The sequence below is a fragment of the Hyaena hyaena genome, unplaced genomic scaffold, assembly GCF_003009895.1.
Source record: "Hyaena hyaena isolate Hyena2069 unplaced genomic scaffold, ASM300989v1 scaffold_521, whole genome shotgun sequence".
Taxonomy (NCBI): Eukaryota; Metazoa; Chordata; class Mammalia; order Carnivora; family Hyaenidae; genus Hyaena; species Hyaena hyaena.
In genome coordinates this window covers 599,979-659,620 of record NW_024081153.1, presented here as the reverse complement: position 1 = coordinate 659,620, position 59,642 = coordinate 599,979, and the positions used below count along the sequence as shown (strand labels likewise).

At 43.1% G+C, this 59,642-nt stretch overlaps 1 protein-coding gene and 2 pseudogenes across 1 annotated transcript; all 3 read right to left on the bottom strand.

Moving 5' to 3' along the window:
• Positions 1-6,483: 6,483 nt before the first annotated feature.
• On the bottom strand, positions 6,484-20,978 carry LOC120247417 (annotated as a pseudogene).
• Positions 20,979-31,638: 10,660 nt separating this feature from the next.
• Positions 31,639-38,183, bottom strand: L1TD1 (LINE1 type transposase domain containing 1; the record flags this gene model as incomplete). Its single annotated transcript, XM_039255284.1, has 2 exons — positions 31,639-33,720; positions 37,137-38,183. Coding segments are annotated over 2 exons (2,772 nt in total), but the record flags the coding sequence as incomplete, so codon positions are not given.
• A 14,258-nt stretch (positions 38,184-52,441) lies between these two features.
• Positions 52,442-53,074, bottom strand: LOC120247413 (annotated as a pseudogene).
• Positions 53,075-59,642: the final 6,568 nt, after the last annotated feature.

Genomic DNA, 59,642 nt, shown 5'->3' with positions numbered 1-59,642 from the left:
AGAAAAACAAACTGGTAAGAAGGAAGAAAGCCCAGAATGCTACAAGTCTTAGGCCCTAGTCTTAGGAATTCAAGGAAGGCTTCCTGAAGGAAGCGGTATCTGAACTGAAAAGATTAAATGGATTCAATTTTAATGGGGGATCATCTGGGTGGCTCAGTTGGTTAAGTATCCGACTTCGGCTCAGGTCATGATCTTGTGGTTTGTGAGTCCGAGCCCCGCGTTGGGCTCTGTGCTGACAGCTCAGAGCCTGGAGCCTACTTTGGATTCAGCGTCTCCCTCTCTCTCTGTCCCTCCCTCACTCACACTCTGTCTCTCTCTCCCTAAAAAATAAACATTTAAAAAAATTTTAGAAAAAGATTAGTGGAGGTTCGCCAAAAAAGGAAGAGAAGTGAGAAGAGCCCAGGGTGCAGCAGGCACAGACCCGTATTGCCAAGGCTGAAACATGGGACAGTAGGCATGTGGGCACCTTCACTCATTTCAACAGGACTTATGTAGAGCTTGAGTGAGATGCTCAGATCAAAGGGTGGATTCAGAAGAGAAGAGACTGACAGTACATGAGGACAGATGATAAAGAGCCTAAAGGGGCTTTGTTCCAAAGGCAATGGGGAGCTACTGAAAAACAGATTGATAACTAAGAAATTTATTTTCTAACCCTCCTTTAACACAAATCTATCAGGTACCTCCCCTCAGCCAAGTGCCGTGTTTGGGGCTGGGGACATACTGGGCAAGTTAGATACAGAATTTAGTTTCACAGGAAAGAAAGACAAACCAGTCATTCTGGCACAGCATGATGCATGCTGCAACTGGGAAAGTACCAGGTGCTATGGGGACACATAGGTGGGATCCTCAGCCTCATCTGAGGGTGGGGAGGGGGGCCAAAAAAGGCTTCCTGGAGTATTTAAGTTATCTGAAGGATGGGGAGGTATAACCATGCAAAGAGGAGCAGAGGAAGAAGCATGCATAAAACCTCAAGGCAAGAAAGAACCCTGATTTGGAGCATTGCAAGAACTTCAGGGTTCATGGAATAGAAAAAAGAAAGAATTGCAAGATGAGGCCAGAGAAAAGGCCACTGTAGCAAGTTTGAACTTGGAGGAACTAGGAATGCAGGAAATGACCCTCAGATTTACATTTTAGAAAAGCACTTCCGTTTTTGGGCATGAGTGACAATTATTCAATGAACATTTGCGGTCTGCCTACTCTAGGTCCTAGGCTCCAGAGCTAATGGTTTGGTGGAAGAAACAGACACAGGTTGATGACTGTGCAGAAGGATGCAATAATGTATGTCGGAACAGTGCTCTGGAGACGGGCTCTGCCGGAGGGAGTTGAGGACCCCTCATGGAGGAGGGGGCTTCTGCTAAGCTATAAGGATGTACAGGTGCTCATCTGGGCATTTTATTTGATTTTTTTTAATACTTTAAAAAATTTTATAGTTTTTTTTTTTTTTTTTTTTTTTTTGAGACAGAGACAGACAGACCCTTAGCAGGGAAAGGGCAGAGAGAAAGAGGGAGACACAGAATCCAAAGCAGGCACCAGCTCTGAGCTGTCAGCACAGAACCCGACGCGAGGCTCCAACCCACAAACCATGAGATTGTGACCTGAACTGAAGTCGGACGCTTAACCAACTGAGCCAACCAGGCGCCCCTGTCTGGGCATTTTAGATAGAACAGCAGCCATAAAGACATGGCATATGAAAGAGCATGGTTTGTCTAGGCGATGGAAAGAATTCCAGAATGACTTCAGTTTGGGCTACACTGTGGAAGTGCCCAGAGAGGAAATTTAAGAAGGTCTGTTGACACATCCCACTTGTCTGTTTGAGACTAGGAATTTAATTTCAACTTGAGCCTGCAGCTTAAGAGGGAATCACAAACTCCGATGAGAATCTGAAGCTCTCTTCAGAAAAATGCACATGTGTGCAAAATTTACATGTAACTTCCAGGATTCAGAAATCAGCAGTTAAAATCTCACTGTTATAAGCAGTGGGGAGCCAGGTATCATTTGCACCTGAGAATGATCATGGGGGCGGGGGTGGGGGGTTGTGCTGGAGACAGACTAGAGGCAAAATTAGTTAGAAGGTTCTCAGGAGATGCTGGGTACAAAGCTGTAAAAGCCCGGCCTGTGATGACATCAGTGGGAATAAAGAATAGGGCCTATGGGGAAGGCATCAGGAGCAGGGATGTGTCAGGATGTTCTCACAAACTGAACAGTGGAGAGGGGTCAAAAATGAGTGACAGGAAAATGGCGGTTTCATTTCCCCAGGATCCACTCTTTCCCTCCTCCTTAGTAATAGAATCCTCAACTTTTTTTTTTTTTTATGTGTGTGTTTTTGAGAGAGGGACAGAGTGTGAGTGGGGAAGGGGCCGAGAGAGAGAGGGAGACACAGAATCCAAAGCAGGTTCCAGGCTCCAAGTTGTCAGCACTGACACAGGGCTTGAACTCATGAACCATGAGATCATAACCTGAGCGGAAGTCGAACACTTAACTAACTGAGCCATCCAGGTGCTCCTAGAATCCTCAACTTTCACCTGGACACATCATCACTCAGAATATTCCATCTCCCAGCCTCCCTTACAGCTTGATGTGGTCATGTAACTAAATTCTGGCTAACGAGATATAAGTAAAGTAATGTGTGCCCACTCTGGTTCCTGCATTTAAAGGGAAGGGAAGTACATTTCCCCCTTTCCACTGGCAGGAGTGTGCTGACAATTCATCTTGATCCTTAAGGATGAGGCCAATACCCTAAGGTTCATAGGATGGCAAGTGAGAAAATGCTTAGACCCTCCAACACTGCAAAGCCATCAGATCTGCTGTGGATTATTTATTCCTCATTTATATGTGAGCACGAAATAATCTTGTTACTTACTGAAGCCATTGTACGTTTGGATCTCTGTTGAAGTAGGAATTAGACAAATGCAATCAGCATCCCATGACAGGCTCAAGGGTCTAATGCCGTGGGTAGTGGATTTCAGGAGGGAAAAGCTTGGGAAAGCTCTTGGAAGGAGCATCCTTTCAGGGGCTAGATACAATGGATACGTCTTCACAGTACAGGTCCCTTCTCCATGTCCACAGTGATATCACCTAGCCCACACAGCCTCGCAGAAGGTCTGGCATAGACATATGGGCAGGACTGGTGAAAGTTCTAATTTGAATTAGAAGAAATTTGAATAAAGAAACATGTAGAGTTTCATGCAACAGCAGTGGGTTATGGCTGGGGAGTAAAAAGAGAGGCCATGAAACGGAATGAGGCATAAAGAGAGAGAATCCACATGCACAGAGCTCAAGATACTCTAAAAGCATGAGATACTGGGGTGCCTGGGTGGCTCAGTCAGTTAAGTGTCAGACTTCATCTGAGGTCATGATCTCACAGTCCGTGAGTTCGAGCCCCATGTCTGAGAATCTGGAGCCTGCTTCAAATTCTGTGTCTCCCTCTCTCTCTGCTCCTTCCTGGCTTGCACTCTGTCCCTCTCTCTCTCTTTTAAAAATAAATAAAAATAAATTTAAAAATAACTAACTAAATAAATAAAAGTATGAGAAACCATATGGGCTGACAAAAGAAGAACAAAGAGAAGGGTAAGACTACTGAGTACACACCTACGGCCTATCAGGTGTCCCTTCCCATCCAGCAGCCACGGGACTATGGCGGGAGCTGCCAAGTTCCTACAAGAAGACCTGGCCTCTTGGCCACTGAAGGATGGACACTGGACACTATGTGGACCAATGAGGCCCCCTCCCAGGAATCTGGGGCTGGGATTTAGGAGATACAGTTTCCTGGGTGTCTCGGTTAATGCCTGCGGATCTAAGAAGCTACTCATGGCCAGGTGAGCCGCTGTGGATTGAGAAGCAAAAGTGACTGACTCTTCAGGTAGAAAGACTGAAGTAAACAGACTTCTGGGCTTCACCAGAGCAACCCCTGCTCCTTCCTGAAGACCCCAACAGATAGCCACACCTCAATGCCATAACTACCCTACTCATTTTCTATGCCCAGTCTCCTCTCTGACCTCTGCAGCGTGGTGTCTGGAATCAGCTATCACAGGTATTGAATTCCAGCTAGACTACTTGGCCACTCAGGCTTTATTCTGTAAACTGGGGATAAGAGAGCCCCCTCTGTTCTTCTAAGTGGTTAATTAAAATAACGTATCCACATACTGCTTGGCCCCTGTGGCAGAACTCAATACACGGTAGAGCACTTCGCCTTTCCCCTGGCCACTTGATCCTCTTCCCCTAGACCTGGCCTCATAAAAATGGCGGCTTGCCTTCACTAATTACTTAGAACTCCCCAGGCATCAGTCTTAAGGGGGCTATATGAAATCATTTATTCTTCACAACAATCCTATGTAGGTATTGATATTACCCCTATTGTACATATGAAGAAACTGAAGCACAGAGACATTAAATAACTCTTCCAAGACCACAGAGCTAATAAATAGAAGATCTGGGATTTCAAGCCAAGGAGTTCTGGTTCTGTGATTACGAACTATTGCCTGCCATATACCTGGAGCTCTTTTTGCTTCCTTGCCAGTGACCCAGGCTGGGGAGGGGTGCCCAGCAGCAGGGGGTGACACGGCTGAGGAAAAAAAAAGCTGCTTCAGGGAGCTGGCATTTAGTCAGTGGCTTACCATTCTAAATCCATTCCTTTACCCTCATCTCCATCCTGGAGAGAGATGGGTCTGGACCAGCAGGAGCCCTGCCAGTGTCGAAGGTGAGGTTGTGCCTGCCTTCCTCTCTGCCTCACTTCTACCTCTGATACCCCACCCTGTTCCCATGCTCCGTGAAGACCAGGTAATAGCTCTGAGGCCTTTGCTCTGAAGCAAACACAACCGTCCCATTGTTCAGTGGGAGGTAAGGGAGACATTCTTTATTCCTCTGTTGCCTTAGAAGTAAAGAAGTTTCCATTCTTCTCCAGAAGGGAAAACTACTGGAAGAAACTAGATGCCCTCCTCCACTATCCCAGCAGATCTAGACCAGGACTGGGGCAAAGCTCAGACTCTTGTCTCCATTCTGCCTGTCTACAGAGCAGGATCATGCTGATCTGTCTTCTACCCTTTACTGGCTCAGAAGGACAGGTCTGGGGGCACCTGGGTGGCTTAGTCGGTTAAGCGTCCAACTTCGACTCAGGTCATGATCTCACGGTTCGTGGGTTCGAGCCCAGCATCAGGCTCTGTGCTGACAGCTAGCTCAGAGCCTGGGGCCTGTTTTGGATTCTGTGTCTCCCTCCCTCTCTGACCCTCCCCTGTTCATGCTATCTCTCTCTCTCTCAGAAAGAAATAAAAAAATAAGTTAAAAAAAAAAAAAAAAAGGGCAGGCCTGGCCTGGAGGGGGAGGGGGTAGGGGGGTGGGGGTAGGAGGGGAAGGAAGGGATTGAGGTTCTGAACACCAATTCTCATGTGTGTAGGGGGGTGGTTTCCCCATATCCAGGCAATTCTTGGGCACCAGCTAGGTTTCCTACCATTCAGCTCAACTCTGACACTATGTCCCCAGAAGCACCATCAGATTCCATAGGTTAAAGGCTCCATCCTCCAAGGCTGCCCCTACACACTTCACACGCCAGCCACAAACCCTGGTTGTCGCTTCCTACACACTGGCTATAGATTAGAGGTTCCAATGACCTCCTCCTTGGTCTCAATTACTTTGCTAGAGGGGCTCACAGAACTCAGAGAAACATTTAACTTATTACATTGTTACTAGCGACAAGGCATGAGAGCCTGCTGGCTCTGGAGGCCCCAAAGGTTTGGCTACTCTCAGCTGACAAAATCCTAAGGCAGACAGGCAAGCGCTGGTTAAACAAGAATGTGTAAGGGGCGCCTGGGTGGCTTAGTCGGTTAAGCGTCCAACTTTCGCTTAGGTCATGATCTCGCGGTTCGTGGGTTTGAGCCCCGCGTCGGGCTCTGTGCCGACTGCCAGCTCAGAGCCTGGAGCCTGTTTCAGAGTCTGTGACTCCCTCTCTCTCTGACCCTCCCCTGCTCACGCTGTCTCTCTCTCTCTCTGTCCTAGAAATAAATAAAACATTAAAAAAAAATTAAAAAAAAAAAAAAATAAACCAAGAATGTGTATTCCAGTAACACCAACACCGGGAAGACAAGGGACTAACATCCCAAGAACTATTTTCAAGATGCTGAGAATACTTCTAGGTTTATTTAGGGAATATGTGGAACAAAGATTGGTGGGTACATGCAGCTAAACAGCAAATGTCAGGTTGATCACTGTCATGGGGTCAATTATGCGGGGTGGGGGGGTACAGTGGCATCAGAGCAGTCGTCATTGTTTGAGGGGTTAGTTCTGGTGCCCATTACAGGATGTTTTGCCTGGTGGGTCCCTTGCTGGAGTTAACAGATAAGCAAAATGGAAAAACCATGCGATTAAGAGGAACAGGTTAAAGGCAAATGGAGTCAGTCAGGGTAATGACTGGGTCCTCCTTCGAATTCCCATGTCAAGCCACCACTCCATTTCAACAGAAGGAGGAGGAACAATGGTCATGTCTTCTGCAAACTACTTCCTGCTGACCGGGGATGATGTTGGGATGATGGGATGATGGGATGTTGGGATGGGAGACTTTGATAGGATGGGAGATCTTTGTTTCCGGAGTTCCTTCTGAGATGGACAGCAGTCCTCTGGGAGTTGTCCTCCATTATACAGTTGTGAGTCCGGAAAAGAGTCATTGTCTGGAGGTGCCTTCCTAATGCAGGTGTGATGAATCCATGGCTTGACACCTGCAAGTTTTGAAATAGGACTAGTTAGAAGCATATTGTGAGGACCTGTCCATTTTTCATTAACTCATCTTCTGGTCCTTGGTTCTTGCAAGTCTTTAGTAGGACCCAGTCTACTGGCTGAAAAGGGTACAGTGGCTCTTCAGGAAATGATTTGATCTTAGAAAAGAGGAACTCATGTTCAGATGTCAAAATTTGATTCAGCTGCTGCACATATTATTTAACTCTATTTTCACGTTCTAGATAGGGGAAAACACTCCCTTTACCCAAGTCGAAAGGGCTTTCCATATAAAGTTTCATAAAGGCTCAATGGAAGCCCTGCTTCCAGGGATTGCCCTTATACAGAGGACGGCAACAAGAAGTGGCTTTTCCCAAGTCATGCCAGTCTCTTGGCACATTTTAGCAAAGGCTTTCTTTAAAGTATGATTCATTTTTTTTCTGTTATACCTGTTGGTGAGGTTGGGGGGGGGTGATTTCCAACCACAAATTATTTAGGAAGTACTATTCTACATAATGTCATTGCACATACCACATGGCATGGCATTTTATCTGTTTAAATCTCTCTTCCCTACTAAGCTGTAGATTGAGGGCAAGTAGGGAGACTTCATATTTCTTCAGCTTTTAATTCCCATTGTATAACTCCTAACCTGACAGAGTAGACGATAATAAATTGAATTAATACGTAGGCCCAGGTTGGATCACCTAGGACCAGAAACCCTCTAACCCAAATCTCCTTTGTCCAAAGTCAGAATGAGTTCCAGAACCTGGGGAGAGGCTGGGATAACAGATGAGATTGTTACATGCTGCCTTCTTCAAAGGACCACCAGAGCTACATGTTGATAAGAAAGGCCAAATTCCTTTTCTCAGTAAGTCTTCATCTTAGTAGCATCCTAGAGAGGGGAGAGCAAAGTGGGAGGTCTGTGACATTTTGGAGTCTGGGTTAAGGCAATTCACCAGTTTTTTTTTTTTTTTTTTTTATTTCTTTATTTTGAGAGAGCACACATGTGAGTGGGGGAGGAACAGAGAAAAAGAATCCCAAGCAGTCTCCTCGAGGTCACCAAACTGTGTGATCATGACCTGAGCCAAAATCAAGAGCTTGACTCTTAACTGACTGAGCCACCCAAGCACCTTCAACAGTTCTTTTAATAAAGGATTAGATTAACGGGGTGCCTGGGTGGCTCAGTCGATTGAGCATCCGGCTTTGGCTCAGGTCATGATTTCACGGTTCGCGGGTTCAAGCCCCACGTCGGGCTCTGTGCTGACAGCTAGCTCAGAGCCTGGAGCCTGCTTCTGATTCTGTGTCTCCCTCTGACCCTTCCCTGCTCATGCTGTCTCTCTCTCAGAAATAAATAAAAAACACTAAAAAAATTTAATAAAGGATTTGATTAGGAACACAGTATAATAGTTTAAGATGGGTGGTCATAGCAAGGAGAGCATTTTTAAGGTAAAGGGTTCAAAAAGTCTTGGGAATTAAACTTGTCATTTGATATTTTCTGTTGAAGAGGTGAACAATTAAGTGATCATTTAAATAGTTTTTTGGAGGGGTGGAGGGGCATCTGGATGGCTCAGTCAGCTGAATGTCCAACTCTTGATTTCAGCGTAGATCATGATCTCATGGTTCATGAGATAGAGCACTGCTTCAGGCTCCGTGCAGACAGCAAGAAACCCACTTGGGATTCTTTCTCTCTCTCATCTCTTTCTCTCTGCCCCTTCCCCCATTCATGCTGTTTCTCTTGCAATAAATGAATAAACTTAAAAAAATTGTTTTTTTTAAACTTCAAGGAACAAGTAATTTAAACTTTTATCTTCTGGGCCAGTTTCCTGAAATAGTTAACATATGTTGATGAAGACAGTGGAATGGGAACATCATATTAACACAGATAGTGGCCGTGTGAGTATAGAAAGTTTCAACTATCAGGAGTCAGGTGACCCAACTGAGGAAGAGAGCTGGGGACATTCAGAGCTGACACATATCAGTTTCTCATCAGATGCTACAAAATAATCCTGCAGCAGGAAACTCCCATCTCTCATAACACAACAATGCCATTTGTTCTCCTGGCATTGATTTTTAGTCACTGGTCCTATGAGAAGCCATTTGGTCTTTCTCTTCCACTTTCCCTCTCCCTCCGATGCTGGTTTAGCCTTGACTCAATCATTAGGCTAGAGTAAGTGCTTAAAATCTTCTCACCCAGAGCCTGCCATGGTTTGTGTGAGCACTTGCCAGTGGGTAGGTCACATATGACTGCACCAGTGACCTTTTCCAAGCCCCTTCTGGTCTGTGTGCAGTCAGGAAGCAGGACGCCACCCTGCAGCTTCCAAAGTGATTATCCTGTTGCAGACATCAGGCAAAATGAGCAAGCCCGTCAGGGGTGAGTGCTGATGCGTGGTAGAAAGATCAAGCAATGCGGGAAGCACACAGCTCTCTGCTGGGGAGACACAGACACATCTGGCCCAGACAAAAAGACCTAATCTAGTTTCCAAACAGGAAAAACACAGTTCCCTGGGATGGAACACCAGGGCTGATTTGCCTAGAAGTTTATTGGGGATGGAAGGTGGGGGATGACTGACATTTACTGAGGGCCCGTACAGCAGTTTTCACACAGGATTTCATGGAAAAGTTTAGCTTATCCACAATCTTTGTAAATAGAATAGCATTTTTTTAAATGTTTATTTGAGAAAGAAAGAGAGAGCCGAGTTGAGGAGGGAAGGACACAGAATCCAAAGCAGGCTCCAGGTTCTGAGCTGTCAGCACAGAACCCAACGCGGGGCTTGAACCCACGAACCGCGAGACCATGACCTAGCCAAAGTCAGACAGTCACCTGACTGAACCACCCAGGTGCCTCTCTAAATAGAATAGTATTTTTAATACCCTAGGAAAGAACTCTATTTACAAGAAATCTGTAGCAAACTTTCTCTCTGATATGAAGGAAACATTCCCTGTTTTGTTTTGTTTTAAATACAGTTGACCTCTCTTTTATATTATCCTTGATGAAGGTACCAGTTGGCAATTTCTCCTGGATACGTGCTACTCCACCAGGAGAGATGGGAGCTGACCTCTCCCAGCTTCAGCCACATCAACAGTCCTCTTATCTCATTTCTCAATTGTGAATAAAATAAGAAGATCTGAAAGACTGAAGAGGCCATTCTTTCTGGAACCTACATCCAATCAAGTGCTGCTCTCTAATACATATTTACTCATTTAGAATTGAGAATTCTAAAAAAAAGTAATATTTGGGGAGACTGGTTGGCTCAGTCGGTAGAGCATGTGACTCTTGATCTTTGGGTCATGAGTTCAAGCCCCACATTGGGCACAGAGTTTCCTTTAAAAAAAAAAAAAAAGTAGAACTGGGAATGAGGGAAGCCTTCTTTCCTTCCTCCTGCATTGCAGCTCTGTCTCCTGCTTTTAGGACTCTGCTCTCCCTGGTTCTCCTCCTTCAGAACTCCATCTCAGGCTCTTCTTTTTGTTTTGTTTTGGTTTAAAATAGAAAGTTTATTTGCTCAGTACACCAAATAGGATGCAAGGACTGTCACGACAAATATACAGAAATATGCAGATAAACATACAACCATAATTTAGTTAAATGAAGGGAAACATACTAAAATGTTATGATAACATATTCCCAAGAGTTTTTTATTTCAGTTAATTTAACTTTACATTTCAATAGAAGGTAATGGATTAAGTGTAAGTTAGTTTGTGAATTTTTCTTAAAAATAAAACTCCAACTTGGGTGTCTGGGTAGCTCAGTTGGTTGAGTGTGTGACTTCCCCTCAGGTCATGATCTTGTGGTTGGTGAGTTTGAGCCCCACATTGGGCCCTGTACTGACAGCTCAGAGCCTGGAACCTGCTTCAGATTCTGTGTCTCCCTCTCTCTGTCCCTCTCCCACTCATACATGCTCTGTCTCTCTCAAAAATAAACATTAGAAAAAAATTAAAAATAAAACTCCAACTCTTATCGATCCACGCCAGTTAAACACTATAACTAAAATTTCCATATCAGTACAAAAGGATATGATGGAGTAATTTACCTTTTTTGCTTGAACAATCCAGAGGAAAATGGTTACCACGACTGCAGCAGGCAAACCATTAAGACTGACCAATCTAGAACACAGTGTTGTACAAAATTTCAGTCTCAAATTCTGCTAAATGCTCATCGTTAGTATAGCACATTGTGATTCATGATATGGTTTAATGCCTAGACACATCCCAATGTTTTTTAATCTTTTTTTTTTTTTTGGTTTATTTATTTTTGAGACAGAAACAGAGCACGAGTGGGGGAGGGGCAGAGAGAGAGGGAAACACAGAATCCAAAGCAGGCTCCAGGCTCTGAGCTGCCAGCATAGAACCTGATGAGGGGCTCAAACTCACAGACACAAGATCATGACCTGAGCCAAAGTTGGACACTTAACTGACTGAGCCACCCAGGTGCCCCTAGACAGATCCCAATCTGTTACAGAAGCACATAGACATTACTTTTGCTTTGTTTTGTTTTTAAATATATGTATATTAAAAAATGAGGTATACTTCCACATATAAAAGCAAGTTTTTCCCAGAAGGAATTTACAGGCAGTGGTCTGGGGTGCAACATGAGGCTCTCCACCACAAGGCACTGGGTCCAACTGAAGGAAGGAGTATTTTATCTTATTTTATTTTATTTTATTTTTTGAAATGTTTACTGATTTTTGAGAGAGAGAATGAGCACATGAGCAGGTGAGGGGCAGAGAGAGAGGAGGACAGAGGATCAGAAGTGGGCTCTGCATTGACAGCAGCAAGCCCAACACAGGGCTTGAACTCACAAACCGTGAGATCATGACCTGAGTGGAAGTCAGACAGTCAACTGAATGAGCCACCCAGGGTCCCAAAGAAGTGGTATTTGAAAGCGTCACATAATTCCATGAGAGCAACCTTGTTCGCACAATGAGAACAGTACTGGGGTGCACTAAAAATGGTAACCACATTCTAATCATGACACCAATTGTATCCCTCCATGACAAGCTGGTGAGCTGGAGAAGCCAGTGTAAAACCATTCCCATGGCTAAATGTTTCAGAAATGTTTTGTCCACATGTGTAGCCAAAACCACATGGTGAAATACTTCACCCACCACAATCATCTGGATCTGACCATTACACATCACACATTGGGCCCTCATGTGAAACTTCCTGTAATAGATTCAAGGCTCTTATATGATCTAGCACATCTAGGGATCGAGAGAGGCCACCGTGGAGGCAGAATATCTGTCCATCTGCTAAAGCTGTATTTAGAAGATAGTGAAATAGATCTGTAACATATTCCCAAACATTGGGATTTCTATACTTTCATAGAGGTTCATCATAAAAGCCGTGTACTTGGGTAATTTTGCAGCTTTCGTGGTTTCCTCTCAATACTGTAATGCATCCTGAGTAATGCACCTTTAAGACCACAAGGAGAGTCACAGTCTCCACTGAGTAATAGCCTCTGTCTAAACAGTTGCCCATGAATAGACAGTTTGTACCTGGTGATTTTCCATCAGTTCTAAAGAGTTCTGTAAGCTCAGGGAATTGACCACGCACACCTCCAGACATGGTAACAAAACAACAAACCTCTTGCATGTTTCATTCTTTTGGTAAAATTTCCTTAGCCTTTTCACACAGCATCTATACTTGGTCCTGTTATGCTGTTTACACTCATGCAGCAACTTGGTGAATGCCTAGCTGTCCATGACTGCCTGATCCCCTTCCCTACCACTTCTTTCCCCCCACCCCTGCCCTAGGTGCCTATTGCTGGTGCGGTTTGGGGGGGGGGGTAGCAGCTGGTGTGAAAGGAAGCAGTCTCTCAATTGGAGCATTCACTCCACCCAAGGCCAGCTGGTGGTGGGGGGAGGAGGACATGCAGGAGGGGAGCTAGGCCACCTATCCATCTCCTGGGAGGGAGTGGGTGAAGTGTGTGGGGAGTCCAGGATGAGTTGGGTCAGGTCTTTCGCTGACCCCCAGGTGTCTTCCCACCGCCCCCTCACCACACCCCCACGAGCCCCGACCTAGGCTCCTCTTTTTTTTAAGTCCTTTTTAAAGGTTTCATTCTCAGAGGGGCGCCTGAGTGGCTCAGTTGGTTAAGCGTCCGACTTTGGCTCAAGTCATGATCTCACAGTTTGTGGGTTCGAGCCCCGCGTCGGGCTCTATGCTGACAGCCAGCTCAGAACTTGGAGCCTGTTTCAGATTCTGTGTCTCCCTCTCTCTCTGACCCTCCCCTGCTCACGCTCTCTCTCTCTCTCTCTCTCAGAAAGAAATAAAACATTAAAAAATTTTTAAAAATAAATAAATAAATAAAGGTTTCATTCTCTGACCAACATAAACATGAAGAGATGTTCAACATCACTCATCATCAGGGAAATGCAAGTCAAAACTACAGTGAGATATTACCTGATACCTATCAGAATGGCTAAAATCAACAATACAAGAAACAAGTACTGGTGAGGATGTAGAGAAAAAGGAACCCTCCTACACTGTTGGTGGGAATGAAAACTGGTGCAGCCCCTGTGAAAAACAGTGTAGAGGTTCTTCAAAACATTAAAAATAGTTGTTACAGGGTGCCTGGGTGGCTAAGTCAGTTAAGTGTCCGACTTTGGCTCAGGTCATGATCCCACAGTTCATGGGTTCGAGCCCTGCATCAGGCACTATGCTGACAGCTAGCTCAGAACCTGAAGCCTGCTTCAGATTCTGTATCTCCCTCTCTCTGATCCTCCCCTGCTCATGCTGTCTTTCTCAAAAATAAATAAAACTTTTTTTTTTAATTTAAAAATTAAAAAAAAAATAGTTGTTCCAGTAACTGTACTACTGGGCATTTACTGAAGAAACACAAGAACACTAATTCAAAGGGATACATGCATCCCTGTGTTTACTGCAGCATTATCTACAATAGCCAAATTATGAAAGCAGCCCAAGTGTCCACCAATTGATGAATGGATAAAGAAGATGTGGTGCATATATATAATAGAATATTACTGAGCCATAAAAAAGAATGAAATCTTGCTATTTGCAACAACATGGATGGAGCTTTGAGTAAAATGCTAAGTGAAGTCAGTCAGAAAAAGACAAATACCCTATGATTTCACTCATCTGTGGAACTTAAATAAAACAAATGAGCAATGGGGGTAAAAGTGAGAGACACAAGCTAAGAAATACTCTTAACTATGGAGAACAAACTGATGGTTACCAGAAGGGAGATGGGTGTGGGGATTAAGGAGGGCACTTGTGTAAGATGAACACCGGGTAATGTATACAATTGTCAAGTCACTATATTGTACACCTGAAGCTAATAGAACACTGTCTGTTAACCACACTGGAATTAAAATTAAAAACTTAAAAAAAAAGGGAAGTTTTCATCCTCAACTTTTATCTTCTCTTCTCTCCTCAAAACCCTCAGAACTCCTATGATTACTTTCTTCTAAATCACTCCCACTCATAACACTTTTTCCTGATCCTCTCGAACTCCACTCATCCCACCTGCTTTTGAGTAACAACCATGCTGGAGTACCTGAGGCCCTATCCATTTTGACTGTGTCCAACACTCTGGTCCAGGCACCTGCCTGAATTCCTTCTGATCTCATGGCTCCCCACTGCCTACAGAACTTGTCTAAACTCTAGCCGTGGATTCAAGATCCGGTGTGGTCTGGCTTCCAAACATCCATCACTACCCTACCTGACATACCCTCTAGCTTAACGCCACCTCTTTGCTTTTCTGGCCTCTGAGAACTTGCTTACATTGTTTCCACCACTATTACAGTCTTTTTGTCCCCAATTTCTGCATGTTCAGATCTCACCTAGGTTCCTTATTTAGTCCTTTAGGTTTGAAGTAGCAAAATACATGTAAGTAAGTAAATCCCAAAAGGCCACCTCCAGTGGGTATGATATACTAGAAGGTCAACACATTGCAAATATCACTACCTCAGAGGAAAATCCCATTATACAGTAACTGCTGGTAACAGAAAAAATACATGAAGAGTCACCTGAGAAGTTAGAAAAACAATGAAATAAGCCTAAAGAAAGTAAAAAAGGAATAGCAATAAAATTAAAATCAGAAATCAATGATTAAGAAAAAAAGTGAGTTTATAAATCAAAAAGCTAAATCACTGAACAATATGGGTGTCGCTAGCTAGCCTTACAGAAGAAACAGGGAGGAGAACACAAAAACAGAAAATTAGGATAAAGGAAAACTTGCCATAGAGGAAATATAGGTAAGTACAAGACCATTATATACCACTATAATTTAATACATTTGAAAATTTGAATAAAACTGATGATCTTTTATGAAAATATATATTCCCAAAATTGGGTTGAAAACACATGGAAACCCTAAACAAGCAAATAACATGTAGAAATAAAGACAATTCTCCTCCAATCAGTCCCAGATCATTTCACATGTGAATCTTCAAATACTGAATGAACAGATTTTTTGATGCTGTTTAAACTATTCAAGAGCATAGAGAAGTATAAGAAATATCTTAACTCATTTTACAAAACTGAAAAATGACCGATCTGAGAACTTTATAAAGACAAAACTGCAAATAATTTTTACTTGTAAAGCGATTTGAAAAAAAGTCTGAGAATATACACATACAAACCACATATAAATTGTATACATCAAATCAAGCCAACAGTACATTAAAATAACACCCTGAAACCAAGTAAGTTTCATTTCAGGAATCAAGGATGGTCCCATATTAAGAAATTTAGTAATATAAATTAATTTTAAGTAAGTCAAGAGAGAAACCATGATTACCTTTATTATCAAAACTGCATTTAAGCTTTCTACACCTATTTCTCCTTACAGACATCTTAATAAAATGAAAATAGGTGTGCTCAGTCAGTACAGCATGTGACTCTCAATCTCAGGGTTGTGAGTTCCAGCCCCACATTGGGTGTAGAGAGTGGCTAAAAATAAAAATGTTAAGGGCCCTCTAGGTGGCTCAGTTGGTTGGGCATCTGACTTCAGCTCAGGTCATTATCTCATGGTTGGTGAGTTTGAGCCCCACATTGGCCTCTGTGCTGACAGCTCAGAGCCTGGAGCCTGCTTCATATTCTGTGTCTCCCTCTCTCTCTGCCCCCTCCTCACTCATGCGCATGCTCTCTCTCTCTCCCTCTGTCTCAAGAATAAACATTAAAAGGGGCGCCTGGGTGGCTTAGTCGGTTAAGTGTCCGACTTTCGCTTAGGTCATGATCTCGCGGTTCGTGGGTTCGAGCCCCGCGTCGGGCTCTGTGCTGACTGCCAGCTCAGAGCCTGGAGCCTGTTTCAGTCTGTGTCTCCCTCTCTCTCTGACCCTCCCCTGCTCTTGCTGTCTCTCTCTCTCTCCTAGAAATAAATAAAACATTAAAAAAATTTTTTTTTAAAAAAAAGAATAAACATTAAAAAAATAATGAATGAATGAATAAATAAATATCTTTAAGAGGCACCTGGGTGGCTCAGTGAATAGAGTGCCTGACTCTTGATTTCAGCTAAGGTTGAGATCCCAGGGTTGTGGAATCGAGTCCTGTGTCAGGCTCTGCACTGAGCATGGAGCCTATTTGAGATTCTCTTCCTCACTCTCTCTCTCTCTCTCTCTCTCTCTCCCCCCGTCTCTCTCCCAAATAATAAATAAAATATTTCAAAAAAATGAAAATAAAAAGTATTCCTTTATCTTAGTGAAAGTCTAAAAACCAAAGCCAGGATGTGTTTAAAATGCTAAAACAGGGTTGCCTGGGTGGCTCAGTCGGTTAAGCATCCGACTTCGGCTCAGGTAATGATCTCATGGTCCGTGGGTTCAAGCTCCACATCAGGCTCTGTGCTGACAGCTAGCACGGAGCCTGGAGCCTGTTTCAGATTCTTGTCTCCGTCTCTCTCTGACCCTCCCCTGCTCACACTGTCTCTCTCTCAGAAATAAACTTAAAAATTGTTTATAAAGCTTAAATACTAAAATATTAGAAATATATCTGTTCCAGTCAGCTTCAACCAAGGGCCTAATAGTAACAGTGTTATTGATTATTGTTCTAGAAGCTCCTGACAATAGAAAAGGACTGGATTAAAATGTGTAAGTAATAGAAAGGAGGTTGCAAAAGTGTCATTATTTACAAAGCATATGACTGCACATCTAAAAAAAAACCCAACAGCATAAGCCTACTAGAAAAATAAGTGAGCAAAGAGATTATTTTAAAAACTAACAAAGGGGAGCCTGGGTAGCTCAGTTGGTTGGGTGGCCAACTCTTGATGTCTGCTCAGGTCATGATCTCTCAGCTTGTGGGATCAAGCCCCACCTCGGGCTCCTCCTGGGCTCAGTTGGTTGGGTGTCCAACTCTTGATTTTGGCTTAGGTCATGATCTTGCAGTTCATGGGATCAAGCCCTGCATTGAGCTCCTTGCTAACAGCATGGAGCCTGCTGTTAGCAGGATCCTCTCTCTCTCTCTCTCTCTCTCCCTCTCTCTCCCCCCCCTTGCTCATGCTCTCTTTCTCTAAAAATAAATAAATAAACGTTTAAAAAAAAAAAACAAAACCCAAGCAGAGGCAACCAAATGGAGTTGCCCCAAATGGAGACCTCCACAAACCAAGTCATGTAAGGAGAAAGCTCTTAAGCAGGAAGTCTAATACGTGTGAAGACCTCCAATGCCATTAAGAACAATTCACATACTTAAACGGGAGAACTCCCTCCCAAAGTAAAGCTACTAGAAAAATCTAAAAGAGCTGTTAAATACACTTCAGATAGTTGAAGGAAGAAAGAATAGCAGATTTAAACATAAATTGGAAGGAGATGACTCAAGCCAGTAAGGCGTCCAGCCTCACTTGTTCCGCCCGGTCTCTACAACACCCTCCTCTGGCACACAAAGGGGACAACAGACTGCGGTGACACTTTACTTCGAGCCAATCTGATGTTTGTTTCTAGCCCTGGCTCCATGAGATGGACTTAAGGCTAAGCAGGAAGGAGAGAAAGGCAATGACACAGAGAAGCCGCGGGAGAAGGTGGTGATCAGTGGGGCAGGGACAAGTCACTGCCCAAGAAAAGTGAGCACTTCCCAAAACACCTTTTAAGACACTTAAAAATTTTTCGTGTGGAATATAAAGAAATCAGGTTGGGAGTGGAGGTGAGTGTAAACACTCCATTTTCAGGACCTGCTGTTTTTTAAGGGCTTGTCTAGGAAACTGACAGCTTATCATTATTAGTCCCCACTTGGCTGGCAGGTTTTTGGTGGGAGTATCACCTGCTATGTCAGCAACGTGCCAGCTTGGGGCCAATCCCGACCTAAGAGAGCATTTAAAAAGCTACAGCCGGGGCACCTGGGTGGCTCAGCTGGTCAAGCATCTGACTTGGACTGAGGTCATGATCTTGCAGATTGTGGGTTTGGGCCCACGTCGGGATCTGTGCTGACGCTCAGAGCCTGGAGCCTGCTTCAGATTCTGTCTCCCTCCCTCTCTGCCCCTCCCCCGCTCATGCTCTGTGGCCCTCTCTGAAGAATAAACAAACATTAACAACAACAAAAAAAACAACCCTATAGCCAAGGGCTGACTGGCTCTGTCAGAACATGAGACTCTTGATCTCTGGAGGTTGTGAGTTCAGGCCCCACCTCGGTGGGTATTAGTTGAAAGAAGAGGGAGGGAGGGAAGGCAGGCAGGCAGGCAGGCGAAAGGAAGAAGGGAATCAAGGGAAGCAAGGGAAGGAAGGAAGCAAGGGAAGGAAGGAAGGAAGGAAGGAAGGAAGGAAGGAAGGAAGGCAGGCGAAAGGAAGGAAGCAAGGGAAGGAAGGAAGGAAGGAAGGAAGGAAGGAAGGAAGGAAGGAAGGCAGGCAGGCAGGCAGGTGAAAGGAAGGAAGGAAGCAAGGGAAGGAAGGAAGGAAGCAAGGGAAGGAAGGAAGGAAGGAAGGCGAAAGGAAGGAAGGAAGCAAGGGAAGGAAGGAAGGAAGGAAGGAAGGAAGGAAGGAAGGAAGGAAGGAAGGAAGGCGAAAGGAAGGAAGGAAGCAAGGGAAGGAAGGAAGGAAGGAAGGAAGGAAGGAAGGAAGGAAGGAAGGAAGGAAGGAAGGAAGGAAGGCGAAAGGAAGGAAGGAAGCAAGGGAAGGAAGGAAGGAAGGAAGGAAGGAAGGAAGGAAGGAAGGAAGGAAGGAAGGCGAAAGGAAGGAAGGAAGCAAGGGAAGGAAGGAAGGAAGGAAGGAAGGAAGGAAGGAAGGAAGGAAGGAAGGCAGGCAGGCAGGCAGGCAGGCGAAAGGAAGAAAGCAAGCAAGCAAGCAAGAAAGCAAGCAAGCAAGCAAAGCTCCAGCCAAGCACCGTGCTGCCTACAAAAGACCATTAGTCTTCCAGGTCTCGCCAATGTGGCCTTTCAATTACTGAGTGCCTGTCTCCGGGCTGGGGCTGAAGAGAGCTTCCTGGAGGAGGTGATACCAACTGCCAAGTGGAAGGAACTTCCAGGTGATAATGGAGAGGAGGGCTTTGAAGTTCAGGGGCGCAGCCTATGGGCTAGGCAAAGGAAGAGTGCAATACATTTGCAGAGCTGCCGGTCCAGAGATGCTGGATGGGGAAGTGTAATGAGGGAAGACAGAAACCAGTGACAGTCTCTTTAAAATTTCTGTTGCCTTGATTTAATTTTTAAACTTGTTTTGGCGGTCTTTTGAGCACATACAGTTTTTTAAATTAAAAGTGTCCTAATTAGAATATAAATTTTTTTTTTAATATTTTTATTTATTTCTAGGAGAGAGAGAGAGAGAGAGAGAGAGACAGCGTGAGCAGGGGAGGGTCAGAGAGAGAGGGAGACACAGACTCCGAAACAGGCTCCAGGCTCTGAGCTGGCAGTCAGCACAGAGCCCGACGCGGGGCTCGAACCCACGAACCGCGAGATCATGACCCAAGCGAAAGTCGGACGCTTAACCGACTAAGCCACCCAGGCGCCCCAAGAATATAAATTCTTGAATGCAGAGTTTGACATATACCTTTTCTCCCAGCAGAGCCCCATCTTTGTCTGGAGAGACCCACTGCCAGGCAGCCACGCTCAAATCTGGAATCACTAGAAGCATTAACAGGCAATGATTAAAACCCCTAAAGACCCATGAGCTTTCTGCCCCTGGTGCACTGAGGCTCTGCTTGGAACACAGATTCTTCTGTTCCTAAACCCCTAGCAGACGTGAGAGGGGCTCTGGGGCTGGAGGGGGCAGGACCACACCCCTCACTCTGTGTGAGACAGCAAAGATCTTGCTTTGGAGATTCACTTCTTTCTTTTTTAATTGTTCTTTATTGTTGTTGGAGTCTTTTTATTTTTAAGTTTGTTTTATTCTGAGTGAGTGAGTGAGAGAGAGAGAGAGAGAGAGAGAGAGAGAGAGAAAATGTGAGGAGAGGAACAGCGGAAGCAGGCTCCACCCTATCAGCCCAGAGCCCAACGGACCTACAAACTGTGGGACCATGACCTGAGCCGAAATCAAGAGTCAGACGCCCAACTGACTCAGCCACCCAGCTACCCAGGTACACTTCTTGTACCAAGTTGTTACTATGTTAATTTTTTGAGTTTGCCTGCAAAGTTTATAGTTTTTCAAATAATGGATCTGGGGGAGGGAGACCATGTGTTCTCTTAAATCACCTTTAAGTAATTTTAGGTTTTAATTTGGAGCAGATGAGGAAAAATAGCCTAACATAAGCATCTTCTAGGTTTCCAGCTCGGTACGAGAGCTGCTTCTGTCTTGGCAAGCTGGGGGAAAGCAATGGGTCGGAAGAGAGAATACCCTGTGAAAATTAGATGGCCCAAAGACAGGCAGAATCCTGGAGAGCCTGTTCTGGAGTGGGTAGGATGATGGTGATCATGCTGTGATGACTATTAAATTCCAAAAGAACAACGTTGTAGATATGCCTATATTAATGCTTTTAATTTCACTGGCTTTTAATTTCTCTTTGTATTCAGAAGTAAATCTGTCTCCATTTCATAACTGTAGAAGAGCCATAAACCCAAGGAGTTTAAGGTGCACAAAGCGTAGCTTAGTAACAGAAACTTTTGTAACAAAATTTTTTTCTTTAGAAGTCAGACAAATCTGTGAGGAACTTGGCCTTCAAGAAGGGGGCGGTGCTGCTGCTGGGATCTCGTGCTGTCAGTTTCAGGGTCTGAGTGGGCACAGTGTGTCCCCTCGACCATTCCATTCCACACATCCGTGGGGGCACCTCAACTGCACACCCCGCTGATTGGGGCATCCTGGACACCACGGTTTCCAAGACCTTCTTCCTTTGCAGGCTTCCTCATAGGGCTGAGGCGGTACGCTGCCAACAGTTATCTCCAGACAGGCTATTACAAGGGTTACAGCTAAAGACATTCTGGTTCCCCCCCCACTGTTCTATGCAATCGGGAGACTGGAGAACTTTGCCTCTCTGATGTGCCAATCTGAATTTTGTTTGGATGGCGTGTTAGAATGGAGGGGAAAAGATGGCTGCTGATCTCATTATTGACTGCAGACGGGACAGGCCAGTTTTTACCAGGTGAACTGTACCCAGAAGATGCAGACTTTTTAGGAAGTCATGGCTAACATTGGGGGAAAAAAGGCTAACATCATGAAGGCGGGCAAGAAATTTCAGATAAGTGATGCACAGTCACTATCTTTATAGTGCCTACATGAACGTTCAAAGTATAACAGGTTCAGGGCGCCTGGGTGGCTCAGTCGGTTAAGCGGCCGACTTTGGCACAGGTCATGATCTCACCGCTTGTGGGTTCCAGCCCTGCGTCAGGCTCTGTGCTGACAGCTCAGAGCCTGGAGCCCACTTTGGATTCTGTGTCTCCCTCTCTCTCTGCCCTTCCCCCACTCGCACTCTATCTCTCTCAAAAATGAATAAATGTTAAAAATTAAAAAAAAAAAAACAGAAAACGAAGTATAACAGGTTCATTCTAAAAGCTCTGAGTAGGTCAGAGTGCTGTTTGTTTAGTAGTCTTTACACTCAACGTGGGACTCCAACTTATGATCCTGAGATCAAGGGTCACATGCTCTTCTAAGCCAGTCAGGGGCCTCTGGGGTAACTGCTTATTTAGATGTTGGTCTATTTATGGTTCTGATGAAAACTGGGGATCATCTAGGCTTGCTCAAAACTTCAACCTTGTGCCTATGAAAGTTACAGTACAGTATTTCATGTTTCAAATGTATTCTCCAGTACTCTTGCTTACTCTACTCTTTCAACAGTATGCAACAACTAAAGGGTTAATGATCTTGTTACCAAACAAGAAAGAAAATCTCACACAGGTTTTCCACTTCTGAATTGATAGATTTTCTCAAAAGCTTAATAAGACGACTCACTGCCACTTTCTTCTAAGTGCCCACTGTATTAGCAATTCCACTGGTGTGCTTGAGAGGGTGAAAAATTCCTTGGACTTTTTGCTAGAGTTACCGTGTCATCATGACTAAGTGGTGAACAGCAGAGATAAGCTTCAAGTGATAGTGTCATTATGTTTTTGCTATGTCTTTAGCTTTGATGATTAAAAAACGAATACAATGTAAATCCAAAATGATAAAGAAGAGAAACAGAGAAGGAAAAGTCGTGCAGTATCTTACCCAAGGCTGGGCAGCACTGCGGTGGGAGATCTGTTTAGCAGTTCAAGGTCCCAAGGTTTTTGTATTTCCTTTGAAGAACTTAAGCTGATACAGTGTGTGGCTTTGACATCACGGACCAAAATACTACTTTACCTTGGGATGGCAGGTGCGGCAAATCTGTGTGGCTCCTCAAAAAAAATCCCTGAATCTGGAAACCATCAGCTTAAACTAGAAGTTTGGCTTTTGCCTTCAAAGTGAAAACCTTGAAAGAAAGGACTGTATGAAGAATGCAGCCTGCTCGGTGAGTAAGAATGCGCTGGAGTATGTCACCTGGATGCATTCTGTTGCTTCTGTGTTGTTTGAACTCTCTGTCCTTTTTGTTAAATTAAACATTCTCTTTTTAAGGAGAGAAAGAGTGTGTGAGTCGGGGAGAAGGGCAGAGGGAGGGAGACAAAGAATCTTAAGCAGACTCCATACTCAGCGTGGAGCCTGATGCAGGACTTGGTCCCACAACCCTGAGATCATAACCTGAGCCAAAATCAAGAGTCGTATGCTCAACTGATTGAGCCACCCAGGCGACCCCCTCCCCCAATTTTTTGAGACAGAACTGACGTATAACACTGTGTAGAAGTTTAAGGTATACATCATTTTATCCTCTTAATCTTAAAACTTCTACCTTTGTTTCTATTCTTTACCTCTGACTAAAGGTAAAAATAATTTTTCTGTATTTAATTTGTATCTCTTTTTAATGGTGTCTTCTTCTTCCCCTTAAGCTTTAACTACCTCCTTCTTTATCCTAGTATCTTCTAATTCCATTTTTTAAAAACTTACCACCAAAGTCTCTGAGCATAGTTTTGATCAGGACAGTCCCCTAAATGTAACCCTTCAAAAGCTCCCAGGTTGCAGTAAATCAGAACAGCTCCCCTCTAACTGTGGAGCAGGAGTACAAATGGAGGCCCACATATCCTACCTGAACATTTAAAAGTTATAAACCTAGCACAGTACTAGAAATATGCCTTCATGAGCACATAGAATGAATGCCATGTTCTAGTTCAGAATTCTCAGGCCTGTCCGAGTTGCATACCAGATCATGGGAACAGGAGAATCATCTCCGCCCCACCGCCAAACTCCTTCTCTTCCTACCCGCTGTGCATTCTTTGGAGGGTTCTTATCACATACAGGTGGACATCGAGACTCATCCACACGTCTCCCCAAGCAACCACACTCAGTCCTTGCCCATGTCTAGGGCCCAAAGATATGCATATCAATTTTTAGCAAGTTAGGTAGGTATGAGGTGCTGGAAAGCCCTAGTACATATAGGGCTCCAAGCTGTTTAGCCAGGAAATTCTGGGAGCCTGGCTAGAAGGGAAGGGGAGGGGCAAGCTCTCTGAAGAGGCTCCTCCCTCAGCTTCTTGGACTCCTTTTGTGGGCTGGGGCGAGGGGAGGGTCCCCACTGCACAGGGATTAGGATGAGGGGGAGTTTTAAGGGCAGTGTGGCCTCAAAATTTGCTTGTAAACCCCCTAGGTCCTCTCCACACTTCTACCCTAGAGAACTGTCTTCTCTAGTTCTGCTCTAAACACAAACTAAAATGAAACAGAAGAGCAAGGAGACAAAAATATAACCCTAAAGTGAAATAGAAAATGAAAATAAAAGAGAGGAATTAAACTAATATTAACGAGAAAAAGGTAAATATTGGTAAAAGAAATGAAACAAAAAAATTAAAGTTTATTTTGAAAGTGTGCGTGAGCACAAGTGGTTGAGGGGCAGAGAGAGGAAAAGACTCGCAAGCAGGCTGACAGCACAGAGCTCCATGCAGAGCCCAACGCGGGGCTCAATCCCACGACCCATGGGATCATGACCTGAGGCAAAACCAAAAGTAGGTCGCTCAACCAACTGAGGCGCCTAGGATGCCCAAAAACAAAAAATTAAGTAAGTTTTAGAAGGAAATACAATGAAGGATATTTAATGTAAATGAGCCAAAGGCTAAAACCAACCTAGTTAAAGACATGAAACTAGAGGAGATAAAAGATTTAGTGGGGAGGAGGAGACCCGGTTCTTCAGCAATACAGGAAAAGGTGAGAGAACACACTTAAAGATATAAACTTAAAAAAAATCCCAGTCTACAAGTGGATGAATAGGTGCACAGGGAGCCTCATCACAATACCCAGTGATGTAATGCAACCAGGTTTGTAATCTCACTAGAATTTTGAGAGTTACAAGGTACCACTCTTTCCTATTGTAATGTGTTTTCAATTACATCCTTTGTTGGCAGCCAGGGGTGAGAAACTGGCCCTTTGAGCTGAGACAGCCAAAACCGCGAACGCTGTTTTTTGAAAGGAATATGGATAATATTTAGCAAAAGCCATAAAATGATCGCGCTTTCATTCCAGTCCTACAGCAGGAGTCCTGTAAGGCTGAACAAAGGAAACATTCTCATCTTACAAACTTCCAATTCAATGCTTATGCTGACTACAAAGGTAAAACCAAAATGTCCAAAGGCAGAAGGAAGACTTAACAAATTATCTTATACTTATCTGAGGGATCATGCAGCAACTAAAATGATGGTTACAAAGACTTTTAATGAAAAGATACTATTTGAGGAACATATGCAGAAAATAAAATTCGTTGTGCTCTAAAAGCAAAAACACTTTTAATTTTTAAAACATGTTTATTTTTGTGAGAGAGAGAGACAGAGCACAACTGGGGGAGGGGCAGAGAGAGAGGGAGACACAGAATCTGAAGCAGGATCCAGGCTCTGAGCTGCCAGCACAGAGCCTGATATGGGGCTCAAACCCACAACTGCAAGACCACGCCCTGAGCCGAAGCCTGGCACGAAACCAACTGAGCCACTCAGGTGGCCCCTACAAATGACAGTGCATAGCCTGCTTGGGATTCTCTCTCTCTCCCTCCCATGTTCTCAAAATATATAAACTTAAAAAAAAAAAAATCAATGTTCTAACAGAAACAATGTTTCAGTGGTAAGTGATGGATAATTTTCCCTCCCTTCCCTTTCACAAGATGCAGGTACCCTCAGCACATCACAGAATCCCACCCCCTCTAAATTGTCACCTTCTGATTCTGCTTCCCAGGCACTGTCCTTAGGCTTAGGAACCCTGGTCATCCCTGTCTGACTCGGAGACTCCACTATGCAGTTCGGAGACCTCTAAGGCAAGAAACCTCAAATTATTCACTTTTAGCAGCTTCTCCTTCAGACTTGAGTGGGGGGATCTGTACTGCATTGATCTGACCCTCAAAACTGGCAAAAGTAAAACATGCTCCTTACTAATCTTGTGTGAATTCAGCAAGAAATCAAAACTTTTCCCTTAGGATTCCAAGATTAGGTGTGGCTGTTCTCTATCAATCCTTCTTGATTTCTTCCATGTCTTGAGGGTATTTCCTATGATAAACCTTCCAAGAATTCTCAGCCCCCCTTCTATAGGTTCCCAGAGAACATACTGCACTTCCCCTTTTATGTAACTCACAATTCTTTCTTTAATGCCTGGCTCTCCCACTGAGAACATAAAGTCTACACAATCACAGACTGTCTTAGCAAAAAGATGTTCAGACCCTTGGTATTGAGTTTCTACCTTGCGATGGTCATCTCGGTCTCATGTGCAGCCTGCCTAGGGGAGATTACCACATACATCCAAAGAAAAACTAACAAAGAAATAGGAAGTCAAAAACGTGGATTTTTTTTTTTTTTTTTAGAAGAGCTTTAGGCTTGAGCCAGAAGGAAGCGATAGGAATTGTCTGCGGGAGTCAAGTCCTCTCAGTGCTGGGTTTTCCAGGCTGCCTATCTACCTGGAAGCCCTTCTTTTTGCCTTTGCCCATCTAACTTCTAGGACCGACAGGCTTAGTATGGGTATCACTTCCTTTAAGTCTTCTTTGACTTCCCAGACTATGCAGATTTGCAGGAAGCAATTAATTTCTGAGAACGGCTGGAAACCATTCAAGGTTTGTTGCAAAGAATTTGTTGATCTGCTGGTACCTTCTAACTCTCTTCATATGCTACTTACACAGACAAGGACACGATGTGGGTAGGGATTTAGTCCCTAGGGTGTTCATATTTCTTTAAAAATCTGGAGGCAATTAGGAATGTAAATGGTACAGCCGCTATGTAACACAATATCAAACCTCTTAAAAAAAATTAAAAATTACCATATGATCCAGCAATTCCATTTGTGGGTATTTATCCATAAGAACTCAAAGCAGAACCTTAAGAGATAGTTACATACACACTTATGTTCATTACAGCATTATTCACAATAGCCAAGAGGTATGAACTCAAATGTCTACTAATAGATGGATAAAGGAAATGTATTTATATACACACAATAGAATATACAGTCTTAAAAAAAGGAGATCCAGTCACATATTACAACACGGATGAATTTCGAGGACATCATAGTAAGTAAGCCAGTCACGAATACACTGATGATGTCACTCATGAAGGATTTAAAGTAATCAAAATCAGGGGCACTGGGGTGGCTTAGTTAAGTGGCCGACTTCAGCTCAGGTCACGGTGTCACAGTTCTTGAGTTGAGCCCCTCACTGGGCTCTGTGCTGACAGCTCAGAGCCCAGGGCTTGCTTCGGATTGACTGCCTCTCTGACCCTCCCCCACTCATACTGTCTCTAAAAAATGAAAGAAAGAAAGTAATCAAAATCATAAAAACAAAGTAGAAAGCTGTTGCTGGGGGAAAGAAAGGGTAGAGGGAAAAGACAGTTTGTTTTGCAAGATAAAGTTGTAGAGATCTGTTGCACAACGATGTGAATATACTGAACACTAAACTGTATACTTAAAAATGTTTAAGATGGTAAACTTAATGCTTTGTGATTGTAACCACAATTAAAAATAAATGAGGGGAGGGGCACCTGGGTGGCTCAGTCGGTTAAGTGTCCGACTTCGGCTCAGGTCATGATCTCACGGTTTGTGGGTTCAAGCCCCGCATCAGGCTTTGTGCTGACAGTCAGCTCAGGGCCTGGAGTCTGTTTCAGATTCTGTGTCTCCTTCTCTTTCTGACCCTCCCCTGCTCATGATGCTGTCTCTCTCTCTCTCTCTCAGAAGTAAAAAACATTTAAATTTTTTTAAAATAAAGTAAAATAAAATAAAATAAATTAGGGGTGTCTGGGTGGCTCAGTTGGCTAGATTATACTATGCTGAATGAAAGAAGTCAGTCAGAGAAAGACAAATACCATGATTTCATTCATATGAGATCATGACCAGAGCCAAAACCAAGAGTCAGAAACTTAACCAGCTGAGCCCCACGGGCATCCCAGGAAGGGAATTCTTAAAAGAATACTTAAAAGCATAAAACGGAAGGCAGAAACAATTATTGGTTTGACTACATAAAATAGTAAGGATTTCTATTCAAACAAGATACAGCAGCCAAAATTAACAAATGAGTAATGAACTGGGAGAATGTGTTTGTACCCTCTAAAAATATGAGATTACTATCCAGACATACAAAGCCTTATAAATCAACAATCAAAAGAAAAGAGCCTTGAGTGCCTGACTGGCACAGTCTGTAAACCATGTGACTCTTAATCTTGAAATTGTGAGTTCAAGCCCCATGTTGGATGTAGAGATTACTTAAGGGAAAAAAAGAGTTTTGTGAGGTTTTTTTGGTCATTGATAAAATACCAAAGGTTATGAGTCAGCAACAGAAGGCGAAACATAAATGACTAAAAAATATAGGGACAGCTAGCTTCTCAACTTCAGTAATTAGAGAAATGAAAATATACAATGGGATACTATTTTACACCCATTATTTCGGGAAATATTAGACAGTTGAGTGAGGGGTTACCTAGGTGGCTCAGTTAAGCGTCCAACTTTATTTACTCATTCATTCATTTATTTTCAGAGAGAGAAAGAGTGGGGGAGGTGCAGAGAGCAAAGCAAAGACTCTCAAGCAGGCTCCAGGCTCTGAGCTATCAGCACAGAGCCCAACTTGGGGCTTGAACTCACAAACCACGAGATCATGAACTGAGCTAAAGTCACTTAACCAACAGCCATCCAGGTGCTCCAGACACCCTAAGCGTCCAATTCTTGATCCTGACTCAGGTCATGAAGTCAGTTTGTGAGACTGAGCCTGGCACTGGACTCTGCACTGACAGTGTGGAGCCTGCTTGAGATTCTCTCAAGAGATTCTCTCTCTCTGTCCTCCTCTGCTCACATTCTCTCACTCTCAATAAAAAAACTTAAAAAAGGTTGAGTGGGGATGTAGAAGTGAGAACTCCAGTCAAATATACAAATGATGACCAAAGTATTTGTGGCAACACAACTCTGACCAACAACTTTTATAGCAATTAGCCTGAGAAGCCAAACCACCTTTGTAGCAACTGGCCGAGGATGGTCAGACTCAGTCAAGGACTACCAAATTCCCTGTTTGCTCCCATTTCCAACTTGGGACCAACCGGAGACACCCCATATGCTCCCCAAAACCAGAACATAAGATGTCCTGCTAGCAGTTTCCCATGCCAAGAACTGTCAACGGAGGCAGATGGAGCCTTCCTTTTTTAACAACATAAAGTTTTCCCACTCCCAACAGCCTCTGAGTGTGCGAAATAGTGGCCATGGTGCCTGACTCCATCATAGCTGGGTCTGGATGAATACTGTGGGTTCATCCTGATCTCGGTGGTCTTCATGCATTTTCACAAAACGGAACCACGGTGAAGAAGGAGCTGGCAATACTGAAAGAAATTAAGCAAAAGCTCACTTCAGGAGCCAACAGGTACTCTTACTGAGGTCCATAAGGGGTCAGGGACAAAGGTGTTCAGAAGCAGCATGGCACAGAGGAGGGGGTTGGAGCCGCCTGGGTGTCCACCACTAGAAAAGTGATAAAATAGGGTGGATGCACATTGTAAAATTCATTAGAAATCTTTTGAGTTTTATGTGCATACCAATATATGCATCTTTTATTAATAGTAAAAGAAGATCCAAAGCACAAATTCCATTCACATAAATTAAAACGCCATCATTCACAAAAGAACATACTTTAAATAACATCAACAACCTACATGACTTCTATTACTGGATGGGAACCCTTTTCAGGGAAGGGTACCTAGGAATGAGGGCCAGATTAAAGGGAAACTACAAGAGGTTTTGTACAGATTTAAGAGTAGCAGGGAATAAAGGATATTACCAACTTTTTTTTGTTTTGTTTTTTATTTCTGAGAGACAGACAACGTGAGCAGGGATGCTCAGAGAGAGAGGGAGACACAGAATCCGAAGCAGGCTCCAGGCTCTGAGCTGGCTGTCAGCACAGAGCCCGACACGGGGCTCGAACCCACGAACCGTGAGATCATGACCTGAGATGAAGTTGGACGCTTAGCCGACTGTGCCACCCAGGCGCCCGTCTTCTTTATTTTTTTAAGAGAGGGAGGGAACAAGGAGGGGAGAGGCAGAGACAGAATCCCAAGCAGGCTTCCCAGTGTCAGAGCAGAACCCAAAGTGGGGCTTAAACTCACAAATCATGAGATCATGAGCTGGGCTGAGATCAAGAGTCAGACATTAGCATGGGACTTTGACTTAGGTCGTGGTCCTCCTGGTTCCTGAGTTTAAGCCCCACATTGGGCTCACTGCTGTTAGCACAGAGCCTGCTTTGGATCCTCTATTGCCCTCTCTCCACCCCTCCCCTAACTGCACTCTCTCAAAAAAAAAATTTTTTTTAAGTAATCTGTACACCCAACTTGGGGCTCAAACTTACAACCCAAAGATCGAGTTGCATGCTCTACCAACTGAAGCAGCCAGAGCCCCTACTACAGGCTACTTTGTGCTAAAAATTCTTACCCCTCCACAGTCCAGTGGAAAAAGCAGCTTAAATACTATCCTCAGGTAAATCCCACAAGAAAGGGGGTTTGGACTTTGTAGGAGTAGGTCAATGTAAGCATCCGAGTTGGAGAGAATTACAGAAGAACAGGCTTGTCTTAATCTGGTCACTAAGTGTTTTCAGCATCAGCAGAATTGTTCCTTGACCTCCTATAATTTTCCACCCACACATCTCTACAAAAATAGGCTATTAGTCTAGAAGAAAGCAGTGCATGCGCATCAAACAAGAGTTCACAAACTATGTAAGTTTCCTGGGGCTGCCATAACAAACCATGACAAAGTAGGCGGCTTGAAACAAAAACACACAATTCTGGAAACTAGAAGTCTGAAGCCAAGGTATTGACAGGATCATGCTCCCTCCAAAGGATCTAAAGAAAAATCCTTCCTTGTGACTTAACACTAGTTGCAAGATCTTTTACCACTGGGGGCCAAGGGTGAAAGGTACATGACAGTACTATTTTCTCAACATCCTGTATCATTTCATTAGCAGAGCAAAAAAGTAAAGAAACACTGGGAAGGGCACCTGGGTGGCTGAGTCTGTTAAGCATCAGACTTTGGCTCAGGTTATAATCTCACAGTTGAGTTTAAGCCCTGCATCAGGATCTCTGCTGTCATCACAGAGCCTGCTTCAGATCCTATAACCCTCCTTCTCTTCCCCTCCCCAACTCATGCTCTTTCAAAACCCTGAAAGCCAGTAATAGCAATGCAGTGCAGCAAAGGAGAGCGATAATGGAGTGCCTATGATTAGTATCTTCAGTTTTCTGACCCACAGACTCACAACATAACTGAAAATGGCCTCCTGTGGTGCTCACTCTAAAATCAACTGCCGGGTGGGGTGTGCCTTTGCTGGCTCAGTTGGTAGAGCATGTGACTCCTGCTTTTGGGGTCATAACTTCGAGCCCCACATTGGGTGTAGAGATTACTTAAAATAAAACCTTAAATAAATAAATAAAAAACAAACTGGGAGGGCAACCAGTCTTACTTTAGATCTAAAGGCCACGAAGCAGATTTCCCAACTACTGAGGACTTTTATGTTGGACACAAATATCTTGCAGAATTTTGTAAGACACCCGTGAGGAATGAACCCAGGTAGAGATGAAAAAACAGAACTCAAGAAGCATTAGTAACTTGCCTGGGGTCACACAGTAAAATTAGAACTCAAAGCCAGGCATACTGAGGCTAGGGCATTTAAAATGCTAATTACGTTGCAGAAAGGCCCATGAAGGCCAGAGTTGGAAGGACTGAACTGAGAAAAGAAAGTAGATTTTAAATATTAGATTCTTTTTTGGTAAATTGAATACACTAAATAAGCCCTTGAAACAAAACCCGTAAAACGGTTCCATCATTTTCTTAATTTCTTCTTAGTTATCTATACATTGCAAATCATTTTATCCTAGACTAACAATTGAAAATACATGAATATCCAACATTAGGAAAGAGATTCACCTCTCCATTGCATGGATTTATGTAATAAAATGTAAAACTTAACTGTATTAATGACAAAATAGATTAGAAAGTGTAAAATACAAAAAAAAAAAAGCACATGAAGCATACTCAAAGGAAAAACACTTAATATATTCAAGGTTGACATCATGATAAAACTGAATACTCTTCTCATGATAAAAGTTCAACTTTACCATCTTTTTTCTATTTCACTTATCCTGTCATTTTTCCCCCATGCTTTTCTGTTACTTTTACGCCATCTCTTCCTGTCTATGGTTACAGTGACAGATTCCTTCCCTGTCCCCAATAGCTTAGAAGTCCACTCCTATGCAAGCTACGAAGATGAACACTAATTTTAAAACACCCTTTAACTATGCCAACAAAGTAACCTTCCCTTCCCCTACTCCCCAAGTACATTGTTTGAAGTCCATCCTCTTGGGTAGAAATGTGGCATTTTATTTTCACCTTTTCCCTGTTGATTTTTGCTGTGGGAAGAAGGTAATATATATTGTGTGCATGTATTTATAGTCATCCTAGAAAGCTAAGGTAGATCCTCCAGTAATTCTTTCAATGAGGGTATGCAAGAAATAAAGTTTGTAAATTCTTCAGTATCAAAAAATGTCTTTGTTTTACCTTCAAAATCGAATGCCAATTTGGCCGGGTATAGGATTTTAGGTGTAAAGCCTTTTGCTTGCAGAACTTTTATGATACTGCTCCACTTACTTCTAGCATCTAAAGTATCCAATGATAAGTCTGCTGTCAATCTGATTCTTGTTCCCCTATAGGTTATCTGTCTTCTCTTTCTGCAAGCCTTTATGATCTTTTCTTTATCACCGAAATTCCCGAATTTCACCAAGATGTGTCTGGGAGTGAGTCTCTTCTTATCAATCTTACTAGGTATTCGGTAAGCACTAACGATCTCAAGACTTGAATCCTTTAGTTCTGGAAAGTTTTCTTCAATGAGTTCCTTCATTATTTCCTCTGCTCCATTTTCGTTATTATCTTTTTCTGGAATTCCTATCAAACGGATGTTGGAGCTTCTGGATCTATCCTCTATGTCTCTTGACCTTTCTCTATTTATTATCTGTTTGGCCATTTGCATTGTATCCTTAGAGAATTCTTCAATACGATCTTCTAGATTGTCCATTCTCTCTTCAAGTATGTCTATTCTGTTATTGAGAACATCTATCGAGTTTCTTATTTCCAAGACCTCTGGAAGGTAATTTTTAATATTTGCAACCTCCTCCTGTATCTCTCTGAAGTTGTTAATTACACTTCTTCTAAAGTTTTCTTCTGCTTCTTGCATTAAGTCTGCTTCTCTAGCTGTTTGCTCATCTGTTTGTAGAGTTTTCTGTCTCTCTTTCTCCATTTTCCTTAAAAATTTGTGGATTCCTGATGGAGTACTTGACTTTGTACATAAATGCCTTTTCTTCTTATTAGAACTTCTCTCTAGTGATTTTGAGGGAGAGGCCAAACACAAGGTTGGACAAACTGTCCCACCTCCTCTGTTTCTAGGTGTAGCAGTTTCTTTATTCTGGATTTTCTGTAACATCTGGTGTTTGACCAGTTTTTCCTTCTCAAACTTCGGAGCCAAATAATTACAGGGAATTTCTTTAGGTCCATATGAGGCCTCTTTTTTCTCAATTGGGGAGGTAGGCTTTACATTTTCTACTTCAGAGTCCTCTCCTTCCTCCCACGACAAGACTGCTTCCATTTCCCACTCTGAATCTTCCTCTTCTGGCTCAGAATCTTCTGTCTCTTTAATTAAAACAATCTCCAAGCCATTGCTGGTTTTTTCCTCAACTCCACATTTTGTATTCACCCAAGAATGACACTGAAAGGTTGAATCCTGTTTCTCACATAATACTGAAGCCTCCTCTTCTCCCCTCTTCTCCAGCCTTGAAGCCTCTTCTTCCTCATCCAGATCTGAGGTCTCTTCTCCGTCCCCTTCCAGATCTGAGGTCTCTTCTCCGTCCCCTTCCAGCTCTGAGGTCTCTTCTCCGTCCCCTTCCAGCTCTGAGGTCTCTTCTCCGTCCCCTTCCAGCTCTGAGGTCTCTTCTCCGTCCCCTTCCAGCTCTGAGGGCTCTGAGGTCTCTTCCTCCTCGGGGGATTCTTTTGTCTCCCACTCTGAAGATTGTTCCTCCTGAGTCTCTAAGTTCTTTACCTCCTGTGGCTCAGCAACCTTTACCTCTTTAACAAATAGAAAGCTCAAGCCATCATCAACTTCTCCCCTAGCTCCATGCTTTGAATCTAATAGAGTTTTTCCCTGAAAGTAAAAAATTAAACAAATCAATAAATAGCATCATATGTCTTTTAATGGGATTAATGCTTTCACTCCCTAAATTTAATTTTGACTGCCATTTTAACAATTATGAAATATCTGGAAAAGTATTCAGAGGGCGCCTGGGTGGCTCAGTCAGTTGAGCGTCTGATCAGGTCAAGAGATCGTGGTTCATGGGTTTGAGTCCTACATTGGGCTCTGTGCTGGCAGCTCAGAGCCTGGAGCCTGCTTCAGACTGTGTGTCTCCCTCTCTCTCTGCCCCTTCCCGGCTCACAACTCTGTGTCTATCTCTCTGTCAAAAATAAACATTAAAAAAAAAAGAAAAGAAAATTATTTAGGTAATACTTGTTCTTTAATGGCTAGGTCCCCAAACAAGTCAGGTTTACTCTAGGATCATCCCGTCATGCCTGTTATCTGTGTTGCACCTGCAACAAACTTCCATGAGGTCATAGTGTTTACAATGCTCCTTCTATATTCCCAACACTTAAGTTTTCTCTGCCTGACTCTGAAGAACAACTTGTATTTGTGAATGTCTGCGTATATACAGGACAGTAGGGGAAGTAGACTGTGCTATCTAACTTCAGGAATATTATGAACCCATGCCCCCCACTCACATTTACTTTTCTCCTAAAGGAAACAAAAGTATATTTAATATTTTTTATAGATCCCACTTTCAGTTCAAGTTCCAGCCACACTGATAAGAAGGAAAGCATGCTTTGGTTAAGAGTACAGGTTCCTAGGGGCGCCTGGGTGCCTCAGTCGGTTGAGCATCCAACTTCAGCTCAGGTCATGATCTCACAGTTCGTGGGTTCGAGCCCTGCGTCAGGCTGTGTGCTGACAGCTAGCTCAGAGCCTGGAGCCTGCTTCAGATTCTGTCACCCTCTCTCTCTGACCCTCCCCTGCTCACGTGCTCTCTCTCAGAAATAAATAAAACATTAAAAAAAAAAAAAAAAAAGAGTACAGGTTCCTAAATCCAGTTGTCACATGTGCTACTGGTGCTTCAACTTGCCCTCTAGAACAGCATCTAATGCACCACTCCAGATTACTGTGGACAGTTAAATAGAACAGCTAGGTACTGAACTTAAGACAAAGTCTCTAATATATTAAAGTTAACTCCTAATATTTTTTTGAAACCCTGTTCTTGCCTCTGAATATTTCACTTAATGCTCCCTGTTACAAAAGACTCTTCTACTCTGATTTCTCTTCAGATCATATAAATCTTTCATCTTTTACGAAAGACTCTTCTTTCCCTATTTGGGGTTGGTTGATAGCTATTTGTCCTTTAACCTTCCCAGACTGTTCAGAACAGGTTAGGTGCTTCATCTGTGCAAATCTCCAGGGAATAGTTATTTCTAAAATTAAATGCTGGTTCTCAACTAAAGAATCTGTTGATCCAAGTGTGTGTCCTAGTTCTAGACTGTCATTTTGCAAAGATATTATACTAGAAAATGTTGAGAGGGCAGGGAAATTAGGTACTCTTCTGAGAACCCATCAAAAAATACTGGCTTAAGCTACAGACCTCTGAAGATACAAATAAATAGAAAGATATTCTGTGCTCATGGATTGGGAAAATTAGTATTGTTAGATGTTTATACTATGCAAGCAATTAGATTCAACATGATCTCTATCAAAACTCCAATGGCATTTTTCATAGAACAGTTCTAAAATTTGTACAGAACCACAAGAAATCCCAAATACCTGTAGCAATCTTGGAAAGAAACAAAGCAGAAGGCATCACACCCTGGTTTCAAACTATGTTACAAAGCTATAGTAATTAAAACAGTAAGTATGGTATACAATAGTGTCACAGAAACAGACACATAGGTCAATGTAAACAGAGCCTAGGAATAAACTCATGTATATATGGTCAATTAGTTTATGGACAAAGAAGCCAAGACCATGGAATGGGGATAGTCTCTTCAATAAGTGGTGCCAGGAAAAATGGATAGTCACATGCAAAAGAATGAAACTAGATTACTATGTTATACCATACACAAAAACAAGAAATACACATCCAAGATGAAAGACAGAGAGAGACACAGAGAGAGAGAGAGAGAGAGAGAGAGAGAGAGAGAAACAGAATCCCTACAGTATACCACAGGCATTACCTTTTAAGATTGCGAATATGAAAAATATTCAGAAAATAGTGTTTTCAATGAAATCAATAAACATGGGAATATTTTCTAATATAACGTAAGAAACAAAAACCTTTATACATGTAGTGGACAATTGCTAGATATTAGTATTAACAAACACTCTGATAGGCTTTAGTAAAATAGATTTGCATTTCCCTGATTGTAAATAAAGAGGCCTTAGCAGAACTACTTTATACATTGAAATTTCAACCTAATTATACCTGATAATTTTTTCACAATCCTAGTGTATGAGGGCTTTTAATTGAATGTTTCTTTATTTTTAATTTTTTTTTAAGTTTATTATTTGAGAGAGAGACAGAGAGTGAGCAGGGGAGGGACACAGAGAGAATTCCAAGCAGGCTCTGCATTGTAAGCACAGAGCCCAATGCAGGGCTTGAACTCACAAACTGTGAGATCATGACCTGAGCTGAAATCAAGAGTTGGGCACATAACCAACTGAACCATCCAGGGACTCCACAAATTCATTTGTTTCTATGTTTCCCTCTTAGTATGTTAAAAGCTACTATTCTATTGTTTTCCCCCTAAATACATATAAAATAAGAAAATAAATTCATTTTCTTTCAGGATCTATAAAGAATATGTACAGTCTCTTCTAAGACTAACTCAAATCTTCTTAACCTATTTCAAGCTTCCATTGCCACTCATTAAAAGAGCCCTTAAGTCATTACTTTTAATGTTATGCCTTTACTTCTAAGGATTTTTTAAAGTATTTTTTTAAAATATTTTTTATTTATTTCTAGGAGAGAGAGAGAGACAGCGTGAGCAAGGGAGGGTCAGAGAGAGAGGGAGACACAGACTGTGAAATAGGCTCCAGGCTGACCTGGTAGTCAGCACAGAGCCCGACGCGGGGCTCGAACCCACGAACCGCGAGATCATGACCTAAGCGAAAGTCGGACGCTTAACCGACTAAGCCACCCAGTAGCCCCAGTCTAAGGATTTTTTTTTAAAGGAATTCTTTTAAATATTTATCTATTTTTCAGAAAGAGAGACAGAGCATGAGCAGGGGAGGGGCAGAGAAAAGGAGACACAGAAGCACGCTCCAGGCTCTGAGCTGTCAGCACAGAGCCCAACACAGGGCTCGAACTCACCAACTGTGAGATAATAACCTGAGCTTTGGATGTTTAACCAACTGAGCCACCCCGGCGCCCCTTTAAGGAACTATTTCTTAAAAATTGGTTTAAACTTCAAAATAACTTTACCAACTATTATACTTCATACATAAAGTCCATAGACGTATTTACTTACCACTTTTTCTTGAATCCCATATCTTCCTCCTTTCTTTATTGTCTCACTGTGTGGGAGTATACCCTTCAGTAATTCTCTCAGAAATGGTTTTTGGCTGGTAAAATTGGTGAGGCTTTGAATATCTGAAAAGGTCCTTACTTCACCATCACACTTAAATGCTAATTTAACTTGACATAGAACTTTAGGTTCAAAATCATTTTCCCTCAGAATGCTGAAGACATTACTCCATTGCTTACTGACATACAGTGTTGCTGATGAAAAGTCTGCTGCCAATGTAAGTACTGATCCTTCATCTTCTCTGGAGGTTTTTAGAATCTTCACTTTATTGTTAAAATTCTGAGGAATTTTTTCCTCTCTTTTTGCTTTGACCACTTCATCCTCTCCAATCTCTCTTGTTACTTCCATATGGATACTACTATTTCCACAAGTGTCTATATTGCTTATGGCTTTTTCCATACTTTCCTTGACTCTGCGATTTTGTGACTCATCATAGGACAATTCCTTACCTTGGTCAGTACTGTACTCTTCAGTTTCGTCTAATTTGCTACTTGGCTCAATTATTTCTTTTCTTTTAAAAGTCAAATTTTCAGGATCCTCAACTATTTTAGAGTTTGCTCCTTTTGTTTTCTTTACCAATTCTGGCTTTTGTTTTTTTATCTGTTGGCACTCCATTGTGGTACTGGAGTTCTTTGGATTTTTCACTTCAGGTATTTTACTTTCTACTCCTAATATTTCCTTTAGGTCATTTTTAAAAGAATCCCTTATCTCTTCAATCATTAAGTCCAAATTTTCCATCAAGCCTTTAAACTTCATCAGCATAACTGCTGACATGTCTTTGCATCTTAAATCTAATACCTGAGCCATTTCCTGGTCAGTTCCTATCAACTGAATTCTTTGCCTAGGAGTGATATTTTCCTGCTTCTTTGCAAGTCTAGCAATTTCTGACTGTATACGGGACATTGTGGATACGTTATTTTCCTGATGAGTAATTTTTGTTCTTGCGGGTCTGCTAGACTCCCCCAAACTCAAAAATCTTGTAAAAATATATTATCTGAAATATAAAAAAAATAACTTGTTTATTTAAGAATTATTTCGAGAAGCACAGTAACCAAGAATATAAACGTGATTATTATAGAAACTGTGAGTACTCCACATCAATTCAATATAAAGGGTAACAAGATATAAACCTTGTGTTTATATGCACATAAACAAAAAAAGCCCAACAGAATTCAAAATTCATACAATATGATTATTAAAACCCCATTCAAGTAAAGATATGAATGCCATAACTCAACCAATAACGATGGAAATTGGCCAGTTTCCCATACTATTAACTTTGCTGCCTATGTTCACTGCCCAGGACTAAATAGATTACAGGAAAATTAACATTAAAACAGAGTACAGCAGGGGCACCTGGGTGGCTCAGTCGGTTTAGTGTTGGACTTCAGATCAGGTCATGATCTCCCGTGGGTTCAAGCCCCGCATCAGGCTCTGTGCTGACTGCCAGCTCAGAGTCTGGAGCCTGTTTCAGATTCTGTGTATGTGTGTCTCTCTCTCAGAAATAAATAAAACAGTAAAAAAAAAAAAAAAAAAAAAATTAAACAGAGTACACCACAGGCACCTGGGTGGCTCAGTAGGTGGAGCATCCAACTTTGGCCCAGGTCATGATCTCACCATTCAGGAGTTCGAGCCCTAGCAACAGACTTGCGGCTGTCAGTGCAGAGCCCACTGTGGATCCTAGATCCACGCCCCTCTCTCTGCCCCTCCCCCCCCCACACTCAAAAATGGTTTTAACTTAAAACATTTTTTAAAAAGAGTGTACATACCAAATTTTTAAAGTCTAAGGTGACTTGGATAGAATCTCACACAAATGGAAAAACAGAAGCCTCTTATTACAGAGAAAGTTAACATTAAGAATATTTCTTAAAACTGATCTTAAGTCAATTCAGAATATCACTTTTCAGGATGCAAATATTAAGACCTATCCTGAGGGGAACAGAATAACTAAAATCCGGGCGTACTCCCACCTCACAGAGGCCTTACACCTTTGCTTAGGGAGATTCAATTAGGCTGTTCATGTTCATTTGTAATCATTCAACCCTCCTGTTCTGACCCTGCATGGCAGAAAGGGACCACCCCTCTTCCTTCATCCCTTAATTAACAGGGATGAGAAGTGGGTATGCACAATACACACACTTTGGACAACAGCTGGGATACCTGTTCCTTAATCTCTTTCCTCTGCAAAGCCTAGTAGGTACTCATTTCAGCTGACTGCTGATCTACTAAAAATCGTACCACGTGCTGACTCATCACTGTTGTCAAAACCCAAAATGCCTGAACTTGCAGGTATGAGAAGAAAAACTATAGCCCCTTTAAGAGGATTCAGCAGCTCCATGGAAGGGGACCAGGGTAAATAAACAAATCGAGTGGTTATTAATGAAGCATAGGAACAGAAGAGAAAGGGGAAATAGGACTCAGTCAACACCATAGGTCAATACCATAGCTTTGAGGAACAAAACCAGAAAACCTCCCAAGCATCTACTGGAAGGAGGATACAAAACACATAGAGTAACAGAAAAAACTTCCCTGGACTTGAGTCATGTGATTGAGAATGGGAAAAAAAAAAAAAAAACCACCCCACTAGATCTAGTGCAAGGTTAATAAAAGATGCATATCCATCTATATATAATCCTGGTAAAATTTCTGAATGCAGACAGGAGCCATATACAAGTTTCCAGTCAGTCACATTTACTGACCACAGACCACATACTAGTTACTGTGCGGGATATCAAAGGACAAAGACGTTGAGTAAAAACAGACACGGAGCCTCCCCTACAAGGGGGTGAACATGTAGGGAGAAATAAATGTCAAATGGCAACCATGCCAACTTACAAAGTAAGGGTCGAGGGTCACGGATATCTAGACTAGGTGTCAGCAGACATATTCAGGGAGATCCAGGAAGGCTTCCCGGCAGAAGTAGCTCATGCTGAATCTGAGAAGTGAGCAGCAGTTACATGGAAAGAAATGGAAGAAAAGTACATTCCATAAAGCAAGGCTGGAGCTGGTGAAAGGGGACAGATACAGGGCGGAAGCAGAAGGCGTGGCTTTGGTGTTACCTCGCTTCCCTACTGGGGAATGGTGGTGCTTGCTATGCACTGAACAGGAAAAAGAACCAGGTTTTATTATTTTTAATGTTTATTATCTTTGCATGAATGAGCAGGGAAGGGGACATAGCAAGAGGGAGACAGAGGATCCAAACCAGGCTCTGCACGGACAGCAGAGAGCCCGATGCAGGGCTCGAACTCGTGAACCACAAGATCATGACCTGAGCTGAAGTAGGACACCTTAAGAAAAAAAACAGGTTTTAAAGGAAGAGCACACATTTTACTTAACATACCAAGTGTGAGGTGCTCTTGAAACAAAGAACAAGATAGGTCTAGACCCTAACCCAAACTAGTTTCTGCCCTGCAAGATGCAATTTTGTGAATCATCTGCCCATAGGCGGTTAATTCCATACCTAACAAACATTCCAGAAATAAAGAAAAAAAAAATCAAATTAGCCTGAGACTCAAGAAGATGAGATGACTGGCTTGCCACATACTGGGGAAAAATATATGCAAAAGAGACATTTGATAAAGGATTGCTATTCAAAATATACAAAGAGCTCTTAAAACCCAGTAAAAGGAAAATGAACAACTGTATTAAAAAATGGACCAAAGACCCAAAGAGACCCCTCACCAGGAAGACATACAGATAGCAGGTCAGCATGTGGAAAGATGTTCTACAGTGTGTCATGCAAATTAAAACAACGAGATGCCACTACACTGCTATCACAATGGCCCAAATCCAAAATAATGGACATCAGGTGCAGGTAAGAATGTGGAGTCACAGCAACACTCACTCACCGCTTATGGAAATAAAAACACGGCAAGGCTACTCTGGAAGACAGTTTGGCAGTTTAGTGCAAGATGAAACATATTCTTACCATATGATCCTGCAATCGCCTTCCCTGGCATTTATACAAAGGAGTGGAGTGGAAAACTTATATCCATACAAAAACCTGTATACGGAGGTTTAGAGCAGCTTTCAGAACTGCCAAAACTGAGAAGCAACAAAGGTATTTTTCAGCAGGTGGATAAACTGGGGTATACATCCAGACAACGCAGTATTATTCAGGGCCAAAAAGAAATGAGTTACTAAGACATGAAGGAACCTAAACTGCCTATTTACCAAGTCAAAGAAGCCAACCTGAAAAGGCTACATACTAGGGCGCCTGGGTGGCTCAGTTGGCTAAGCGTCCGGCTTCAGCTCAGGTCATGACCTCACGGTTTGGGGGCTCGAGCGCCGCATTGGGTTCTGTGCTGACAGCCAGCTCAGAGCCTGGAGCCTGCTTCAGATTCTGTCTCCCCCTCTCTCTCTGCCCCTCCCCCACTCACTCTGTCTCTCAAAGATATAAAAAAATTTTTTTTTAAAAAAAGGCTACATATACAACATTCTATAAAAGGCAAAAGTAAAGAGACAAAAAAAAAGATCCGCTGTTCTCAGGGACTGACGGGAGGAAGAGACAGAGCAGAGGAATTTCAGGACAGTGAAACTATTCTGTATGATACAGTGGTGGATACAGGCCATATACTTGTCAAAACTCACAGAAACTCAGAAAATTCACTCACCAAGAGTAAACCCTAATTCAAACTACGGACAGATAATGATACATGAATGTAAATTCATGGATTGTAACAAACGTACCACTTGGTGTGGGATGTTGATGAGGGAGGTGCCATGCAGGTGTGGCACAGGAAGCCTATGGGAATTCTCTGTACTTTCCACTCAAAATGCTGTGAACCTAAAACTGTCCCAAAAATGAGGTTTATTAGTTAAATATAACTTTGAGAACTACTACAAGAAGGTTGTGATAAAGAATCAAAGGGAGGCCCCTGGGTGGCTCAGTCGGTTAGGGGTCTGACTTCAGCTCAGGTCATGATTTCACGGTTCATGAGTTCGAACCCGCGTCAGTCTCTGTGCTGACAGCTCAGAGCCTGGAGCCTGCTTTGGATTCTGTGTCTCCTTCCCTCTCTGCTCCTCCCCACCTCAGGCTCTGTCTCTCTCTCTCTCTCAAAAATAAACATTAAAAAAAAAAAAAAAAAAAACCCAAAAAACTTAAGTTTGGGGCACCTGGGTGGCTCGGTTGGTCTGTTAAGCCTCTGACTTCGGCTCAGGTTATGATCTGAGTATGTGAGTTCAAGCATCACATTAGGTTCTGTGCTGACAGCTCACAGCCTGGACCCTGCTTCAGATTCTGTGTTTCCCTCTCTCTCTGCCCCTCCCCTGCTCATGATCTGTCTCTATCTCTCAAAAATAAACATTAAAAAAAGTTCTTAATAGAAAATAATACTTAGGGGCGCCTGGGTGGCTTAGTCGGTTAAGCGTCTGACTTTCGCTTAGGTCATGATCTCTCGGTTCTTGGGTTCTTGCCCCTCGTCGGGCTCTGTGCTGACTGCCAGCTCGGAGCCTGGAGCCTGTTTCAGTCTGTGACTCCCTCTCTCTCTCACCCTCCCCTGCTCACGCTGTCTCTCTCTCTCCCCTAGAAATAAAAACAAACAAACAACAAAAAAAAAACACTAAAAAAAAAAAAAGAAAATAATACTTAAGTTTAGGGGCACCTAGGTGGCTCTCAGTCCGTTAAGCCGACAAAGCCTGCTTAGAATTCTCTCTTCCTCTCTCTTTGCCCCTCCCTCGCCTGAGTGCCCTCTCTCTCAAAATAAACTTAAAAAAAAAAAAAAAGAAAGAAAAAAATACTTAAGTTAAAAAATAATAAATAAAAATTCTTAACTTTTTCTTAACTGAAGTATAGTTAAAGTACTTTGGTAGTTGAGGCATACAAATAGGATCTGACAATTATATATTATGATGATATGCTCCCACAATGGTGAATACAGTTCTACAACAATACTGAAGTTTTCAGAAATGAAATGATATGTCTGGGATTTATTTTAAAATACTTCAGCAAGGGACACCTGGGTGGCTCAATCGGTTAAGCGTCCAACTTCAACCCAGGTCATAATCTCAGTTTGAGTTCAAGCTCTGTGCTGACAGCTTTGAGTTTTGTGTCTCTCTCAAATAAATCAACAAAATACTTCAGCACAAAAAGTTAAAAGAATAGAGGAGGCAAACGGGGAAGACACCGGTTCTTGAATCTAGGTAATGGGTATGAGCTTATTCTTGTATGTTTGGATGTGCTCCTAACATTTTTTTTTCCTCAAAGATTTTGTAAATTTTAAGTAATCTTCTATCCACCGTGGGGCTTGAAGATCAAAAGTTATACACTACAGGGACTGACCTAGCCAGGACTCCCTTCTCCTAACATTTTTTAACACTGAAAGTGGTTAAGGAAAAATCACTGAGCTCTCCCAGATGAAACACAAACTACTCTGTACGCCCTACAAAAGATACTATCAAGACCAAAAGCCCCAAAACTGAAAATAAGGGCAAAATCATACAAACAAATGCACACAAAATTAAAGCAAAATGGTAATAGAGATCAGATAAAGCATTATCCGGTCAAATGTATGAAATGAAGGGCAGAACATTTTTCAGTTATGATAATCCGAACATAAATATCTGTGCCCCAAATAACATAGCTAAGTGCCTGCCTTGGCAGCACGTGTACAACAATGCGGCAAAGTCCTAAACATGAAAAGGAAAGACAAAAGGCAGAGATAAAGGTAGAAATTTTAAAGTGTAAAAAATAAAACCAAAAACCAAGTAAGAATTTTCCTTAATGAGAAAAAAATTACAAAGTGCAAAAAATTAAGCCTGAGAAATGATTCAGTAGAAGGATTTTAAAAGCTGGTTTCCTGGGCGGCTCAGTCAGTTGAGCAACTTCGGCTCAGGTTGTGATCTCACAGATTGTGAGTTCGAGCCCTGCGTCGGGCTCCGTGCTGACAGCTCAGAGCCTGGAACCTGCTTCAGATTCTGGGTCTTCCTCTCTCTCTGCACCCTCCCCCATTCACACTCTCATTCTCTCTCTCTCAAAAATAAATAAAAACATTAAAAAAATTTTTTAAAGCCAGTTTACAAATGCATGGTAATAAAAAAATCTAAAGGAAATAAATAATATCCTAGTAAAACTTTTAAATAATCAGTGGCACATCGCTGGCTCAGTTGGCATAGCAGGAGACTCTTGATCTCCGGGTTGTGAGTTCTGGCCCCATATTGGGTGTAGAAATTATTTAAGTACATAAACTTAAACAAAAAAACCTTTTAAATCAAATATTGATCCACAAAGTAAAAAACACAAACCCCTCATCACAGCAGTATTCTAAAGAAAACAAAAAAATCAATGAAACACTCAATATTTTAAAAGGTTCCATATCTAGAAGTTTCCATTGAAGTATACAGAACAATTTTCATTAAATAGTTCTGAATTGCAAGGAAAGCTAAAAACAGGTAAATAATTCACAGAAGAGGGAGTAACATTTCAAAATCACCACAAAAAAATCATTGTTTCTTATATTAAAATTGTATGTGAACTAATAAGCTAAAAGAAACAAAACAAGAGAGAATGCGAAGAAATACCAAACATTTGAAAAGCTGCCCAACCTCAGAAGCAGGAGATAATCAAAAGAAGTGATCACTTTTATCTGGAGTGGAAATAGTTACAACTTTTCAGGAAATCGGAAAACCTATTAAAATCAGATAGCATACACGTGTTAACTCTGACTTGAGAATGTAGACCAGAAGTAAAACCACCTGTACTTAAGAACACAAAGACAAAAGGTTTAGAACTGAACTTTTTTTGTGACCAAAGCCCAGAAAGCAAGGCCTTTCAGCAAGAGGATTGAACCAAGGAAGATCTACCACAAATGGAATTATAAGTAGCTATTATAGGGTGTATTTAGAGATATAACACACAGGCTTGGAATGTCCTCGATACATTAAAGAAAAAAGCAAAATGCAGAAAACACATATAGCACAATTTCATTTTTGTAAATACATACAAAACCACAGAAACGAGAATGAACAGTAAACATGAAAATATGCTCAATTTTATGAATCAGGAAAATGCAAACCAGAACAGATTCTAGTGTTTAAAAAAAAATGGAATTTAGCCAGTGCTGGGGCAAATATCTGCCCTCCCCATCTTGAAAGGGGAACTGGGAATTATCAGAACTTTCTGCGTAATTAAAATGGGAAAAGTATAATGCCATTTAGAAAAAGTTCAAGTCAGTCTTTTCCTTTATTCTTCTGCCCAGAAGAACCCCCGGACACTTGTATGTAGTGAAGAAATGGGAAACCAAACTCTGGGTGGCCACAGAGAATGGCATGGGGAATATCAACTGTTCTTTTTCTAGCGAAGAGGAAATCTTAGTGTTTTTTTTTCTCCTGAATTTGCTGTTATACTAAGAGCAAGCTGTCCATTTGAAAATTTACTGTAGGAAATGCAAGCAGATAATAAACATATGAAAAGAAGGCAGTTAAGGCCAAGGAAATGCAAACCAAAACAAGCTGGTCCGTCCCGGAGAGTACCGGAAAATTTATTCACCCTCCCCTCCGACCCATAGCCTTGGGGTGTGAATTGCTAAAGACTTCTCACCCTTCCTAAACAGGTTCCAGTTTCCACAGTGTTATATTAAAGTTTTTTAAAACATAAACCCAAACGCACAGCTGCACTGATTAAAAGCTTCCAACGTTTTCCTACGCTAAACCCCTCTCGAGGACAGTCCACCCCGACCTGAAGCCTCTGCCAAGTCTGCTCCAGGCCCAATGTTTGCAGATCCTGTTTTCCACCTTGATTAGGGATTCTGAACCCAGGGCGGATAGAATTTCAGGATGTCTGGGATCTTGGGTGGGAAAGAGAACACATTTACCCTCACTAATCACTGACAGGAATTTAACATTTGACAGTTATCAAAATAATACACTTGATATGAAGAATAAGTCATCTTTTTTATAATCTAACTTTTTTTAAACGTTTATTTATTCTTGAGTGAGACAGAGTGCAAGCAGGAGACGGACAAAGAGACAGAGAGGGAGACACAGAACCCGAAGCAGGCTCCAGGCTCAGGAGCTGTCAGCACAGAGCTGAGGCGGGGCTCGAACTCACAAACCGTGAGATTATGACCTGCTCCCAGTCGGATGCTCAACTGACTGAGCCACCCGGGTGCCTAGAGAACAAATATGTGATCTTACGCTATTTAACAAAATCGAGTGGCAGGTCTAAAGTACGTTTTAATCTGACATAATGAGTGTAAAGCAGTTTCACGAGATAACGTACAACAAATGAAAATACCTGTGATCGCTATGGTGACAAAATCTCGGATCCTGCTACTCACATCAGACAACCACAGCCCCAGGCGAAGGAGCCCTCCCTCCCCCACCTACACCAGCTGCCGCCAAGATTCACAGCTCATTGGTCCCAAGGTCAACTGCCCAATTCACTGTAAACTATGCACCCGCACTCCTGCCCTCCAATTCCCCAGCTACCCAGCCACTCAACCGCCCAATCTCAGCTGCTTACCCAGCGAAGGCCGTTCACCTGGAAGAAAGTTCTCTGCACAACAGGGCTTGGTCTTACGCACAGCTGTCTCCGTGCCTAGAGTTCAAGCAAAGTCCACGGCACAGGATTTAAGTTGAAGGTTTAATATGTAGAGAAGTACCCCCGTTTTGTACATAGGGGATAAAAGGCTCTTCTCTAGCTGTGTTTGCTTAGATTTACAGGGTCACAGAAACAGGTATGCAACGATACAAATATTAACGTCTGAGACAGGACCTGAGAGGAGAGGTCAGAAGGGCAGGGTAAAATCAGGGCCACAACTGAGGAAGTCGGCAGAGGAACAGGGAAAGAGGGTGCTTTCTTCTTTGTGCTACTTGGGGTCGGTTTCCGAAGACATTTTGGCAGTAAACATATATTCCTTTTGCCGCTTGAGAAAGAATTTGGTCATTTCTCCCCAACCAAGGAAATGCAGGAAAAGTCATCACCTTTAAATCTATTTCCTTACTTATACAGTTTATGGGTAATACAATGAAGAAATGGGTTGGAGGTGAAGTTCAAGGCCTCGCATCTCGGAAATGAGGGCAGATGGGACAACCAGGTCCGCCTGGTTCCCAAGATCTCGCTCATTCCCCATTGCTCTCCAAAAACACCCTGTAGGGGCGCCTGGGTGGCTTAGTCGGTTAAGCGTCCGACTTTCGCTTAAGTCATGATCTCGCGGTTCGTGGGTTCGAGCCCCGCGTCGGGCTCTGTGCTGACTGCCAGCTCAGAGCCTGGAGCCTGTTTCAGAGTCTGTATCTCCCTCTCTCTCTCTCACCCTCCCCTGCTCACGCTGTCTCTCTCTCTCTCCTAGAAATAAATAAATAAAACATTAAAAATTTAAAAAAAAACAAAAACACCCTGTAAATTTGCACCTCCCCCACCCTTCTTTTAAAGGCAGTACTTAAATACTGCCTAGCGGCCTTGACATTACTTTCTCCTCCTGCCACTATTTCTACTTTTTAAAAAAATAAAGTTTATTATTATTTTTAGTAATCTCTACGCCCAAAGTAGGCTCGAACTCACGACCCCTCTAAATCAAGAGTCGCATCCTCAGTGAGCCAGTAAGGGGCCTCTGGCTCGGCTTTTCAATGCCCCTACTTTGGAGGGTAAAGGACGCTCAGGAAGGTGCCTCCCCCGCCGGCCAGTGAGGGGCGAAGCAGGCAGCAAAGCGCGAGGGTCCCAGGAGGGGCCCCGGCCCCCACTCCCGCAGGCCTTACCTGGAGACGGGATCCAGCCTGAGGACGCACACGCGCGCGGGAAAAGGAGGGAGGATGGAGGCCTCCGCACGTTTCGCAGCCGCCCCCCTCCCCGTGCGGATTTGGAAGTCCCTGGGCCCAATCCCCTCGCAGCCGACCCTCCCTCGCCCCGCCCCCGGGAACCTCCTCCAGTCGCGAAGCACTTGGTGGGCCGTCACCGGAGCTCCAGCCCCCAGCTCCCGGCGCACGGGGCCCCCCCCACGCCCGCCGCACCCGACCGCCCACCGCGCCCCACCCCCATCCAGCCATCACCTCCTCCAAACCCGCCCCGACTCCGGGTTTTCATCTCAATAAAGTCAACGCTAGTTGCCTAGTTTAGTAAGGTTTTAGGTTTTTTTAATTTTTTTTTTAATTTTTGTCGAATCCCCAACCGACTGAGCCACCCAGGTGCCCCTAATTTACTCAGGTTTTTTTTTTTTTTAATTTTTTTTTTAAGTTTATTCATTTTGAAACAGAGACAGACAGACAGAGTATGAGCAGGGGAGGGGCAGAGAGAGAGAGGGAGATGCAGAATCCAAAGCAGGCTCCAGGCTCCGAGCTGTTAGCACAGAGCCTGATGCGGGGCTTGAACTCACAAACTGTGAGATCACGACTTGAGCCGAAGTCGGATGCTTAACCAACTGAGCCACCCAGGCACCCCCCTAATTTACTCAGGTTTTAACCTTGGGGGTCGTTCTCCATTCCTCTTTTCTACAGTGCCCAGCCTCCCCCTTTTATTAAACGCCCTAACCCTGGAGTCTTTGCGCTTCGCGTCCTTTCCATGGCTCCAGCGTAGTCCGAGCCCGCCATCTCTCCCTTGTCGTTGAGCCTTTCGTGGGTCCCGCTCCGCAGCCCTTCTCCACATTATTTATCCCTTTGTGACTTCTCTTTTCAGGTAGAGCAGCATTTCTAACTTCTCATCCCGTCCTGACCCCTCCTTAACGTCGTCTTAGTTCTACTGCCCTTAACAGAGCCGGTGTCCTTTCTCCTCTAGAAAACACTGAAATTCTTTTTTTTTTTTAATTTTTTAATGTTTTATTTATTTTTGAGAGAGAGACAGCGTGAGCAGGGGAAGGTCAGAGAAAGAGGGAGACACAGAATCCGAAGACAGGCTCCAGGCTCTGAGCTGGCCGTCAGCATAGAGCCCGACACGGGGCTCGAACCCACGAACCGTGACATCATGACCTGAGTTGAAGTCGGACGCTTAACCGACTGAGCCACCCAGGCGCCCCGAAAACACGGAAATTCTTGCCTCAGGGCCTTGGCACTAGCTATTTCCTTTGTGAGTTATTTTTTCCAGTTCTTTCATAGCTGAAGGTCTTTTCGTGCTCAGGACTCAGGTCACATGGTAACTCCTCTAAGAGGCCTCCCACACCACCCTTTCTGAGGGAGTCACACACCCTCTCATATCACCCTCTTTATTTGGTTCCCAGTTACCAGAAATCTCAACGATACATTCAACTCAATTTCGTGTTTTCTTGGAATGTGTCTCTTCCACTTCCCCACTAGAATATAGACTATAAGGACAAGGGTCGTACCTTTCTGGTTCACTGATTTATCTGGGGTACCTAGACTGATGGCTAGTGTGACTGGGCCCTTGTGGAGAACGAGGCAATGAGGGAGTGAGCAGACTTGCCAAATGAGACTGTCCTCTGGTGGTACTCACTGCGCAGCGAACCTTTGACAGTCTCCAGAATTAAGAAGGTGGGGGGGGGGGGGGGGGACCAGCAGCTCAGGGAGCTGTACTGAGATGAAGAGTCTGGGGTCCTGGGTGGGTGGGCTCCGCAGGCGTGACTTGCAAGATTCAGATGGAGTTGAGTTGATCAAGGTGATACAGCTAATAAGCAGTAAAGCCTGGATATCCCATAGTGCAGTGTGTGTGCAGTACTCAAAGAGCACTGTTAACCTCGAAACTAAGAGCCACAAAGAGAGGCAAAGGAATGTTTATTTAGGATCAAAGAATTGCAATTCTGGGAGCACAGATTCAGGTAAATGTGCAGATAGTGTCATGACTGTAGGGGGAAAGCAAAGGAGGCGGAGGGGCAATTACCCTAGTTGTTGTTGTTTTTTATGGGTGTTTTAACAGCTAAACTACTCTGGATTATACATTGATTGACTACAGACTCTATCTTCAGAAAGTCTGCCACCATCAGGCTTGTGATCAGATGTCTGTTCCACTAAGTTCTCAGACAATTGCTTGAAACAATTACTATACTGCCCAATCCAGCTTGGGCCCAGTTACACAAGGGACAGGTGTGCCATCTCTCTCCATGTTTCTTTTTTTTTTTTTTTTTTTTTTTTTTTATGTTTACTTATTTATTTTGAGAGAAAGAGAGAGAGAATGAGCAGGGGAGGGGCAGACAGAGAGGGAGAGAGAGAACCCCAAGCAGGCTCCAAACTCTCAGTGCAGAGCCCAATGAAGGGCTCGAACTCACAAATCGTGGGATCATGACCTGAGCCGAAACTAAGAGGCAGATGCTTAACTGACTGAGCCACCCAGACGCCCCTCCATATTTTTAAATGGCTCCAGTCATGTCCATTTTTCACAGTAGGTAGTCTTTTTAAAAAACTCCTTCTGCCTCTCCGGCATTATTAATAAAATCACTCAAGTGGAAAAAGTTAAAATCAAAGAGCACAATCAAGGGCTTGAACGTAAGTTGCAGTTTAGGTCAAATACATGAGCTGGAGTAGCATGCTGAGCAACAGGGTGGGGGTGCGGTCAGCCGTATGCTGAGTGATGGAAACCAGGCCGGACAAATGGCCTTGGTTCTTTAACAAATAAATATCAAGGGGAAAAGAAATGCAGGTGGGGGGCAAATGTCAATCTTTAAATCATTAAAAGAAACTTAAACAACATATCATAGGGAAGAAAATTTCTTCCTCCACCCTTCAAGCTCTTCCAGCTAGACTAAGAATTCAACTTACATGAGACAGGCCAACAGGAGAAAGTGCCAGTTTTACTGCATGTGTACAGAGGCCCAATAATGAAATGAGACCTAAGAAATGACTCAGGCAGGCAATGTTTATACTTTTAAGGCACAGAGACAATAAATTTGTGAAGAATTGATGGGATAAAGAAAAGGAATGCTTGGGAGCTTTAATGCTTCAAGTTGGGGTTGTTTTGTTTTGTTTTGTTTTTTGTTTTTTCTTTTAGATTCAACGCCCAAGGGGCGCCTGGGTGGCTCAGTCGGTTGAGCATCATGATCTCATGGTCATAATCTCATGGTTTGTGGGTTTGAGCCCCGCGTCGGGCTCTGTGCTGACGGCTAGCTCAGAGCCTGGAGCCTGTTTCAGATTCTGTATCTCCCTCTCTCTGACCCTCCTCTGCTCATACTATCTTTCTCTCTCTCTCTCAGAAATAAATAAAAAACATTTTTAAAAAGTAGATTCGATGCCCAAGATAGGGCTTGAACTCCTGGCCCTGATTTCAAGGGTTGCATGCCCTACCCACCGAGCCAGCCACACACCCCTCAACCAGTAAGGATTTCAAATGGAATTTGGGCTGACCTAGATTAGGTAGGCAAAAAGTAACAAGTTTTGTTTCAAAGCTCTCTTAGCATTAAAGTTCTTAGGCTATAAGGATGGTTTTTTTTTTTTTTACCTCTTAGTAAAGGGAGAGTACCTTTCATTGTGGAGATGCGTTTCCTGCTTTTAGCTGGACGAGGCGCCTGTGGATGTTCTGTCACAGGGGCCCGTTGGGGGCAGCCTGTCCTTGGCCCTACAAGATCAATGATATTAACTGAATGCAGCATGTGTGAGGCCTGTTAGGATCCTGCCTCCAATACTTTGAAGTGTACAGAATAGAGGAGGCAGAAGGGAAAACCTGAACACTGACTGCAGACTTGATATTAAGAGATTAACTTCCATTTGCATTAAGCATAATAAAGGGACTGTGATTAGGTAAAGAGTAAAACCTCCCAGCCCTGCCTGCGGCAGTTTTTTGGGGGAAAATATTTGAGCCTTGGGCCCTGGGTTTAATGGGCCAATCAAGGCCTATTTACTGTGAAGGTGGAGTATTTGTTGGTTGCCCTAGAGGACATAGCTGCTAGCTGGAGCTGCCTCCAGGGTGTGCAGAGTCCTTCCAGAAGGCTTGTGGGCTTGAACAGTTGGGGCTTTTTAAAATGGAAACGTAGTACTTTATGTGGGGTGCCTGGGTGGCCCAGTCGGTTAAATGTCGGACTCTTAGTGTTGGCCCAGGTCATGAACTCAAGTTCGTGGGTTTGAGCCCCATGTTGGGTTCTGTGCCAGGTCAGAGACCGCTTGAGATTCTCTCTCTCTTTCTCTCTCTCTCCCTCCCTCTCTCTCTCTCTCTTCCCCTCCCTTGCTCCCTCTCAAAATAAACTTTAAAAAAAAGTATAGTGCTTTATTTAGTCTGTCCATTAATATCTGAGAATACTTACAATATTAGTGGAACTTAATCTGAGAGAAGTCCATTTTACATTTTTACATCTCAATACATTTCAATGAGAGACAGCTAAAATAATTGTCAAATTATCATGTCAAAAATTAACAAATGCTTCGCATTACTATGTCTACATTCAGTTTTTCTTGTAAAGTTCCTTGGCTGTAAGAAAGAACACTTGGTGCACTCCATTGACTGGGATATTTCCTAGTATTTCCAATATTGCTGGAAGCTGGATGGCTTCCTCTTGGTATTTCTTTTATGACTGTATGAATGGAGTCGAGTGGAGAGGTACTCAGCATGTTGATTTTAAAAACAAGCACGCAGCTGATTGCCATAGCTGCAAGGAGACAGACAGCTAATGCAACTGCTCAGCATTTTTGAGGCCAAGAGGTTAAGCCTAAGAAGTTTAGCCCAGGGGCGCGTGGGTGGCTGAGTTGGTTAAGCCTGGGACTCTTGGTTTCAGCTCAGGTCATGATCTCACAGTTCATGAGTTCGAGTCCCTCATCAGGCTCTGCGCTGACAGCGTGGAGCCTGCTTGGTGTTCTCTGTGTCTCTTTCTCTGCTCCTTCACCGCTTGCTTGCTCTCTCTCTGTCCCTCAAAATAAATAAACAAAAAATAACAATAATAATAAAGTTTAGCTGAGGTTCAGGCATTAAAGACCACGCCAGAAATAGTATGAAGCCTAACCCGGGGGTGGGTTAAGAAAACCTCCGGACTTGTATAAATCACTCTTTTTGGCAATGGCGACAGTGAATTTTCTACCATTTTCCCTGTGACTTTGGACAGTGTCAGAGCTGAGTCTTCTGCACAAGCGCTCACATGATAGCTGCAAGATGGCGGGGGAAGGCCATGGTGCCATGGTCACCTGACCTACACTTTGTGGTGCCTGAAGGGTTTCTTTTATTTATTTATTTATTTACTTACTTACTTACTTACTTATGAGAGAGACAGTGTGAGCAGGGCAGGGCAGAGGGAGAGGGAGAGACAGGATCCCAAGCAGGCGCTGAGCTATCAGCACAGCGGGGGGCTCGAACTCACAAAACTGTGAGCTCATGACTTGAGCCTAGAAAAAGAGTCAGACGCTTAACTAAGTCACCCAGGCACCTGATGCCTGAATAGTTTTAGGCAAACTACTCACGAGGTTTGGGCAAAGGGTGAGCTTTGCAGTGGGCTCTTTGTCTGACACCAGCTGAGTCCTCCCAGCTCTTTGGCCTGGACTAGGCTGTCAGGACAGAAGATTTTGTCCTGGATCCAGTCGGATTACCAAGCTGAGCCACAGCCCTGACATTTATTCTGCTTGGAATGCCCTTCCTCACCCAGATTCCACCCTCCTTTCTCGGTCAATCTACTAATTTGTCAAACAATTTTTTAAGTTTGTTTATTTATTTTGAGAGAGAGAGAGTGTGCGCACCAGGGAGAGCCAGAAAAAGAGGAAGAGAGAGAGTCCCAAGCAGGCTCCATGCTGTCAGCCCGGAGCCTGATGTGGGGCTTGATTCCATAAACAGTGAGATCATGACCTGAGCCAAAATAAGAGTCAGACACTCAACCAACTGAGCCACCCAGGCGCCCCTCATTTGTCAAATGTTTATTGTGTATGCACTGTATGCCAAGCACTGTTCTCTCAGCTTTGCTTTGATGACACTTCCTCTAAAACGTAGCCTTACTGGACTCTGTAGCCACAGTTGGGATTGGAGTCCCAGTATCCTGGGGCTCCTGCAATTCTGCCATGCACCACTGGGCATTGTCACTGTGTTCTCGAAAGGCAGTAATGCCCACTCGGAAGAGCTGGTTCCAAATAAAACCAATAGGCAACCGACGGAATGGGAAAAGATAGCTGCAAATGACATATCAGGTAAAGGGCTAGTATCCAGAATCTATAAGGAACTCACCAAACTCCACACCCAAAAAACAAATAATCCAGGGAAGAAATGGGTAGAAGACATGAACAGACACTTCTACAAAGAGGACATCCAGATGGCCAACAGACACATGAAACGATGCTCAGCATCCCTCCTCATCAGGGAAATACACATCAAAACCACACTGAGATACCACCTCACGCCAGTCAGAGTGGCTAAAATGAGCAAATCAGAGAACTCTAGATGCTGGCGAGGATGTGGAGTAATGGGCACCCTCCTACACTGTTGGTGGGAATGTAAACTGGTGCAGCCCCTCTGGAAAACAGTGTGGAGGTTCCTCAAAAAATTAACAATAGAACTCCCCTATGACCCAGCAATAGCACTGCTAGGAATTTACCCAAGGGCTACAGGAGTGCTGATGCATAGGGGCACATGTACTCCAATGTTCATAGCAGCACTCTCAACAATAGCCAAATCATGGAAAGAGCCTAAATATCCATCAACTGACAAATGGATGAAGCTATGGTTTATCTATACCATGGAATACTACATGGCAATGAGAAAGAATGAAATCTGGCCATTTGTAGCAACGTGGATAGAACTTGAGGGTGTTATGCTGAGTGAAATAAGTCAGGCAAAGGACAGATGCCATATGTTTGCATGTATACATGGATTAGGAGGAACTTAATGGAGGACCATGGGGGAGAAGAAGGGGAAAATCAGTGGGAGAGAGGGAGGGAGGCAAACCATGAGAGTCTTGAATGCTGAGAACAAACTAGGGCTGATGTGGGTTGGGGGAAGGGGAAGGAGGGGGTGATGGGCATGGAGGAGGGCACTTGTGGGGATGAGCACTGGGTGTTATATGGAAACCAACTCGATAATAAACTATTTAAGAAAAAAAGAGACCTGGTTCCAGATTCAGGCTGTTGGGTTGAGATCACCACTTTATCATCTGTGTGACTTCAAGTAAGCTAGTTATCCTCTCTGAGCTTTTTAAAAAATCTGCAAAGTAGGAAAACTAGTACCTATTTCATGGTGTTGGGAGAATTGGAGATAATTCAGTTAAAGTACCTTTCCCAGTGCTTAGAATTCAGTAGTGCATGCACATTGCAACAAGTCTGTTGAATACAAGAAAGTATAGGGAAGCCAAGATACCTTCAACAATTTGATGCACATCCTTTCAGATTTTTCTACACACATGTACTTATATAAAATATGAACCTCTTACATCAGTGACCTTGTTTGGGGATTTTGATGATATTTGAGTTAAATATGAAAAACAATTGGGAAAGAATTATATATCATTGAAGCTCTCCTGCAATGAAGAGGAGATCTCATCAGGAAATTTACTTTTTCTTTTTTTTTAACCTCTTTATATCTCTGTTTCCCGTAAAATTAGAAACACTATGGTATGTACCTCCCAGGTTGTGGATTAAATGGAGTAAGACAGGATGGGGCACCTAGGGAGCTCAGTCAGTTAAGTGTCCGACTTCGGTTCAGGTCATGATCTCACAGTTCGTAAGTTCAAGCCCCGCATTCAGCTTTGTGCTGACAGCTCAAAGCCTGGAGCTTGCTTTGGATTCTGTGTCTCCCTTTCTCTCTGCCCCTCCCCCCACTCAAAAATAAATAAACATTTTAAAAAATGGAGTAAGACATGCAAAAGTTTCTAGATTAGTGCCTCAGGCATGGTAAGCCTTAAATGTTTGCTATTAATATTGTTAATTTCGGGGCACCTGGGTGGCTCAGTTGGTTAAGCATTTGGCTTCGGCTGAGGTCATGATCTCATTGTTCGTGGGTTCGAGCCCCATGTCGGGCTCTGTGCTGACAGCTAGCTCAGAGCCTGGAGCCTGCTTCTGATTCTGTATCTCCCTCTCTTTCTGTCCCTCTCCTGCTCACGCTGTCTCTCTCTCAAAAATAAATAAAAAATTTTTAAAAATATTGTTAATTTCATCATTTGTTAAATACTTGCCAGTTTTTCCCCCTCAAATAAGTCTTACATATTTTTTGTTAACATTATTTGTGGGTAATAATTATTTTCATTGCTATTATGAATGTATTCCCCTCCCCGCCAGTCTCTTGCTGATAACGTGGGAGAGTGGTAGTTGATATCCTACTGCTAATAGCTCCATGGCCTAGCAGCTTTTAGGAAAGATAGATCTTGTAAACAGATTAATTTTAACATAGCATGTTAATTGAAAAGATAAAGGCAAGCAGGGGGTTCTAGGAATGGCAGAGAAGGCTGTCAGCCAAACTTGCAGGGTAAGGTCTGCACAAAGCGTGTTGGAAGCTGTAACAGAGGACTGCGTCTTTAAGGATAAGGCATTTTGCACATCGTGAGGGTGCTGGGCTCCCATAACTGCTTGTCTCTTCCTCAGTGGAGGTGCCAAGGTGGGAGGCTCTGCCTCCAGCTCCCACTGATGCTACGACTCCAAGGGGAAGCAAAAGAAGAGAGCCGACGAAGTGGCATCAATAGGCTAAGTTGTCTGCTGCGTCCGTCTCTACCTGCCCTGGGACTAGACACCCTCTCCCTCTCCTTTTCCCAGATTTGTTCTTAAATTCCACAGCAACCACCCTATAGTAACAGCTAGCCCTGACTTGGCAGCCAGAAACCCCCCAAGGGATTGGTTACAGCTCTCCTTTGGGGTATAGAACTATTCTCACCCCCAAGACATAGCCAAGGGCTACTGATCTTTCTTTGCAGAAGAGTGGTTTCTATGGAGACAGGATACCTAATCCTCCATGTTATTAAAGATTCTAGTTTTTTGTTTCTCATCACAGTTTCGGGGTGGGGATGCCCCTCTGGATTTCTGTAATAAGAGCAAAAAAATTTCTTCTGAACAAGATTTCCTTCAAACGGCGCAGGAATCAGGTAAATGGGAAACCTGCGCCATCTTCTGGCCACGAGTGTGAGTACCTCTCTTAAGACCCATTGTTCTTTAATATTAAAGGCGGGTTTTTCTCTTCTTTCCTAGTTGCTAAATCTGAGGCTCTGCGAACTTCAGCGTGCCTTCAGCAAAGGCTCACCTGAGCTGGGTTAGTGCCGAGTCTGATTCCTAAGTGTGTACCTGCATGTACCAGGATTCTGATGTAAACTGTTCATGGACCACACTCTCAGAAACGGTAACAGTGATGGGGTGAAGGCCAAAATGTAAAACAAACAATGGTTTTTAAAAATTGTTTACTAATTAAGAAAGAAAACACTTTTGGGGCACCTGACTGGCTCAGTTGGTGAAGCATGTGACTCTCAATCTCGGGGCTGTGAGTTCAAATCCCACCCTGTGTGTAGAGCTTACTTAAAATCTTAAAAAAAAAAAAGAAAAGAAAAAGAAAGAAGGGGTACCTTAGTGGCTCAGTTGGTTGAGTGACTGACTCTTGGTTTTGGCTCCAGTCATGATCCTGGCATCGTGGGGTCAAGCCCCCGAGTTGAACTCTGTACTGAGTGTGGAGCCTACTTAAGTTTCGCTCTCTCTCTGTCTCTCTCTCTTTCTTTCTCTCCCTCGGCTCTTGGCTGGCTCAGTCAGCTAAGCATCCAACTTCAGCTCAGGTCATGATCTCATGGTTTGTGGGTGTGAGCCCCGCTTCGGGCTCTGTGCTGACAGCTCAGTGCCGGCAGCCTGCTTCAGATTTGATCTCCCTCTCTCTCTGCTCCTCCCCCCAGCTCATGCTCATTCTCTCTCTCAAATATAAATAAATATTAAAAAATTTAAAGAAAAGATTCTCTCTCTCTCTCTCTCTCTCTCTCTCTCTCTCAGGTGTCTAGGTGCCTCAGTCAGTTCAAGAGTCTGACTGTCGATTTCAGTTCAGGTCATAATCTGACACTGTGAGTCTAAGTCCTGTATCAGGCTCTGCATCAACAGCACGGGGCCTGCTTGGGATTCTTTCTCTCTCTCTCTCTCTCTCTCTCTGTGCCCCTCACCTGCTCATTTTCTCTCAAATAAACTTAAAAAAGATGAAAATTAAAATTAAAATCACATATAATCCCAAGAAAATCACCATTTTATAAACTTTTTTCATTTTTTTTTCAGTTTTAGGTCTGCAGTGCAAAAATTTCCTTGAAACTATACATCGTTTTCCTTTGGGTGGTTCTAAGCCGTGTGGCATTTAATCTTGCCCACATGGGTTACTATCGTAAATAATCGTATAGTATCGGTGTGACCATCCATTTACATTAATCTTAGCATATGACTTTGATTCTTCCCTTAGGGTATAATGGGAATGACTCTGGTACAGATTGATTCTTAATAGTATTGCCAGTCCATTGTTTCTTGTTTCAGTACATGAGCCAGAACTTCCAAAATATGGACTTGCATAGATGAAAGGAGTCAATTCCTCTACAGACATAATAGTCTGCAATTAGAATAAGAGACTATCCTTCCAAATGCTTAGTGAGATTTTACAAACCGTGAGGTATTTCCTCTCTAGCTATACTTTCTTCTGTTCTTTGTACCCTTTCTCGTTTTCCTCCAAGCTAAAAAATAAATTTGGAGTTTGATGATTTGTTATTCATTATTAGCCAAATTTTAATAAACAGGTAGGAATAACAGGAGACTATGATGAGATAAAAGTAATATACATTTTTCATAATGAAATATTATGTAATATACCAAGTTCCATCCAACTCTATTGAGTGCTAACTTGGCCAGGCACCATGTGGAGCCTCTCGGGTATGAAGTAAGTGGTGATCTAATTCATGAACTAGAGAGGGACATAGGTATGAAAATAATTATAAAAAGTAATGGATGCACTCATAAAAAATGCTCAGAGTGTAGATATAGTGATAATAAGTAATTCATTTTACTTTCCTATGTTATGTGATCCTTTGAAGTAGGTATTAGTCTTACCATCATCATTCCCATTTTACAGAGGGGAATACTAAGGCACAGAGTAACCCACCCAAGGTCCCAAGAGCCTGATTTGAACCTAGGTGTTCCTGCTCCAGAGTCCATGCACATAACCACTAAACAATAACATCTTTCTGTCTTGCCAAGCAGGGAAGGATTATAGCTCTGGAGAATCAAAAATGATTTTTAAAAATTAAAACTTTCAACTGGTGTTCATTGAGCACCTATTAAATGGCAAGCAATGTGCCAGGAGTTGGGCAGACAGTGGTGAAAAAGATAGTCACAGTCCATGCCTTCATGAAGCTCGCAATGTAGTGGGGGAGCCATATAGCAACCCAATAAAAACAAATGAATACATAATAATTATATACTTTGTGTGTGTGTGTAATGAAGGCAAAGAACCAAGTACTAATATAAAAACAATAGTAATAGGATGAGGAAGGGGTATTAGATGATGATGGTATCATGAATGGCCATTCTGAGGAAGTAACATTCAAGTCTGGAGCTGAAGGATGAGGAGGAGTTAGCGAGACCCAAAAATGGAAGAGTTTGAGTACAGGTCCCGGGAGCTGGAGTTTGGGCCAGAGGGACTGAAAGGGAGGTTGCAACAGCAAGGGAGATGTTGGTAAAAGC